Source organism: Amblyomma maculatum, chromosome 10 (genome assembly GCF_055883805.1).
Source record: "Amblyomma maculatum isolate TAMU_Amacu chromosome 10, ASM5588380v1, whole genome shotgun sequence".
Lineage (NCBI taxonomy): Eukaryota > Metazoa > Arthropoda > Arachnida > Ixodida > Ixodidae > Amblyomma > Amblyomma maculatum.
Window position 1 is genome coordinate 59,887,884 of NC_139353.1, and position 60,948 is coordinate 59,948,831.

At 46.7% G+C, this 60,948-nt stretch overlaps 2 protein-coding genes across 3 annotated transcripts; one reads left to right on the forward strand and one right to left on the reverse strand.

The window, feature by feature from the left end:
- Window positions 1–6,420: 6,420 nt before the first annotated feature.
- LOC146176627 (uncharacterized) lies at window positions 6,421–7,158 on the forward strand. Its single transcript, XM_084581017.1, has one exon. It carries the CDS (start codon window positions 6,421–6,423, stop codon window positions 7,156–7,158), a length of 738 nt encoding a protein of 245 aa, XP_084437143.1.
- A 10,913-nt stretch (window positions 7,159–18,071) lies between these two features.
- Window positions 18,072–60,617, reverse strand: LOC146176628 (uncharacterized). Of its 2 annotated transcripts, XM_084582897.1 has the most exons (5): window positions 60,413–60,576; window positions 37,612–37,744; window positions 27,479–27,609; window positions 24,317–24,534; window positions 18,072–19,178 (listed from the first exon to the last, which is right to left on the reverse strand). In XM_084582897.1, the coding sequence occupies exons 3-5, from the start codon at window positions 27,578–27,580 to the stop codon at window positions 18,470–18,472; spliced, it is 1,029 nt and encodes a 342-aa protein (XP_084439023.1). In that variant the 5' UTR covers window positions 27,581–27,609; window positions 37,612–37,744; window positions 60,413–60,576; the 3' UTR covers window positions 18,072–18,469. The 2 variants fall into 2 exon arrangements, with proteins under 2 accessions (XP_084439023.1, XP_084439022.1); XM_084582896.1 differs by lacking the exon at window positions 37,612–37,744 and having other exon boundaries at window positions 60,413–60,617.
- Between the last annotated feature and the right edge of the window lie 331 nt (window positions 60,618–60,948).

A 60,948-nucleotide genomic window follows, 5' to 3' on the forward strand; every position in this document is an offset into this window, starting at 1 on the left:
TGATTACGTAAGTGCCATAAGAAGTCAATTGTTACGAGTTTAGTTAACCACCAAATTAGCTTGATTAAACTGTATCCTGATGTAAACAACTGCAATTTGAAACCACCTCAATATCACAAAAAGCAGTTTTAAAACTTCTGGTTCACCTTCGCTGAAACACATGCTATACGTATGGGTGGTCACTCAAATGCAGTCACGCCTGCTGATCATAGAGATTGGGACCACTCGAACCTCGGACTTAACACTGTGCTCACTATTGCGACGCATGCTGATTAAACGAGTACCGGCTTAAACCCACAATAAGGGCAGCAAAAAGTTTGAAAAATGGAACTTACAAGCACCATGCGCCGGTTTACGTTGACCGCTGCCGCCGCACCTGCTGCTGTCGCCCATCATTGACATGCGTAATGGAGTCCGAAGCTGGTACATGGCGCCACCGCAGCAGCAGCAACCTTTCAAGTCCATAGTTGTTCTCAACGCTGGCCCAGCGAATCTGTTAACGTGATCTCTCCTCCTCTGCTGCTTTTGGGCAGCCCAAGACTGTTGCAGCACTAGAAGATGCGTGCCTCTTGCTTTATCCAAGCTCCACGTCGTCGCTGATTGCAGAGTCGTCGTGAGCTGTGAGAATTCTGCCGCGTCAGTTAATTTAAGATTACGTCTTTACAGGGGGTAGTTCCCTGCAGTGACAACGAAGGACTTTGCTCGCACATATCTATTTGTATGTTGAGTATGACACAAATATTTACAACTCAAGGGCAGTGCAGCCCATAGGCATAAGACTGAGACCACTCGAGGCTTCCGCGTCCGAACAGGACATCGCTTCTGCTGGAATGACTCCTGACCCATCGGAGCCTTGAGAAGAGTATGTGTTCAGAGCCACCATGTGCTCGCCGTCGAAAAGAGGCACGCATTTTGGGCTCCCTGGGACCTGTCATATTGTTCACAATGAAGTATTGTGTACCCCGCCTAGGCACTGTGGAAGCTACAGCCAAACTGGTTTCCGAAAGTCCGGCGAAAAATGACTTCATGCTGCGAAGAAAAGAGTTCCGGGGAGCAGCAGGTTATGATTGTTCCTTACCCCACCTCCATCATTGGCGCTTGAGATTCAGTGTCCAAAATTCTGATGTTCACTGAAGGGGCAAGCTTATCAGGACAAAAGAGCGTGCGTCACATTTGCGCTGTGTCATATGGCGAGCGAAGGAATCAATGCCCAGTTTCCTGAATTCTCGGAACTAGAAAGGATAAGTGACCACGTGCAAGTATCACAGGTTGTACGTGGCTCCGCAGCCAGCTAGCTGGTCTTTTGTAAGTTTTCCACTCAACTTATGCTCGAAGGCATCGTGTCGCACAATGCTGCTGCAAACACGTGTGTGCTGCATTGAAAAACGCGAAGTGCCTGGTGTGCGGCGTGGCGGAAAACATGCATGCGTCGTGTTTCATCACAAAAGCGCCGGAGAAGTGGCGATTGGAACCACCCGACAGCCTGGTGCAGCAAGTACGAAACACGCCGAAGTACTGCGAAAAAAAGGAGCCCTGGTAAACTAAGAACAATAGAGCTCGCTCTTGGGGCAGTTTGTACACCTTAAAATTAAAAGAACCTGCTGAAATCGGAACGAATGAAAAAATTATGAATGATGACATGAAAAAATAACGTCTCCTGTAATATTAATACAGAGCAATACGACACGGTCTACGCATTCTGTTTTCTTCACTTTCCAAACTGATTAGCCTATTTTTGAAAATTAAAAAAAAAAAAGGAATGAAGAAGAGAGCATGTGTGTGGAACAGTAAGATCAAGCAAATGAAAACCTTGGTCGAGGCAAGACGAGTTATTTACCGCATTCCGACGGCCCATGGAAAAGTGCATTTATAAGACAGACAGGCAGGTAGGTCGTTTGCAGAAACATAAAAACTCTCTAAAAGAGGAGACCCAGGAATATACAGGGCGTTGCACAATTACCAGCGCGCTGTAGAATGCTCCTCCAAACTAAACCGCAAAATCCTCGCAGCTAAAATTTCGCACAGAAATGGAATTTTGCCGTTGGTATTTTTAATAATAAAGTTGTTTGGCGTACTTGCCTGATTCGATCAGAAGTCGAATGTTCCCATAATATGCGGCGGCTGCGATGCAAGACAAGCCACTGCCTCAGCGATAGCACCGGCATTGCCGCCGCATACAATGGGAACATCCGACTTCTGATCGAATCAGGCAAGAACCATACCATCGACAAAATGCCATTTCTGCCCGAAATTTTGAGCTATATATATATATATATATATAATGGACCATATTAGGCCACGCTTTCCGGTCTCCCACTATCTTCCTAACATCACATAACTTCATCTGCAGCGCCTCGAGGATGCCATCCAACCATCGCGTTCGCTGCCTACCCCTTCTCCGGTGACCCTCAAACTTTCCCAACATCAAATCTTTCTCCAGGGTCTCCTCTCTTCTCATCAGATGACCAAAGTAGCTGAGCTTTAACTTTAGAATTTGACCCTCCAATGAGCAGTCAGGATTTATGGTCGGCAATATCGACTGATTTGATCTTCTGGCCGTCCAAGGAACTCTCAAGAGTCTCCGCCAGCACCACAATTCAAACGCGTCAGTTCTTCGGCGGTCAGCCTTCTTCAAAGTCCAACTCTCGCATCCATACATCACAACTGGAAAGACCATAGCACGAGTTATACAGATCTTGGTTGGCAGTGTAATGTCTCTGCTCTTTACTAGGCGGTCAAGGCTAGCCATGGCTCTCTTGCCCAGAAGCAGGCGTCTCCCAATTTCATGGCTGCAGTCTCTTTCCGGGGTAATCTTGGAGCCCAAGAAGAGAAAATCTGTCACAGCTTCCACTTCTGGTCCCTTGATGCTCCAGGACTTGATAGGGGCAGACACCATGATCTTTGTCTTTTTAATGTTCAGTTTAAGCATATATATATATATATATATTATACATACGTGTGTGTGTGTCCATTTGTAAACTAAGAATGTCCGACTGACATACTTTCCGCGATACAGTAAATGAGGGTGAAGAAATCCTTATTTTCAGTGTAGCTGGTCGCATTCAACAAAAAACTAGTAGAAAGAATCAACTTTTGATCAAATTTTTCCTCGGGTTTCACAGCTTTCAGCTGCCCACCAGCCTGCCTCTGGTTAACGCAATAAAACTAAATAATTTCAAGCCAGCATGACACCAAAGCTGTATACGCGATAGCGCCTTTATCACGGCGTTCTCATTCCGCGAATTCTTGCCGTTAAGAGACGCAGAGTTTGGCAATGTGATTAACGCCTTTAGTTTGCTTTTTTTGGAGGAACGGAAGGTGCTCTATCTGCCTCACTTCTCGGTGAACAGCGAACTTTAAAATGAAAGGCATAAAAACGGAGGTAGACCCGCCCAAATCTTTAACTGGCGTGCGCATGACGACCTCCTTTTCTATGCTCCTGCGCCTTAATAAGGACAATACTTGCCAGATGATCAAGATTACGCAGAAGCTTGGTGAGCCATTTCTTATACTTGACTTTTCGCAGGTTAGCTGCTCTGTAACACTCAGAATTACAGAAAGTACTGCCGTCACGAACGTCAGTTATGATTTCGGCAGCTGTACATAGGTCGTTGGTTCCAATCTCTGTCGCAAACTAACCTTCAACATGACTGGCAGATGGATGCTAAATGTGACGCGAAAAGGGTATGACACCACCCTGAAAGCTGTATAAGGAATCGATTCTATCAAGATTTTAACATAAAACAGAGCATATATTTTTCCACGAGTTGCCAGTTTCGGCGACGACCATGGCAATGGCGATGCCTTTTCGGCCGAACGAGCTGTATGCGCTTCAGGTAAAATAAATTATGTGCATAATTTTGTTCCTGAACACAACCAGCACCTCTTTCTCTCTTTTCTTTTAATCCACCTTCCTCCGAAGCTTCTCAAGCTTCCCCTTACGGTGTGGTTCAGGATTCTACCAAGAAGTGTGACAGATACTGTGCCTTTTCTTTCCTTTAAGCAGCTTAGGAAATACGTTTGCAGAACGGCCCGTGACAGTTCGCTATGCAGTCGGAGTGGCTCCACTATAAACCTGAAACAGGCTGTGCACTGCCAGAGCATTACTCCCACAAGCAAAACAAAAGTATCTGCTGTTTCATTACAATTTAGAAGCAGTTTTGCAGTCATTACGTCACCCCATTGAAACCAGGACACACCTGCAGCTTGCAGTTCCTGACTGGGGAGAGTAAACATGGAGAGGGACCCAAACGCCGCGAGAGAAAAACGGTGGCGAAGGTGGCACAAAAGGCGTCCCGACCTCTCTGAAAGCGACGGTGCAGGAACGAGACATGATGGGACAGAATGCTGCATGAGCGCCCCATCGTGACATGTGCCCAAACTATTCACACCACTGTCTAAGGGGCACGAACACACACACAAACACACAGACGCTGGTAGAGAGGGTAAGTAGGGTTGCAGTAGGGTGCAAGTTTTCTAAGAGGGGGTAAGTGAATAGGGACCTGCTTCCAGCCGGTGCAAAGTTACCCCCAAGGCCTTCTAAAGGGGGTAAAGAACCATGCTATGCCCTTTTTACCCCTTTCGCACACCCTTTTTTCTTAGAGTGCGGAATTGCTCCGGCACACGAAGCGACTGCGCGGTTAATTTAATGGAAAGCCTTCAAACTTTGTTTCAAGGTCGAATCTTGAGGTTTAGAGAACAGAGCAGAGGTGTTCCATTGGAGTACCCGTGTTCGAACAATACCGCGGCGGCCGTTGTGTAGCGAGAGCTACATTACGCGCGTCTCGCCGTTTCGCCATGGCATTTTGAGGGGCTTCAGTGGCACCAGTTTCACCGTGGCCTTGAGCCGTTGCCTAGCAACCGCCGCAGCAAAGTGACCTCATAGAACGCAGCTGGCGCGCGCCTCGCCGCCGCTCGAACGCCAAGATGCAGAGAAGTCTAGACGCCCGAAGAAAGAACGCCTCGCCAAGCGGGGACGCCAAGATGCACAGCACAATAATGGTGATAATAATAATAATAATAATAATAATAATAATAATAATAATAATAATAATAATAATAATAATAATAATAATAATAATAATAATAATAATAATAATAATAACAATAACAACTAATAAATTGGTTCACAGGAAAGGAAAGGCGCAGTATCGGTCACATGCTCTGTGGATACCTGAACAGCGTTGTTATAGAAGGGAGGAAGGTGGAAGAGAAAGTATAAAGAAAGAAAGAGGAGCCGTTGTGAAGGGCTACGGAGTAATTTCGAGTCCCTGAGGATCTCTGACGCGCACTGACATCGCACAGCACGCGGACGTCCCTCCGTTTTAAAACCTCCATCAAAACTCAGCCGCCGGCAGAGCACAAAAGATTGATTGATTAAGATTAAAGATTGATTTATAGGAAGGGAAAGGCGCAGTATCTGTCACACTTGTTTCTGTGGACACCTGACACCTGTGGACACCTCTCTCTTCGGGCGTCTCCGCTGCTCTCCGGAATTTTTATTCCCATTCTCTCTTTGCTGCTGCTATGCGCCGCTTTTAGTGCTCTGCGCCCCGCCGGGGTGGTGCAGTGGTAAGACGCCCGACTACTGTCCGGAGTTCCCGGGTTCGAACCCGACCTCGGCGGCTGCGTTTCGATGGAGGCGAAACGAAGTGGCGTCCGTGTGCTGTGCGATGTCAGCGCACGTTAAAGATCCCCAGGTGGTCGAAATTACTCCGTAGCCCTCCACTACGGCTCCCCTTTCTCTCTTTCCACTTTCACTACCACCCTCCTCCCTTCCCTTACGGCGCGGTTCAGGTGTCCACATAGCAAGTGTGATAGATACTGCGCCTTTCCCTTCCTGTGAACCAATTATTATTATTATTAAAAATATAACTAAAGACACCTGGGAGAACCTTCTGCGAAGCTCAGACCCAAGAGCCCAAAGAGAAATTGTTCGGCTGGCCGAAGATGCCGCCGGAGTCCCAGAACTACTGCAACTAAGGCCTGCAACTAAGGCGGCTGTCCCACCTTCCGGGTCTAACTGGTCTAACCCCCGGAGAGCTGGATAGTCACTCTTTTGGACGAATAAAAGTTCTCTCTCTCTCTCTCTTGATGGTAACTTAAATTCGTATATAATGAGCTGTAAATACTTTTTTAAGCCTAAGCATTCATTGTGATTTGGACTGTTTACCAGCGCCCTCAATGTTTTCCCGTGTGGTTCACTCACGTGCAATGGGTACGTGCTGAGGAAAGAAAAAGGCAGTTGTGGCTGGTTTTGGTAGCTGTCGCAGGACAACGCGTCAGCTCTCTGCCGTAAGTTCCTGCAGAGGCTCTCGCTGCCCTGAGACACCACTTCGTCAGCTGTTTTCGGCCAGCGACCACAACCTCACCTGCCCGACATCGTCGCATCGTTCTACACCGGAAAGCCGCCGCTCAAAGATGACTGACGAGTATATCGCTGGTCTTCATAAGCAACTGGACGTTCTTGGTCTTTGCGTCGGTTTGTCGCGACTCTCGAAAGACGACGCATACTTCGTGAAAGAGGCCCAAGCGAAGGTACAGGAAGCCATCAAGACTCAGAAAAGGTGTCACGAACTCATCGCGCAGTACGAGCATCTCAAGGAAACAGAAGCCAAGTTGGTCTCGGATCTCGAGCGGCAGTTGCAGCTCGCAGAATGCATGAAGAAGTTCGTCGATGACCTCCCCGCTGCGATGCCGGCAGAGCAAGCAGCCGCCATAGAAGAAAAAGGTGGTGCTCAAAAGGCTGGTAAATTGGGGCGTGGCGACCAAGCCGGTGCCGCCGTCAGCGTGGCCTACTTGACCGAAGACGAGTTCGCAAGCGTGCCCAAGTACATGCGGGGTCGGTTCACGCTGGCCGCGCTCAACAAACTGGTTGATGGTTTCAACCGGGCGCTGAAGTCGAAGTACGCACTGCTGAGTGTGCCCACGGTGCGTCTCAAGGAGGCCCAGTGGAAGAAGGTGATCACCTACAATGAGCAGGAGACGGAAGAGACGAAAAACGTCCGTTTCGTGACCGACGCCGACTTGACCAAGTGCCCGTCGGCAGCGTTCGAGTCAAGCCGAGTGGTGACGCAGTTCGCTGTGGTCATGCGCCACTGCGGCAGGCTGCGCGAGATCAGAGGCCCGCAGCGCATTGTACGATACGCCGTTGTCTAAAATTCTGCGCCGCACCACCGCCATTCGTGGAAGTCTGGCTTCATCGCACCGCGAGTTTACCACCACGGTCGTCGAAATAAACGGCTTTCGTCACGATGTCATACGTCTTGGTTCATCTTATTCGACAGCCTTCCACATAGTACGTGGTCTTGAAGCGAAAGCTTCACTATCCGTGTCAGACCGCAGCTTCGTGTGGCTCCACATAACCTAGTTCTGCGCATGCGAATGACGTCACAGCCAAGGGCAGCTGAGCGTGTTGGCTGAGCAGCCTAACTCATGGGCCACCTCGTTGCCGGGGGTGGACGTGTGTGGGATTTTGCGATCGATTTTTAGCTGCAGCTGATAGAATTCGGGCGGCTTCTTGCGAGACTCTGCCTTTTTCGATATTTCAGATAGCAGTTTTACTGTCACTGAAGATCAATCTAGCCTTCGTTCCGGCGCAAGCGAGCGCTATGCGACCTCTTCAGCCGTGTCTATGTTTCTGCTTTGGATGCTGGCGGAGACGACTGGTGCGCCGCTACCATCGACTACCGCGGCGACTGCCGCCCCTGATCGGCCGCTTGCAGCGTCTACGTAGGCAACTTCTTTTACTCTGAATTCTTTTGCTTTTTTAACCAGTGCTTCTGCTCTCTCTTCCCGTCTCTCCTTGTGGTATTCTGGGTGCATGTTGAGGGAGGGAGGACGGACAATGATGTTCTCGCGACATTGTGGTGGTAGGGCAACCTTGTCGGCTGTGCCCCTATCTGTTTTTCGACCCATCCATTCTAAGATGGTTCGACCCGTGCTTGACCTACTTAATCTCTTATGTTGGGTGATTCTCACCGCTTCAGCAAGTTCCGTCCAGCTATTATGCACTTCCATTTCTAGCAGGCGTTCCGTAGATGAGGAGATGGGTAGACCAAGGACCCTCTTGACGCAACGCCTCGTGAGCGCGTCTATGTTATCTTTTTCATTGGTCTGTTAGATAAGCAGACAGACGCTCGTGGTATCCTGACCAAGAATGACCTATATACAGCCAGAACGGTCACATGACTTACGCGAGAGCTGGGAGAGGGAAAGGAAAGGCAAAGGACGGGCGCGCACAGTGCGTCTCAGGATGACGCCACATTCTCCTCTGTTTACAAGCACAGCTGTCTGTGTCCACAAGGAAGGAAACAGTACTTTTCAATTTACTCATCAAAGCCAAGTCTTTTCGGCGGTCGTACGACGCGCCCGTATCGCGTTATTATTTTCACTGGGCTTGAAGGTGTCTCTTCGGGTACGCTCTTTTCGTTGTTGGACAACTGCTTTGCCACGATGGTCTTGCCAGGCGAATTCTGTTTCACACCCTTGTCGGTTGTATCCGTAGGCTGACTGGCTTGTTCACCCTGGTCATCCGGTGGAGGCCCGGTTTCATCTCCCTTTGGGAAGAGGAACAGATGACGTCTGTTTCGACGTAGGGCTCCCCCTTGACTCTGGATCCAGTAAGACCTGGGTGTCGAGGCAGGACAAAGGACTGTGCCTCCGGCATTTCTGTCTCGCAGCCACACATGGTCCCCTGCGGACAACTTGGGGAGAGGTTTAGCAGCATGATGTCGGTCAAAATACAGCTTTTGCTTATGCCTGTATTTTTCGTCTTGCTTTTTCCAAGAGAGAGAGAGGTTTCAGTGCAGCTGGCATGCATGGTACTCTTGATCGTAAGCGACGACTTATGAGAAGGTGAGCTGGACTGTAGCCGGTTGGGCCCGGTGAATTTCTATAGTTCGGCAGGACAATGTAGGGTTCCTGCGCCTTCTTAAGGAGCCTTTTGAGTGTCCTTACCATGCGCTCAAGTTCCCCGTTAGCCTGTGGGTAACGAGGCCTCGTTGTGACATGTTTGAAGCCATAATGTCTTGAAAAATTAATGAAAGCAAGCGATACGAACTGTGGTCCATTGTCTGATATCACCGTTTTCGGGATCCCGTGCCTGGCGAAGATGCTTTTCAGGTGTTGGGTGACCATCTCCGACGATGTTCCTCGATCCAGCAGGGCCAGCTCAGGATAGCTGGAGTGATAACCGATAACAACAAGATAGACAGCTCCTTTCATCTCGAATAAATCAACTCAAATTTTTTTTCCCATGGGAGTTCTGCTGTTTCAGAGGGCATCATTGGTTAACAAAATTGGGTGCTCTCTTGCGCTCACGTTTGGCAGTTTTCTACAGCTCTTGCAATTTCTTGGCTGATTCCTGGCCGCCAGAACGACTCCTTTGCGTACGCACGGCAGCGGATGATGCCTTGATGTCCTTCGTGGACTCTTTGCAGCATTTCTTCCCGCAGCGCTCGTGGAATCACTAGTCTGGAATCCTTCAGAAGTAGTTGCTTGCGAACCGTGATGTTGCCACGATGTGCCCAAAACTGTTTTAGAAGTGGCGGTACCCAGTGTTTTGCAGGTCAACCCCGCGTGCACGCTTCGAGCAACAAGGCGCACTCTGGGTCTGTTGCCTGTTCTGAGCGTATGCTGTCAAGCGTGCCATCTGAGTGTGCAAATTGAACGACTCCGTCAACGTGAGCTGAGACGTCCACTTCGGACAGTTCTCCGATGGTCAGTCCCGATTGCATCCCTCTGGCGCGCGAAAGAGTGTCCGCCGTAGCAATGGTTTTTCCCGGGACATGCGTAAGTGTAAACGAGTACCGCATAAGACGCATCTTGAACCTTTGAATTCTTGGTGGAAGGGAGTCGAGAGGATCACCACCCAGTAGCGGGACCAGAGGCTTATGATCAGTTTCAAACAAAAACGTGAGACCTCGCAGAAATTTGTCGAAGCGTTCTGCTGCCCACGTCAAAGCCAATGCTTCCTTCTCAATCTGCAAGTATCTCTGCTTGGTTTTCGTGAGTGATCTGGAGGCATATGCTACAGGCCTTCTTTCGCCTGACGGCTGGTCCTGGAGTAGAACTGCTCCAAGCCCTTGCGAAGACGCGTCTGCTGACACGATTGTCAGGTACCCAGGGTTGTACCTTGCCAGGCACCTGCTGGAGCTCAGAGCTGCCTTGATTTTCTCAAAGGCTTCCTCCTCCTGTTGTGTTCCCCAAGACCAGTCGCTGTCTTTGTTGACGAGGCTGCGCAGAGGTGCCGATAGCGACGCAGCGTCGGGAAAGAACCTTGCGAGGTGGTTCATCATGCCCAATAATGAGCGAACTTCCGCTACATTTTCAGGTTGGGGCAACTCTTTGATGGCCCTCACTTTCTCGGGGTCTGGGCGCACACCACTGGCGTCAAAAATAATTCCCAGGAATTTCACCTGCTCGACAGAGAAAAAACATTTTTCTTTGTTGAGGGTCACGCCCGTCTTTTGTCGTTGGTCAAGCACGTTACGTCGGAGGTTGTCATGCTCCACCTTTTTCTTGCCGTACACCAGAATGTCATCCATATAGTTCAGCACACCGTCTAGACCTTCTAGGACTTGCGAGAACTTCCTTTGAAAAATTTATGGTGCTAATGGGATTCCGAACGGTAATCTGCCGTAGCGCGCAGTACCGCCCAAACGGCGAAATAAAAGTGGTTAGCTTTTGACACTCTTTGGAAAGCAGTGCTTGGTAAAAACCGGAATTGGCGTCCAGTTTAGAGAAGACCTTGGCTCCCTGAAAGCTACCCATGGCTTGCTCTACTGTTGGCAGCTGAAGGCGCTCCCTTCTTACAAAGTGGTTCAGTTGCGTGAAGTCGACACATATTCTAACCGCTCCAGATGACTTCACCACAGGAACAATAGGCGCGCACCATTCTGTCGGCTCTTCGACCTTCTCTATCATTCCTTCTCGCTCTAGCCTGTCCAGCTCTTCCTTGACCTTTTCTTTCATGGGTATAGGAATCCGATGTGATGTAGACACAGCATACGGGACTGCATTTGGCACGAGGCGTATTGTATGTTCCCCAGCTATGGAGCCTGTCCCTCGTTTACATAACAAATCCCGCCGCGGCGGCCGCTTTTCGATGGAGGAGAAAAGCAAGGTGCCCGTGTGCCGTGCGATGTCAGCGCACGTTAAAAACCTTAGGTGGTCGAAGTTTCCTCAGTCCTTCACTACGGCATATCTCATAGCCTGAGTCGCTTTAGGACGTTAAACTTCATAAATCAAACCCAACTTTTTCTTTCGGGGTGGTTGAGGTGTCCGCCGAGAACTATAACAGATACATCTTTTCTATCCTGCAGACCAGTTTACATTCTTTGGGTGTCCCATCAGGAAGCGAGAGTTTTGCGCCTTTCCAGTTTAAGTGTGTTTTTGAGGGGGAAAAAGCCGCTATATCGTCGTACTTCTCGGTGGTTAGATGATTTGTGCCGTAAAGGAATGGAGATGGGAGTGAAGGAAGAAAGAGTTCGGAATAAAATTTCGACAATCTGGTGATCTTTAACGTGAACTGACATCGTACAGCACACGGACGCTAAACTTCGTTTAGGTTCGCCTTCGTATTGGCTGTGAGTTTGGGGTGTACACCGTGAAATTATCGAGGTACATGTATACGACTCATGCATGTGGGTGCCGAGCTTCGTTCCACATCACTATGGGGGACGATGAACTAGGCCTAGTCCCAGGCGGGGAAGACGCTGGAAGTACGCCATGATGGAATACGCTAGAGCGGCTTCGATCTAACGCCGCTCGTCGTAACTGCCGTCGGGAGGAAGCAGCAGGTCGAAGCCGCGGCAGCAGCCGTATACGGAAGCAATATGCGGCCCTAATAATGACGATGATGATGATTATGATAACAATATTAATTGTTTCATAGGAAGGGAAAGGCGCAATATCTGTCCTACTTCTTTCTGTGGACACCTGAACCGCGTCGAGAGGGAAGATGGTTGGTTTGTGGGGTTTAACGACCCAAAGCGACTCAGGCTATATGAGAGACGCCGTAGTGGAGGATTCCGGAAATTTCGACCACCTGGGGATCATTAACGTGCACTGACATCGCACAGCACACGCGGACGCCACTCCGTTTCGCCTCCATCGAAACGCAGCCGCCGAGGCCAGGATTCGATCCCGCGACCTTGGGCACAGTAGTCGAGCGCCTTAACCACTGCGCCACCCCGGCGGGGCAAAGAGAGGAAGGTGGTAGTTAAACTGGAAAGAGAGAAAGAGGAGCCGTAGTGAAGGGCTACGGAGTAATTTCGACCGCCTGGGTATTAACGTGCGCTGACATCGCACAGTACACGGATGCCTCTTCGTTTCGCCTTTCGCCTCCCTCGAAACGCAGCCGCCGAGGTCGGGTTCGAACCCGGGTACTCCGGCACAGTAGTCGGGCGTCCTACCACTGCACCACCCCGGCCAGGCAGGCATTTTGGGAATGCGGAATCGCTGGAGAGAGATGAGACGCCGTTGCCGCACGTACAAGATAAACCAATACTTGAGAGATGAATACCGACAGGAGGCTCCTCAAGATGGCAAACAAGCGGAAACAGCTTCGGAGAGTGCTTTCCGGAAAGGGGGGGGGGGGGGGGGGGCAATGAAGTGGTGACTGGAGCGGCCCCTGTGACCTTGGGTCTAGCGCTACCGTTACTGCTTCAGCGTCGGTATACGCATGCGCTGATCACCACATTCTAGTAAAATGCTGGCGGATTCGGCATGCAGGGGCTAATTCGAGACATGCGCCGCTGACGACGCGCGGTAGCGGTAGACGGTCGGCAAGCTTTAGAGCTAAATTAAAATTCTCGGAGGCACGAAGACAAATTTGGGGCTAGTTCTACATTCTTACGGTATATTTCTTGTAGGAAATCTGTTACGCCACGCCCTAAACCTTCCTCTTTTAGTAAGTTCCACAGGAGCTCTCTGTTTACGTTGTCGTATGCCCCGTTTGTATCCATGGAAGGCTAAATACAACTCTCCGTTCTCCGCCTTAGTTATTCCTGCAGTGCATTGGGTAAGCACGAACAGTCTATCATATATATGTGCCAACCTTTTCTGAATCCGTTCTGAAATACTCCAGTTAGCTTATTATTTTCTACCCATGACTGCATACTTATTTCGCTGCTTGCATTGCCAGCCAGTATATAACATGATTTTGTTTTTATAATCAGCCTGTAAGATTTTATGAACATCGTATCTCCTTACCCTTTATAAATTAAACTAATTTTACTCTGCCGCCAGCTGTCTGGAACCTGCTTATTTGTTACGACGATTTGCAAATATTTTAGGAACGTTTCCTTGCTTTTTGGAACAAGTTCAGCGTGATTAGAATTTATTCTATCTCTGCGGATGCACATTTGGATTATTTGCTTCCGCTTTTTCCCAATTTAGACTGGTAAGTTCTAAGCTATTTTCTCTCTCGCTATCCTGTGGTGCTTCTTCACGTGGGGAGATTATGCCCTACCGTCACTCGTAAATGATCCACGGCTTTAACTGATGCAATGTCGTTCAAGGCGTCGTCTTCTCTAAACATTTTCTCTACATATCTTGAATTCGTTGTTGGTTTATTTAATTTTTTATACCTCACCAGCGACCCGCTTTTAGCTGCATCGCAGACCAGCCATCCAGCGATCGGTGGACAGCTTTATTTTGCTGTTGGCGAGGGCCCGTATAATCAGTTTATTTTGTCAATACGATTCACACTCTTGATGACCCCTGCCGTGGCTCAGTGGTTAGAGCGCCCGTCCCGACTGTGAGAGATGGTCAGTTCGAAGCCCGCCGCCGGACACCCGCCGGTAAAAATGGTTACAAGCATCCCCGGGAGTGCGCTTGCCTTACCTAAGGATGTGCGCTTGGGAGGAGCTCCGCAAACCACGCTGTGCTCCCGGTGGGCCAAACCTAGCTTCGAACAACTTTGCAGCCTGAAAAGGTTGTTCATGTTCATGTTCGTATTGGCACTCCCTTTGAGCCTCGGTATCAGGTGCAACGTACAACAAGAAAAAGAGGGCCACATAATGGGCTTCTGCCACGCGACACGGACTTATGGTTGTCCGACGGCGGAAAGAACCATTGTCCCATAGGCGGAACTATTTGTGCTTCGACTCATTTCCCAAGCACATTTCACATCATAAGAGCCGAGCACCAGATCGGGGGAAAGCTTTAAAACTGGTAGGTACCATGCGGCACCAGGGATCGAACCTGGTACCTCCCGAATGCGAGGCGGATGCTCTACCACAAGGCCGCACTTCAGTCCAAGAAGAGTTACAGCTCGCAAGAAGTATCCCCCCTGGTTAACATGGAATCGCCCAGGCCGAGCCCCTTCCCAGGAGCTAAGTCCCATAAATAGCGGACACTCACGCCGGGGACCGCTCCTTTACCAGTTTACGTCTGGCCACCGTCGAGCTGTCTAAACAGATCTTGTCAGTTCTCCCACCGCGCGTGCCGGACCTGTTTACAACTGCCACCGCGTTGGTCGTATTGTGGGTCGCACCCACGTGCTCGGGCAGGGATTTTGCCGCGTGAGGCAGACGTGATAGCGGAACGGATCACTGTCCCATTAGAGAAGCTATTTGGAACCTATGGCCCCTTTTCCCAAGCATTTCAACCCAGAGCAGCCGAGCACCAGGCTGGTGGAAATATTGTACCCATTGGAAACCGGTGGGTACCCGGCGGCACCGGGAATCGAACCTGGCACCTCCTGAATGCGAGGCGGATACTCCTTCGCAAAGCCACCGCTTCGGTATACTAGTGGTCTGCTAGTTTTACTTCTTTAATCTGGGCCCTTATGAGCAGTTCTACCTGATTATAACCCAACTTTGCCATATAGGGCGTTTCTCTATTGCTTCCACTATACGTGCTGTTATTAGCGCTATTTCTTCATCATTTATTTGTGCGTTTTGTTTTTGAATTTCCTTCATTTCTCTTTTTGAACAGGGATCCAATTGCAGACTAAAACGTTTATAGTGGCTTCCCAGACTCTATACTTTCTGTCTTCGTCTATTGCGATCTTTGTGAGCTTGTTATAAATTCCCGAAACATTAGGCAGCAGTCAATGGTCGTCTGCTTGTTCCGAAATTACCACGTGATTTGTCCCTCACATTTATTTTCTCCGTTTACAATGAATAGGTTGTATCGCCCACAGAAGTCCAGCATTAACTCTCCGTGACAATAAGTGTATTCACCCAGATCCTCGATGTGGCCGTTGAAGTCTGCCAGTACTATAATAGTACCTGTTTTCAGGTGTCGCCATATAAAGATGAAGCTAGCAGTCGTTGTCCCGCTCCCTACGTTGCCATGGAAAGAGCAGGAAGGCTAGAAAAAGAGAATTAGAATATATTTCATGTTTTCGGCGTGACGTAGTTGGTTAGCGCACTCGGCTGGTGATCGGAGGGCTAGCAGTTCGATTCCCGGTGGACGACGATTTCTTGCTTAAAGGGTAAACGGCCCATGAGCCACTAAAAGTGTCTTGTGTTGGATAGCCTTTGGATTTGTATAAGTACGTGTTACAGACCGTGCGTACAGATCCTGCGCACGCCACTGATGATGAAAGGTTTTCGCCTTAAATGTCTCTAATACACGGGCGCCACAGCATCGCGATGGCCAGCCAATTAGCCCAAAGTTGAACAAACAGTTCAACACCAGAAAGTATACAACACAAACTTCAGCAGCCGAGCGACAAAACGCTCAATTAGGCTTTCATCTTCACATTCTTCCCGCACTTTCAGCGCAATTCTTAGGAAATGAGGTATCTGAAGCAAGGCAGAATGGAGGGCCTGTGGGTAAACCATTTGCGAAAATGGCGAATACCAACCAAAAGCACGTAGCTAGGGCACGCAAAATCTCTGAGGCCTTCCTGATAGCAAAACATTGGGATTCTTGTATAAGCTCACCCTCTATTCCACTCACAATAAAGGAAAGTGACTTAAAAAAAAATCATCTTGACCAAGCGTGCCTCTCGCCCACTTTGTGACCAACTTGTAACCCGTATATGACCATCACTTCGAGAGCGAGCGTACTGCTAGCCGCCTCAAGTTGTACACCATATATCTCTCGCATTCTAGACCTGAGACTGAAGCGGGATCTGCATCCAAAAATGCCTGAATTTGGCAACTTTTGTCCCGAATGGTGTTAGCGTAATACCATCGGTGTTTATCGCGAAGCCCCATATCTAAATAATCCTAAAATGACCCAGGAGCATCTGGACTCTACTAACCGAATTGGGGTATAAAGAGAAGGTCTCTGGCTATTTTAGTAGAAAAAGGGAAAGCCCTGCGGCCGCACCACATGAATGTGGAAGGCAGTGGTGGTGGCGGGTGGGCCCTACCTCACCATCCTTCCAAAAAGCGCACACGTAGCATCGCGTGATTAATACGCGCGGTCGTTACAATGTGACAGGGATTCATGTGTACCAAGCTGGACAGCGCCGCCTCCCAATCCACCCGCGTTGGATTTTCTTTAATTTTACGTGGTATGGCCTGGTTTTCTTGGCAAGCGCATACCGTACGGTAAAGGTCTGCATTCTGGCCTCAAAGTATTTATTCAGATGAAAAAGAACCTGCGATAATTACGTGCAGCCTTTCTGGGCTATTGTAGGAGAATGTAAACGCCTGAAGTGACACTCTTCCGACTTATCCAGTGCTTTAGCGCGTTCCGGACTTGTGTCAGACCTAACAAAAAATGGCGACGACTTAGCTCGACTAAGCCCTTTTATGCAAGGAAAAGCTTTATTATCTTTGATTATGCTGTGCTGCGAGCCAGGTTAGACTCATACAGGCCTGGATCTACTTTACCGGGCGGAAGCTCGTTGAAACATGATCAGGCACGGTTTGCTGTGTAAGGGAAGGAAAGCATTAGGTGGGTGGATGAGGTTAAGAAGTTCGCGGGGGTCAAGTGGATGCAGCTAGCACAGAACCGGGTCAAGTGGAGAAATATGGGAGAGGCCTTCGCCCTGCAGTGGGTATAGTCAGGCTGGTGGTGATGATGATGATGATTGCTGTGGGCGAACATCGAGAAGCGCAGCCGAAGCACTGGTTCCAACACGTGACTCCTCAATGGCTGCCTGCGAACCTAACATGGACGCCACAGCCAGGCCTAGACGACACGAAGGTGTCGAGGACATTTTGGAGGGGAAGGTCCCAGGAGGCGAGCCAGGTGGGCAGTTGTGGCTGTGTGTAATTTTGTCAGGTAAATATGGTCTTTCCAATTGTGATGTATTGATGCGAGAGTTGGACTGTGAAGAAGGCTGACCGCCGAAGAATTGACGCGTTTGAATTGTGGAGCTGGCGGAGACTCTTGAGATGAGTTACTTGGACTGCCAGAAGATCAAATCAGTCGATATTGTCGACCATAAACCCTGACTGCTCATGGGAGGGTCAAATTCTAAAGTTAAAGCTCAGCTACTTTGGTCATCTGATGAGAAGAGAGGAGTCGCTGGAGAAAGATTTAATGTTGGGAAAGGTGAGGGTCACCGGAGAAGGGATAGGCAGCGAACGCGATGGTTTAATGGCATCCTCGAGGCGCTGCAGATGAAGTTATGCGATGTTAGGAAGATAGTGGGAGACCGGAAAGCGTGGCGTGATATGGTCCATAGGGTCACAAAGAGTCGGACACGACTGAACGGCTGAGCTGAGCTAATGTATATTTGTGGAGATATGTACCTATACGAATGAAGTTTGCCAGGAGTGCGAAGTAGAAGAAGCGTAGCAGCAGCAGTGAGGCGATCGCCGCTGGCTCTGCACTCCGCACATGCGAAGAAGCGGGTAATGCCAGCTCCTCGTGCCACACCTGAGGTCAAATTTACTGTGCCAATTACTTTGGACAGACAAAGCCAGTAAAGATTTTGCTTTAAAAATTGGTTGCCACACTCTGCCAGTGTTTTTGAGGGTATCTGACGTTAAAGAGCTTAAAGTGAAACTAAGTGTCGCTACTTGTACTGCACGTGATAATATTCGCGAAACTACTCTTTTAAACTACTTTTGACAGTGAGGACAAAGCGTCTCTTAACAGTGCTGACGGGTTGATGCCGCAGATACTTTGTAAAAGTAAACAAATGTAAATGAAAATTTTTCGAAGAAATGTGCTTTTATTACAGTGCATAGAAAAAGTGCGAGTTCTTGTTCTGTAAAAACTCTCACTGAAGCGGGAAAAATAATAAACAACAAAATTGCTCCAGAAGTGAACGGAAATATACCAAAGCCTGACATTTACCAAGCTCATTATGTTACGCAACCGTGGCCTCCCTGGCCGTCTGGACATGAACTCCGCGCAATAAAGATGTAACAGAGAGAACGTGCCTCTCTCTCATTCTTGTCTCAGAGGCCATTAGTGTTATATGTGTGTGCTAATTGCCTATTGAAACATAAGGTGATTCAATTTTTTATTATCCGAGTCTCCTTCGTTGATAAGGCATGCTGGCATCCAGGACTTCGTAAAAGTGTGCAAGACTGCAAAGCAACATCTGTTACAAACCATTCCATGAGTCGCCATCTTTGCTGGAAACAGAGCTCCTAGAACTCCGTGGTGGCAGTTTTGAATCAGGCGCTTCGTTCTCAGACGAATAGATTCTGTAGTGAGTGTGAAACTGGCTTCGAGTATTGTAATCGCGGTTCGTCCAAGGCGGGAGACGCAATGAAGCAGGCTCGACGATGTTTCCAAGAATGGCGTAATTGTCGTGGTCCGTGAGCAGCTTCCTTAACTTACCAGGACCGCTGACGTAGTCCTTTGGACTTAGGTTCAGTAACCTTAGCTGGGGCAAGAAAGGTCGCATCGCATCCTCTCTCGACAACAGGGTTCCATCGGCGTGCAGGACCTTGCGGCTTTTTTCAATTGCCCACTGTTCTACGGAGTCGAATACGAATTTCTCCGTCACGTTCCCCACGACGTCTAGGACGACGTTTAAGGTGGTGTCGCTGCACTTGACGAAAGTGTCTGAGCGAAGCACTTCGGTGCCGCTATTTTTCAGCATCGTAATGGCCTCTTTGTCGATTATTGTTAGGTCTCTGGTATCCAGACAGTCCAAGAGCGGGCAGACCCTTTCCGGAGTCAGGTTGTCCACGATGTACTTGGTGCTCTCTTTGATAAGCTCCAGTTCATGATAGTGCTTGGCCGCCTCACGGGTGAACATGGCCTCTTCGAATGTTATGGGTCTGAACATGCCGCTGTACAGGTACCTGCAAGCGACGAAGCGACGAGGGGTAAGGTATGGCCTCTCAACAGGATGCATCACTTGTCAAACCACTCACTCACTCACTCACTCACTCACTCACTCACTCACTCACTCACTCACTCACTCACTCACTCACTCACTCACTCACTCACTCACTCACTCACTCACTCACTCACTCACTCACTCACTCACTCACTCACTCACTCACTCACTCACTCACTCACTCACTCACTCACTCACTCACTCACTCACTCACTCACTCACTCACTCATTGTAGATTGTAATGGACTCAGCTACTTACTGCGCGCAGTGTTTTGAGCGGGCAAACTGCGTATTCCCTTAATGCGTAAGGGATTATAGGCTCTGTGCTGTCTATATTCTGACCTAGTTGCCTTTTGAGAGGTGAAATATTTTTGCCTCCCCTTCCGTCCGTTCTTACCTGTTTAGAGCATACTCTTTCCCGACAATTTTCCTCGGAAACGGCTGCTGAGATACCATTTGCTGCTGTTATTTCAAATTGGCTCCGCTGCATGACTTCTGATAAAGAAGCCAGTTTTTTCTTCTGTCATATTATTCACTGTGGGAATAATAATAAAGTAAGGGTAAACTAATTTTGTTTTTTTGTTTTTTTTGCCAACGATATGGCCTCAAAGACCGAGCACGGGAGACTCCTGTGCGCATTTTTTCCCTGTTGAAGGATCACAATACCGCGGTTTTGTGGCCGCTAAAATGAAGCAGGGCCCGTATTCTGAGTTTGAGTCGTTATCGAAAGTGTCGCTATCTCGCGTGACCTTGAGTCATCGATTGGTGGAAACGCCGGAACATGATGTTGCCACCTTTTCCGGTTTCGCAGTAGCAATACCCGGTCCCGGCGTTTCGACCAATCAGATGACTCGGAGTCACATGAAATAGCGACACTCCGATAACGACGCAAACTGTCAATACGGGCCCAGTTTTCTTTTCTAGCCCCGAAAATAAATTATATATGTTCGTGACTTCTTAAAGTGTCAATAAAATTAAGCTCTATTGCGAGACTACGTTTCTCTGCTCTTCTGGCAGTTGGCTGTTGCTAAGCAGCACCATCGTTAATAACATATGATTCTGTGAGGCTGATAGAGGAGAAAGCACATCAACGTGCACATGCACCTCATACCATCACGTACAAAACCCATGAAAGGCCATGAAATAACAATGTAAGTATATGAATTGATTTTATTAAGTATGATAAGGCGTGGAGCGTCACGCGCTTGTTGTGTTTACAAATACCAGACGCGCCACTCTAGCAGTGGGAGATAAACGTGGCAAGCATGACTATGCAGAGCTAACTAGTGCTCCTCTAACTGGTGCTTTTGTTGGCCAAGGCCATTGGGTTGCTGGACTGAGGTCTCCAACCACTTCCCCAGTTAACACCTTTTCGTAGATGAAAAAAATTAAAGATCACTGCAGAATCTGCATTTGAGTAATTCGAAAGCACGGATGCTGCTGTTGGTTGCTTCTGCTTGCTTCTAGTTGGTTAATTCACTTCTTGTTTGCCCATTTCAGTCTTTGGTACCTTCAAATTGCGCGCCATTTCCTTCCTATGCCCTTTTTCGGCTCTACTTCTAGTTGCGTGGCGTCACTTCCTTTACCTCACATTATTTCACTTTTTTTGCCCATTTTAGTCTTTGGTACTTTCAAATTGTGCCCCAATCCCTTCCTATGCCCTTTTTTTTCGGCTCTACTTCCGGTTGCGTGACGTCACATCCTTGACGTCAAATCCACTACGGCACCCTTTTCTGTCTTTCCGCTTTCACTCCCAACTTCCTCCATTCGCTTACGGCGCGGTTCAGGTGCCCACAGAATAAGTGAGGCAGATACTGCGCCTTTTCTTTTCTGCGGACCAGTTGTTCTAGTTAACTATTTAATTAACTTACTGGCCTATTAATTTTTTCTGCAGCAACATTACGACACCCTCGAGCGATTGACACCACTCATTAACCTCTACCACTTCTCAATTACTTAAAACTGCTGCGGACCCGATTTTGCGGACATGTTCTGCGGACACGGTCTGCGGACAGAAATCTGTGGACATAGCGAAGTAATGCTTTCGCATTAATAAACGTTTTCGTCTTCCTCCTCACCTTCTAATTGCAACTAGCACGCCTAAGAGCATGCCAAATCAATTGTCTAGGATGCTTAATTTAGAGCTAAGGAATTCTGAACTTTCTGCACAAACGCCCGCAACAAACACACACTGACATACTTCAATGCTGTCTTTCGGAGGCTGGTCCTACTCTTCTTCTACATGCGACTGTAATAGGTTTACTTGGATGCGTCGTGATTCAATACCAATGACCTGACGTCTTTAGCATAGCTCTTTCTCCTTAACTGCTGATTGAGGTGTTTAGTCGTAATGCAGATGTTCATTTCAACAATGCGTAGAAGCCATCTAGGGATATTCATGAGCGAACGTGGATGAAGCGGTCTGATACGCCGTCGTAATCATCTTCACCAGCCTGACTACTCCTACAGGAATACATACCGCCGGCCATTTGCGCCCACTTAAACCAGTCCTGTGTCAGCTAGCTTGTCTCGGCGAACTCCCTAGTCTGATCCGCCCACCTAACTTTCTTATCCTTCCTGCTTCACTTTTTTCCGTTGAATTCTATTCATATACTGTTAACGATGGCAGTTATACTGATCAGGTAGAAATGCTAAGTTATGATAGTACTATCAATACTATTTATAGTTGAATCACTATCGAAATATTGATGGTAAAACAAATGTAGATAGTGTTATCGGTAGTACCCTCAATGAACATCCTCAATGACCACTACGTCCATTGCTGCTCACTGGTCTGCAGAGATCTGTGACGCGTAAAGTGCGAGAATGGAGAGCACTGCCAAAATTGTCACCAGCTCCATAGCACGCATTTGGGAAACCAATTCATGCTGCAGTGAGTCCGCACTGTTGCATGTATACAGTATCGCTAGGAAATCGACAGTGACTCAATCGATACTGCATGTATACTAGGGGTTCTGAAACTGGGTTCCGCGGAACCCAGAGTTTCCTCGGGACGCTTTCGTGGGTACCGTGAGCTCCTATCTCCCGATAGTAAGCCCTCCTCCCCCCCCCCCCCCCCTTTTTTTTTTTTTTTTCACTTCATGGACCAGGAACAGTGCCTGGTTTGTTGAACCTGGCACTGTTCTTGGCACAGATTTGCCAAAGATGGTTTGCAAGTGCGGGAGGGGGTTCCTTGGCACACATTCATAGCTGTTGTGGTTGCCTGAGGCAAATAAGTTTGCGAACCCCTGCTGTGTACAATAAACACAGCGAACTCAATGAAGCATATGCTTGGTTCCCGAATGCGTGGTATGGAGGTGGTGACAATTTTGACAAGTCTCTCGTCATCGCAGTCTATTGATAGCACTCCAGTAGTATGAATGGCGGCATCATCGGTACTACCAATAGTTATTCTGTCGACGGTAGTATCGATGGTAAAGCTATCGATGGTACTACCGATAGTAGTTCTATCATATGCAGTACTGATAGTAATACTATCGATTAATGGAGGTATCGATATTTTAACGATACTTTACGGACAACCTTTTTATACTATCGATACTACCAAAAACTATCGATACTGCAGAGTCAATTTAGGCGCGGTTGCGTGAACTCTCTAGACGAAGCTTGTGCGTCCCACTAATTTTTAGAGCCTGAGGCCTGCTCTCCGCCCTTCGCAACTCCCAAGGTGATTCAATCGCGCGTTTGACCATGAGTCGCCGCAACGGAGACGGGATCAGTGACGTCACTTCACGTGACCCACTGCGGCGCTCGCTCTGAGCCTCTCCGCTGTGATACCACGAGACTGGACAGGGGGGTTAACAAGGTTAACAACTGCTTCGCCGGTGCCTGGTTGCTCAGTGTCGCCATGAATGAACTACTTCCCAGTCCGAATGCGTCAGGTTAATGTGTAGCCATGCTTAACAGAGCTGGCTCTCGGGATAAAGCTCCGCAATTTTTGGCTTTGATTTCAGCTCGCTGCACAGTTCAAAATTTAAGTTTGGATGCTGCCGTTTCATAAAAATAACAACGATTTGAAAACTTTACAACCTTCTACCAGAACATTTTGTTAACTTTCAGAAATATAGTACCTTTGTATCCGCACCTTCAGAAAGTCTTTTTTAGTCATTGCTCATGATGACGTCAAACGCTAAAGCTTGCAATGTATTGTTGGCATTTTTTCTTGTATTATAAAAAATGAAATTAGAAACGTTTGACATAGGATTTTTTAGCTTTCAGAAAATACACTGTATTTGTGTATTCACATATTAAAGTATGTTGTTCGTCGTTTTTCATGAGGACATCCAACGCAAAGCGGGCAGTCTTCGGAGGTTTTGGTTTTATCTAGATTTTTAAATAGCATTTTTGGGGCTTTATGTACCTGTTTTATCTAGAATTATAAGACACAAAGGAATAAAAATTTCCGCAGATTTTAACCAATGGTTTTTATGTGACTGAAACTAAAATCAATGCCAAAGTCACTTTCTATCTTTATGACTCAATAAAAGAAATTAATAAGTGGCAGCTTTATAAAGGTGAAAAACACATGCACAAAAATATTTTTGACTCAGAGCGCACTATTTTAATCCCGACTAGATGCGTGACATAACCGTATTTACTCTCGTACAATATTTCAGGACTCTGACGCCAGTAGATATTGGTTGGTTGGTTGGTTGGTTTGTGGGGTTTAACGTCCCAAAGCGACTCAGGCTATGAGAGACGCCGTAGTGGAGGACTCCGGAAATTTAGACCACCTGGGGTTCTTTAACGTGCACTGACATCGCACAGCACACGGAGTGGCGCATAAGTGGGAAAATAACATAAACACGTATACAAACTTTTAACCAAGTTTAGATCTCCTACATTGCAAGCTGAATCTGTATAGAAAAGTACTAGGCGAATTTCATAGCCGTAGCTTTTATTACGGTTATACTGCAGCCAACCTTTGAAAAATGTTCAGGCTCACCCAACTTCAAGCTAAAGCCTTTTCAAAAACTTGCACGTTTCTGTCCCATAGGTGATTACAGGCAATGCATATTATATTATATAATTTGCTCTTTAGGCACGCTAATTGTATTTATGCGCAGAGCGAAGGCTCACTTCAGCAATCCGTAGAAACCGTCCGGATGAACATCATCGATGTTGAACTGTGTTTCGTCGGGCTCGTTCAGATAGAACTTCATGTAGAACATCTCGTTAGACATGGCCAAGTATTGCCTGTGGGCGTGGACGGTCCTTGGGACACGGTCGCTTCCAGGTCGCAGGATGAACACCACGTCTGACAGCGCTTTGTTGTCCAGAAACCTCTCCTTGTTGTTCTGCAAGTTTTGAAAGCGAGATCACAGGTAAGGGTGCCACACGTAAGGGTGCCACAGAATCACGATACAAGTGCAATAATGATTTGATATAGCTTATAAGATGAGGCGACATATCCCCGCTTAAACTATAAGAGTTCTTTGCTAGCAGAAGCTAAACAGGAAGGGGCAATCTTTGCGCTGAAAATCTACTGAACTCAAGATCAGCACGACATATACAAAGACAGTCGGATATAGCGGGCATTGCTTCGTATATCTTTCAAATGTGGGCTTTTAGTCAAAGGCGTCGGCCGATATTCGTGACGTTGCGGTTAACCGGGTTAGGCCGTGGATCATCTCCTTTTACCTGCCACGCCCTGCGATGTACGACTAGCATGGTCCAAGGGGATTATCCACGACATCATGAGGAGAATCGGCCGATGACCTTGGCTAGAGAGGCTCCTTTGAGTGGTATTTAAGTTCCGCTCTGTTCTTGAGTTTTATTCATCAATATTAACTTTGAGAATGTAAGCAGAAAAAATTTTAATCTCTATTTAACGCGCAACGTTTATGGTTAACTGCTATTAATGTGAAAGCCTTCCTTATATGTCGCATGATACAACAAAACCCGCATTTGTAGTCGGCGCTGTAGAACACACACAAAGAAGGACTGCAGTTTGACCCTGCTAACCCTAATTAGGAGAAGCTGAGGCGTGATTCTGCTTGCTTTTGCTTTCGTTAGGCTTAGGTTTAGGCATGGACAGACATTGTGTTTCAGCGACTAAACAGTCGAGGACGTCGTCAATAACTAGAAGAGGGAACACATGATGCTGTATCTGCCGTCAAATTCAAGGGCAATGGTGAAGTGGTCGTACACCATAGCTGGTACCATGGCTATTCTCGACACTGTGACCTTTGGCTTCTTGAAGGTCAAGTTGCCGGACAGGTTGTTCTTGGCCGATGCATGGCGTAGACTATGAAGTCGAGGACGCCATCAATTACAAGAGGGAACACGTGAAGTTGTATCAGCCGTCAAATGTCAAGGTGAAGTGATGATACGCAATACGTGCTAACATGGTTAAACTAGACAGCCGCACTGTAACTTCTGGCTCGTTACAGCTGAAGCGGCCGGACTGGCTGAGCTTGGCTGATACATGGCGTAGTGAAGCGTTCTACTCTTCGTTGCTTTTTGCCATTTTCACCACTGTAAATTGGCCAAGAGAAGAGCGATTGCAGCCGCTTCAGAGCGAGGAAACATAGCTGGAGAGGCAAAGATAGGTGCACATTAGTTTACAGGGAAGGAAAAGTGCGGTATCTGTCAGATTTCTCCGTGAACGCCTGAACTCGCCGTAGGGAAAGGAAGGAATGTGGGAGTGAAAGGGGAAAGAGAGAAAGAGGAGCCGTACGTAGTGGAGGGCTGCGGAGTAATTTCGACCATATGGGGAAATTTAATGTACACTGACATCGCACTGCAAGCGAATGTCTCTTCGTTTTGCCTACATCGAAGCGGGGCTGCCACGACCGGGCTCGAACCCGGGTACTTCGGAAAGTAGTTCAGCTTCTTAACTGATCCGGAGGTGTCAGTGGTGGAAACATTTATCTGCAGATACGAATACAAGGGGTTATGTACGAGCTGATCCTTAGGCTAGCTCTCACACCTGAGTTGGAACCTGGCCATGGCGCATGTGTAGGTACCGGAAGAGAAAATGAGAAATGGTTTTGGGCATACAAACTATAGCCCCTTTTTCCGCGCTACTAAACCCGAACCGAGCCCTCAAAAATTCCGGTCCGGCATCTTGGATGTGAATGCCCGATAATAATTATATAACAGAACTATTATATCTTCAGTTTTATTAGGTACCGTCTTTGCCAAAAGTAACCAGGCTGCAGGTTTCATTTCTCAGTCGTGTAGTAGAAAATTCGTACCACTTCTGAAGCTGTAAATATGTGCAAAGTAAAGGCGAGCTCCTGTTCTCAATTATTAACAAGTTGTGACCCTCTGGAATGTCATGCCGGCTTTAGAATACAAGCGAGAAGCGAAGCATGCAGCCTGGTTACTTTTGGCAAGGACGGTACAACGCAGGCTACATAGTGTTCCGCTGTGGTGGCTACGTGGTCTTCCTCGTATTTGCCGCATACAAAACTTATTTTATCAAACATAGGTGCACGTTCGCACTTTCCACGATGTACATCTAGGTTTCCTGGTACACGTATCCGTTCAGACTTGCGGTCGCCAAAGAGAACCTTATCTATGCATAATCTGTAATCACAAAATTATAATAAAAACTGCTTTATTCTTTGAAGTGCGCCAAATGTTGCTGCACGGTGGTTGACTGTACAACACTGATGTTGTCCTATTCTGAAAGCTCTGAAGTATTGATACACGATTTGATCCGTATACGTTGAGGCCATATTTAGTCTGAATACCTTCCTTTACTACTTGCATTGCGTTCACAGATTCCGTGCTTTGTGCATGTGCTGTTTAACATAATTTTTGTAGGATGACATATATTAGGTAATAGGAGAGTGGCGATAATCTGATTGGGCAGTTTAATTTATTTTGTGCTACTGCGCTAAGAAGTGAGGTGGCGAGCCTTTCAGCAGTGACTCTGTTTATAACTTCGACATTAGAAAGAAAAGAAGGGGGCGAGGGGGGGGGGGGGGGGGGGGATTGTCAACTAATAAGGTCAAGCACGAAAACTCAGTCTCCAACTTTATAGCTATGCCGCTGCCTAGTTCAGAAAGTCTTAAAAGTTATTCTCTGCTTGAACATATGTGCAGTAATTTGCCATCATTACATGTGCGAAACTGTTCATTTTATCTCAGACATGCTTCGTGTTGATGTGTCAAGGACAGTCGGAAGGGGCGGTTGATCGTCAACTATGTGTTCATTGTTGAACTAAACAGCCTTTTTAAAAATGCCATTCCCCTCCCCCCTCCCCTGTTTTGTAATTTTAGGTATACTTACTTTCATAAAAGTTGCTTCCATGCTGGCACTGGGTGATGTCCTTGATGGCGGGTGAAACAGCGGTGCTTTCGAAGCGGAGGGGCTTCTGACAGAGGACTCCATGATTCCGCGTGCAGACCACGTACGGTTCCCTGAGTGTAAACGCAATGATTTTTTCAGCGTTTATTTAGTCAATGCTTCTTTTCTTCTTTTTCTTTGTACACCCTCAACTTCTGTACGTATGCAGGCCTCCCATGTATCGTTCTCGTCCTCCGCATAAAATTTTGTTGCATGCACTGGGGTCGTGCGGGGATCCGGGCGCCTGCGCACCCTGATTTTCTACCTATTAATAAAGTTTTTATTGCGAAAGCAATATTACTTTCACTTTTCAGCCCTTCGCGTAGCCAGGCGGTAGCTACCATTGACCTTTAGCGTGACCTTTGGCGCGCCGCCAAGCACAGCTGCGCAAAAACAGGGGCCCCAACTCGCGCCGTCAACTCGCGAGGCGGTAGCTACCAAACGCGGCCTAACTTCCGCTCCCTCCGTGAGGGAGCGCTACAGCCGGAGTGACGTTGAACATATGCCGTGGCCAGAGTGAATCACTGCATAACCATAAGCATAACCACAAGCACCACAACCAGCTACACCACCAGCTGAACCTAGGCGTCAGTTCAGTTCAGGCGTTCAGTCGTGTCCGACTCTTCGTGACCCTATGGACCATGTCACGCCACGCTTTCCGGTCTCTCACTATCTTCTTAACATCACATAGCTTCATCTGCAATGCCTCGAGAATGCCATCTAACCATCGCGTTCGCTGCCTACCCCTTCTCCGGCGACCCTCAACCTTTCCCAACATCAAATCTTTCTCCAGCGACTCCTCTCTTCTCATCAGATGACCAAAGTAGCTGAGCTTTAACTTTAGAATTTGACCCTCCAATGAGCAGTCAGGGTTTATGGTCGACAATATCGACTGATTTGATCTTCTGGCAGTCCAAGGAACTCTTAAGAGTCTTCGCCAGCACCACAATTCAAACGCGTCAATTCTTCGGCGGTCAGCCTTTTTCACAGTCCAACTCTCGCATCCATACATCACAACTGGAAAGACCATAGCACGGGTTATACGGATCTTGGTTGGCAGACTAATGTCTCTGCTCTTTACTACTCGGTCAAGGCTAACCATTGCTCTCTTTCCCAGAAGCAGGCGTCTCCTAATTTCATGGCTGCGGTCTCCTTCCGAGGTAATCTTGGCGCCCAAGAACAGAAAATCTGTCACAGCTTCCACTTCTTGTCCATTGATGCTCCAGGACTTGATAGGGCAAGACGCCATGATCTTCGTCCTTTTAATGTTCAGTTTAAGCCCAAACTTCTCACTCTCTTCTTGTACGCGCATCAGAAGTCTCTTGAGTTCCACTTCACTTTCTGCCATTAAAGTGGTATCATCCGCATATCTAAGGTTGTTGATACGTTTTCCAGCAATCTTCACTCCAGCTGAAGACTCGTCCAGACCGGCCTTCCTCATGATGCACTCTGCATATAGGTTAAATAGGCAGGGCGACAGTATGCAGCCTTGCCTCACCCCTTTCTCAATCGGAAACCAATCAGTAAGACCATGCCCAGTTCTGACTGTGGCCTCTTGCCCTTCATAAAGGTTCCTGAGGAGACAGATGAGGTGAATTGGAGCTCCCATCTCTTGGAGAGCTTGCCACAATCTGCTGTGATCTACGCAGTCAAACGCTTTCGCATAATCAATAAAGCAGAAGTAAATGGGTTTCTGGAACTCTCTTGCTTTTTCCATGATCCAGCGAAGGTTGGCAATTTGGTCTCTAGTTCCTCTGCCCTTGCGAAACCCAGCTCGCACGTCCGGAAGCTCCCGATCCACATACTGCTGCAGCCTACCTTGCAGGATTTTTAACATCACCTTGCTAGCATGCGAAATAAGCGCGATCGTGCGGTAGTTGGAACAATCTTTGGCACTGCCTTTCTTTGGAATGGGGATATAAACTGACCTCCTCCAATCCTGTGGCCACTGCAGGGTTGTCCAAATCTTTTTACATAATGTATGCAGTGTGTTAACAGCGTCGTGGTTGAGGTTTTGAAGCAACTCAGCTGGAATACCATCAATTCCGCTAGCTTTGTTCTTAGCAAGGCTGGCTAAGGCCCATTCAACTTCACTCTTCAGGATGCCCGGCTCGAGATCAGTAATCACAACCGTCCTATGTTGGGTTTGCACATCCGGGTCCTTCTTGTACAGTTCTTCTGTGTATTCCTGCCACCTCTTCTTTATCTCTGAGGCTTCAGTGAGGTCCTTGCCTCGTTTGTCCTTTATCACACCCAGCTTAGCACAGAAGCTTCCCTTGATATCTTTTGTCTTATACAGAGCTCTTGTGTTCCTTAATTGGCTGTTGTCCTCAACTGCTTGACACTGTATGTTCAGGAAGGCATTCTTATCTCTCCTTGCTATTTTCTGAAAATCCGCATTGAGAACCTTGTATCTTTCTCTTTCCTCCATACCTTTTGCCATCCTCCTTTCCTCAGCTATTTGCAAAGCCTCTTCAGATAGCCAGTTTGCTTTTTTGCATTTCTTTTGCTTTGGAACTACCTTAGTAGCAACTTCTTGTATTATATCACGAACATCAGTCCACATCTCTTCGGGCTCTTTGTCTTCTAGATCTAATTCTTGAAATCGATTCCTCACTTCCACAGCATATTCTAATGGAATCTGATCCAGATCATACCTAAAAGGCCTTCTAGTTTTCTGCGTTTTCCTCAATCGAAGCTTAATTTTGGCAACAAGAAGCTGATGATCGGTGCCACAATCGGCCCCAGGCCTTGTTTTTACTGCTTGTATAGCGCTTCTCCATCTCTGCCGGCAAATAATATAATCGATCTGATTCCTGTACAGACCGTCCGGTGAAATCCATGTGTACAGGCGCCTCTTGTGCTGTTGAAAATGAGTATTCGCTATGGTCAGGTTGTTTTCTTGACAGAACTCTACTAGCCTCTGCCCAGCTTCATTTGGCTCACCAAGACCGAACTTGCCTGTAATTCCGGATATTTCTTCACTCCCGACCTTAGCATTCCAGTCTCCTAGGAGAAAAACGACGTCTGATGATGGGGTGCGGTCTAAAAGGCATTGTAGGTCCGCATAAAATCTCTCAACGTCAGCTTCTTCAGCAGCAGTGGTCGGTGCATAGACTTGGATAACTGTTATGTTGAAAGGGTGACCTTGGATCCGAAGTGAAATCATTCGGTCGTTTTTGGGGTTGCACCCTAGCACTGCTTTGCCCATTCTTCTGTTTACTATGAGAGCGACCCCATTCCTTCTCTTGGATTCGTGCCCACAATAAAAGACATAATGGTCGCCGGAGTTAAATTCTCCCATTCCGGTCCACTTGAGCTCGCTGATACCCAAAATATCAATGTTCAATCTGTCCATTTCTCGCTTGACGATATCCAGTTTACCTTGCGTCATAGATCTTACATTCCATGTTGCTATGTGATATATCTCCTTGCAACATCGGACTTTCCGGTCGCTTCCCGACACATCCACAACTGAGCGTCCTTTTGGCTTTAGCCCAGCCGCTTCATTCGTCCTGGAGCTACTAGGAATCGCCCTTTGTTCATCCCCAGTAACATGTGGGACGCCTTCCAACCTGGGGGGCTCATCTTCCGGCGCCATATCGATAATGGTATTGTGACTGGCCATAGGGTTTTCTTGGCAGGAAATACTGGAGTGGGTTGCCATTACCTTCTCCAGTGAATCACATTTTGTCAGAACTCTCTGCCGTGACCTGTCTATCTTGGGTGGCCCTACACAGCAGAGCTCACGACTTCATCGAGTTTCGCAAGCCCCTCCGCCACGACAAGGCAGTGATCCATGAAGGGGGAACCTAGGCGTAGCCATAGCTATTGCTCTCGCAATTACCAGGCTTAACCAAGCTAAGCCACTGCCAATTTTTCTGTCTGAAAGATTGCACGATTACATTCATTTCATCGGTCACGTGACCCACGAGCCATGCGAGTAATGTGACCGACATCTTGAAGAGACAGCGAACACAATTAAAGAATAACGTAGACCTTTGACAATATTTGCCCATGTTAATGTGAAGTTAGTGGGCCAGGGCAAAGAGAAGGGGACGTGGTGAATTAGAGGTAAGTGGAGAGACCTTTCCCCTGCAGCTGGCACAGAGAGGTGTCAATGGCTAGCGGGTTACATAAGGGTGGAATGACGGGTCTTGCGATCACGAATCATGTGCTCACATAACCCGTGACTGCGTCCTTACGATACCGAGGGCAAGCAATTTATGCGGCCTTGCTACGTGCATGGCAACTAGTATATACACTTTTTACTCTGGCGGGATCAAGGCATTTCATGTACCAAGCGGTGGGGTAGGTTGGGTGGTGCATGCTCAGTGAGACACTTCTACAAAGACCGGTGGGTGACGTATATTTTATACAGATCACGAACGGAAAAGAAATAAACAAAACAAAACGCTCTCTGATATCATTGAGCTGTACTTCGGTTGGACTTTGCGGCCCGCTACCCCAGCTTGGGGCCGGAGGGGGGACTCATAATCTTAGTTGCTTTGGGACGTTAAACCCCACAAACCAAACCAAACCAAAACGCTCTCTGTGTCACAAACTGTGGCGCCCTCTGGGAGTGGTTGAAAATTCTTCTGCTACTAGTTGAAATGGCGGTGTGTGTTATTGACAGCTAACACCATCTATCGCGTACGCCTGTCACAATAATTACCTACACATAGCCTCCGAGATCAGCTACGGCTGCGCCGATCGCGGAGGCTAAGTACTGCGCATGCGCAGCTGGGTTTGATGGTTTGTTTTAAACCAGGGGAGAGGCGCGCATGCGCAGAGCGGCCTTGTGAAAAAGGCGGATTCAAGCAAACCTGCAGAGGCACCCGAACGCAGTCATAGCACAAAACGACGGACAGCGTGTCTTGGACTGCCACAAGCTTCGCGAAGCCATCGGCATGTTAACGGCGGCTAACGATACTGCGTTGGCAACTTGCTTTGACTGCTTTTTCGTCGGTTCCCGAGCGCTGCGTAGACAGCGCGATCGTCATCAGGGCATTTCTCCACGTTTTGTATTTGGACGTATGATGTCCGAGGAAGTGTAGCTGCAGCAGAAGCATGGACTCCGACACAGTGAAGTGCAAAAGCAAACCGACGCTCAGTATCGATGTATTAGGAAAGGAAGAACATGACATGATTTCACGAGGAAGATTTATTTATTATCAGATCTTGCTGACTGCACTACAGGATGTTTCAGCGCTGCTTCTTGTTGTTTCGTTCCTTGTATACGACGCAACATCTGTCACTTCCTGTGGCATTACCTTGGAAGCGCATCATACTGCTCGTGTCATTTATTTTGTTAAATCGGCAGCCTTTGGACCAAACTAGCAATGTGCCTGAGCTGCGGCAGCTTCGAATGCGATTTCGGGATTCGGAAGGCAGGGGTCGAAGCGCACCGCTCGTGCATGCGAGGCCGCATCCGCGTGAAGGATACGGAGAAAGGTCCCCTTTCTACTATATAGTGAAGTATAGTTCTGCAATTTGTAGCTTACCTGCCCTGCTTAGGCGACGGCGCTGCAGTTGTTCCACGACGTGGCCACAAAAACTGCTGCTGTCAGCCGCTTGGTTGGCGATAAACGACCCACCATATTCTGAAGGGTTAGAGATATGCGCCTATGGCTGACACAATCCATACGTCGCTCCGACATAGCGCGCAAGCTGAAGTGATACCTGTAAGCGGACGCGGGACGTGAAAAAGCCCTACGGGAGCGCCTATAAAAACACTTGCTCTTCTGGCTATGCTGTGCGCTGCGGCACGTCGATCGATACAGCAAACTTTATTGCAGGTTCTCTGTATGCGATGATTGGGCCCCACAGGTGGAAATTCAGTCGAAGCGAGTTGCGCACGAGCTATCGTCAGCCGCCGCAAACTTACAGACAGCATTACCTCGCACCCGACGACTATCACTTCGCGCCGCTGGCTGGGAAGTCCAAGCGACGCAGTCCTTAGTTCGTGTTGAGTCCGCGGGCGCCTCTGTCTTCGCAACGTTACACTAAAAACACTTGAAAACGAAAGACGAGACCGATGTGTTACAGTATATACTGGTAACATGCCAACAAACTGCACCAAAGTCTCCCGTTGAAGTCCACATAATGCAGTCTTGTACGGCCACCTCATACCTACAGACATCCCATCCGTCCAGGAGACTTTCGACATTACCAGCTTGCTTTATGCGTAAGCGACCGCCGGCTATCTCTCTACCCCATTAAGAGCACTGGCTCAAAAGAAGGTGTTTTTCGAGTTCTGCAACGTTCCACAATACCGTAAGAGAAATTTCCCCTCTCCAAGTATTTTTATTCCGTCGGTTATAGATTTTTACTCGGTCCTTTCGTCACAGGGTGCCTCCTCCTGTCTGGAAGGTACGCTAGGCGGTTGCGACCATGCTATGCCCCTATTTCCGCGCACATCATGCATACGCATACACTCTTCCAGGAGCAAAAGCTCGTGCGTTATTGAGATATGCCGTCAACGGTCGTCGGTTGACGAAAGGGAGGGCGTTGGTTGCACACGCCGCTTATCAGCTGGCTCAGGCGCATTCATCCGGACTGGCAAAAAAAAAAAAAAGAAAGAGAGAAAGAAGGAAGTACTTCTACCCGACACGTCACGACTTCCTGACTGGGACACGTTCAATATGCAGAAAACTTCAGTCGCAGAACGCTGATGCCTTCACTTGTGTTGTACCCGAACACCGGCTATTAAAATTTCGCCGGTGTTCTTTCATTACATCGAAGGAGACGCAAAACGAAACAGCGAAGACAAATTGAAGCTGGCACGCAATGACTAATTTAGTGAAAGCATATTTCTACTTGCACTGAAAACGGAAACCGAGTGACGGGAGGAAAGACTACAACTTCGAACTCCAAATTTTCAGACAAGAAATAGTCATTCTACCTCTTCACAAGAGCCTTTCCAAGCACAAAAGGACGGCCATTTTAATGTACCAACTCCGACAGCGTAACTGGAGGTGTTATGCGAAGCGTGCACAGCTCCTTCTGTAGAAGGAGCGTCACCGTACCCTAGTTTTCTTTTTTAAAGGAACAAACAAAATAACGTTAGTATAAAAATAGTGACACAGCCGTTTTTTTTTTTTTTTTTTTTTTTGCACCGCTCAAGCTGGTGTCGTATCATTTCGCCTCTCATTTCGCTAGTAAAGTTCAGGACTAGTGCGGTAGGCACTCGAACCGACTACATATATACCCCCAATGTACCTCGCGAAGATAATATATAAGCGAACAAAACTTTTCTTTCGCATGACGTCTATTTTTATAAATGCTTGAACGTGATTACGTCATCGCACCCCTCCTCCCCCCATCCCCCAGCACCGCAGACATTTCGCCTGAACCAGATATACCTCGTGGTGTTTAAATTAAGCTACTCACCGAAGCTCTACCTGCTAACATATTCCTCTATAAGAAATATATATATATATATATATATATATATATATATATATATATATATATATATATATATTTTACCCCCTTTTAACAGCCGTCTATGCGATGTACATAAAACCAATGAATAATGTTTCATTATAACAGCAAACACGCCATGATGTACTTGTTTTGGGACGTTCTGGAAGCAACTGCAAACAAAAACTTAATCCTAAATTCTCCCACCATATGCGAGACCTTGTGGTTACTCAAGCCCATGGCATGAACTTTCTGTTCGGACTAGCCTCTGAAGAACGCTCGTGTTGGACGTTGAACCTGTTGCTCCACCAAGAACTCATTTTAGCCAAATGGATGCTCCAACTGAAGACGTTTACGAGGGAAACGACTTTTAGCCATACTGGTTTCCACTTTTGATATGGTGTCTCTCCTTGCCGCTCTTTCATACTCCGTTTCATACATCAAATGCAACACTGCCAAAGCTAAAGGTCCGTTCCATTCACCCTGCACGATCTACACTAGTTCATGCAGGGCACAGCAAGTGCCGTACAAGTGCCGTGCAAGTGCTACACTCATGCAGCGCCAGTTCAGACGTGCAAGCGTAGCGCGACACTGGCAACATTAACGGGCTCACTCCATCCAACATCGCATATATGCCGCCGTCGTCTGCTGCCATGCTGCTGTCTGCTGCGGAACTGCTGCACGAAATCAGCGCTTGCTGTCGAGGAAGTGCATAATTTTGCTGAAATAGGCCTGCACGACATCTGCACTTGCGTGAAAAGAATACCGTCATGCAGAGTGCGCTAGGCTGCACTCAGGAAACGAATGGCGAAGTGCAGCACGAAGTGAACTAGTTCAGGTAGTGCAGGCGAATCGAACGGACATTAAAGCTCTTGTTTGCGCTCCCCTTATCCGCGATGAAAAAATAGTGCCTGCTCTTAACAAGAGGAAATAATAGTTGCTTTGTCTACAAGCTTAATGCATCTTACATTTGCTATCAGCTTCATGAAAATTACCCTTTTTAGGGAGAAAGGATCGGATTCGGTGAATTTGTATGTTTTGTTCGTCGTGTTCATTCGTGTCGCGTTTTCGCTGCCCTGCAACCCTGCCACCTGTGCCCTCCGCGCTGTGCATTTCCGAGAAAGTGGCTTTCAACCCAGCGACCTCGACTGCCTCTTCGGAGCGGATTTTTTCTATAAGATTCGTACTGCGAAGATGTCCAAGCACGCGAATCAAGTTATCGCAAACGTGTATGCTCGGAATAGAGCCCGTTTCAACAGAAACCACTCGGCCACAAAACGAGCGCGTAGTGATATGCCTCCTTTTTTTTTTTTCTTGCGAACCACTTGCGTAGCTTTCGCTGTGTTGCACCTGATGTATGATCCGGAGTATAGCTATGCTCTCTTTTCTGTCAAGTTAGCGTAGTTCATACATCAGCTGAATGTTTTGTAAATCGTTTGTATATATCGTCCTCCCGTTACATAACCGTGCGTAATGTGCATGATAAAAAAGCCTTCTTATAATTCGGGTAGCATGCCATCACGCAATCAGGTCATCGGTCAATTCCCATCCCATAGAGATAAACCCAGTTTTCTATAGAGCTCGATTCCTTTTATTTGCTTCCAGGAACTTCCCTGAGAAATTTGACGCCCCTCCCGTATATGCTTGCCCTGTTCCTGAATTTACACGGCCCAATTGGCAGAGCGGTTTTCTCGAGGTATGGACGAACAGAAAGACAAAGAATGGTGATAATGTAGCCGTAAAAATTTGCCTACATTAGTACCTTAACGCACCCCCATAGTTGGAACCGATGCAACCTCACTTCATGCCAAAACATATGCATTGTTTTGTCGCGCCAGTTATCACTTGACCCTTATGCTTGCACAGCTATTCCTTCAAAGCGTCACTAAACGTTGCAAGTTGCGAAAGCTAGTGTTTCTACACCGCCCTATCTGCGCGTTCGCAAGGCTGGCATTTGCGCCACGCGGCAGTTCGCTTTCACGTCAGCGCTGTAGCGATAACCACATCTGATAGATGCATTTTCTTGCGCGCCGCGTCCGTGCTAAACCATCCGAGTGTTCGTGCCTTTGATTTCAGCTGAAACCTGACTCTCGCTAAGGCTAAGCTTCCCTGAAAGGCTGTCACCGGTCCCCTCTCTGAACAGATGGTGTCTAGACAAAAACAAAGAGCCGTGGGACTAGGAAATATATACGCGTGAGGGTAGGAATGTAAAAAGTGTCCGACGTGTGCACTACCATATTCGACAAAAGTAAGCGAGCAGCTACTCCGGCCGGCGAAGCAGGCACAAGCCGAGAAGCGGTGCTAGAATACAGTGTTCTAGAAGGCTTTCTAGAAAGCTTTCTAGAACACTGTAGCTAGAATCGGCGTCGCTGGCCCATGGTTGACTGCTGTTCACCGGATTTGAGTGGTAAGCTGGCTGAATTTGTAAGTATGTCAGTTCGTTCCATTTTGTACGATGATAAAAGAGCAACATGCGCGGAGTCCAATTTGGCGCCTTCGGAGAGAGCTGTGATACTAAGGGAGGGAGCTCCGCATATCATTATTCGCTCAACGCTCCTTTGGTGCAGAGTGAAGCTGCACTCTTTTCTGCAATGCCTTGCGCGTTTAATAGCAGCACACAGCCCCCGTAGATGCAACAATTGGGCAAATACCTGCGTTTATGTTCCTTTGAAAGGTTGAGAAAATAAGACGGGGAACAAATCTTGAAAACTCGATGCACTTTTTGCTGTGGTCCCCAGTCTTCTGTTGAGAACACCACTGACTTTGTTGTGACGCTTCATTCAGCTGCAGGAGAGAAAAAAAACGAGGCGATATTTCCTGCTGTTTGAAGTGCACCGTTGCTACGCACTTAATTTTCTATCACTTGGCAACGTACAAATAAATTGCCTAATGTTTTTCGAGTTGGTAACTGTCTTCACGCGTTTCCCGCGGGCCGTCTTTGTATTTCATGAACGAACCGACTGAAAAAAATATCCTTCCCACACTCCGAACATACGTGACCCATTTTCACAGCAACTACGGCCGCTTCTTTACGGAAACACCATGTTCCGAAACTAATGGCAGTACGTTTTGGAGATGTACGAAAAGAAAGGACACGCGTCATTAGGGCAGAAAATTATTTTTGTGGTTCTCGCTATTACCTGTCCACTTGATCGAGTACCCGTTGACGTATCAGTTACTTGTTAAATAATATGTTTGATGCAACCCTAAAGTCCAAACGCAATGTCTCGTTTCGAGCCTAAGACTTTCCCTCGTTCTTGAAGTCCCTGGCTGCAACATGGTGAGAGTTCAGGGGGAGATTTAATGCAACTAGACAAGCAATTTCTTCGTAGACACCCTTCGTAATAACAAGTTTTTTTAAGGGATAACGAACTGAAAACCACAGGTGAACTACTAGGACGCGTTCGGCATCAAAAAATATTGTCCAACCAATGCAGGTCCTAAGCGTACAAAACTGGGCTACTTGGTTTCTAGTACAATTGTGAGACATTATACCAGCGCAAAAAAAAGCACACGGACGAAGGTAATAGAGATACCACGAACGCCGGTGGTGTCTCTTGTACCTTCGTCCGTGTGGGTGTGTGTGCGCTGGTATAATGTCTCACAATTGTGCAGGCCCTAACGTAGACCCTGGTAGGCTGCCAATTACGCTGGTTAATAGTTGGTCAAAGACTATCAGCCAACGGTGGCAAAATGGTATGGGATTCGTTGGCGCTAAATTCTCGTCAACCAAACATGGCCTAAAGTAGGGCCATGGTTGGCTGCCCACGAGGGTGGACAAGTATATTGAGCCAGCCAGAAGTCGCGCGCAAAAACTAACTGAAATTTGTCAAATAAAGTTAACTATAATTTGTAAAATAAAGTTGACGAGGTTAATGCACTGCACTAATAATGTACAGTCTACTGAACCTGCTGTTTTCCATGAACCCGGTGCATGCAGTATTAAAGCAAAATATTAATAGGCGTGGGAAAGGCGCCTTGTTGAGGATTAGCATGTATGTTTTTAGCAAATGCATTCACATAATGTTAAAAAAAAACGGCAGAGTAAACGTCTAAAATAAAACGTTTGCAGCATAATATCGCCCTTCTATCTTTTTTTTTTCCATTTCTGACGTCGCATGCTTAAAAACGATTCAAATAACGTCTCTCGACTTGTGAGGGTCGCTGGATTTAAGATGGGGCCTTGTGTGACATATGAAGCACGCTAAAAGTTGCTGTTACCTATGTGTGCGCAGCGCGGTGATGTCTTCTGTCTCGCGATATTTCATTGTGCAGTGTTTGTTGCACTGACATGTCGGACCTGATCGCCATAGAAATGTTGCCTTAATTGTCACAATATTTGCTTCCACTTGGCAGAATATTTTGAGGGTCATCATCTTTTTTCACCTAGAATGTGCGTGTGTTTTGCCTAATTCTGACAGATATATTATGCAGCATAGTTATTTTCTTCATTTTCGTCAGTTCAACGTCAGGATAATGTCGCATGTTACTAAACGTCATACTTATTTTAGTGTGTGCGTTGCCTGGTAGTCAAAAAGTAACATTAGCAACATCTATGCAACGTTGAAGATTGAAATTTGGAACTGCGCAGGCAACATTTTGCCTTGCTTGGGCTGACAGTCTACAAGGTTGGCCTCCGGCCTTGGCCCTATGTAAGCAGCCGAAGGTCGGTCGATGTAAGGAGGCCAATAACCAATCACAACCTCGGCCTAATCCTGTCGGCCTAGCTTAGGCCAAGATGGGCCAGGTTGTCTGTCGACGTTATACAAACAGAGGGCCAAGGTCGTTTTTCTTGTTGGGTAATGCGTTGAGCTGTACTTACATCACACATTCGCTAAGCTAAATATTGTTGAGGCAGTCGTGCTTTTTACTCAAACGTACCACATTCACTTAGGCCTTGCAATTGCAAAAGCCTTACTCAATTTTGTTTCTTAACGAACGGCGGTAAATGCGATATTGGCGGATTCGCCTCACTACCTATGTAGCAATAACCGTGCACTTGAAACAACTGGAAATATTGCCCCGTTTTCCCCTCCTCCAGCTCACCGAAGCGTCACTAGAGGAGGCTAGAAATAGCGAAACTATCATATCGAGTTTTCGAGATCCTTACCTCCCGCGCCACCCCAACCCTATTCCGCCAACAGAGCAGAAAAGCAAGTTTTTGGTCAATCAATGCATTTACGGTAGATGTGTACTGATATTAAACGGTCAAGGTATTCTAAAAAAAGTGCAGCATTACGGCGCCAGCCAAGAACGGGCGTTGAGCGGGTTATGTCCGCAGCGCCCTCCCTTAGTAGCACAGTACTCTGAAGCGTATCAAATCAGAGCCGTACTAGACATTATATCCGCTTACATTTTAAGGCGAAAGCCTTTAATGGCTCATGCTGTCGTGGACAAAATGTGTCCCGCTTTTGCGGCGGCTCTGAATGGCCGAGGCGGGATGACGTCATAGAGGTCTCGACTAATCACAGAGCACCACCACAGTATGCGTGAATGCGTGCCTTATAAGGCCACATTCCAATCAATTATTCAATAGTAATTAATGATTAATTAAGCAATAGTTAATTAATGAACGATTAATAAATCAATCAATTCCCAAATAATTAGTTTACTGATTATTAATTAGTGCCAGTTGCGTACCAAAATGCGGCACTCAGGCTTTTGCCTTTCACTACTTTAGTCGCTAATGTTACTCGCAATTTTTATAATCTCACGAAAGATAGTGAGGGAGCAGTCTTATTATGTCAGCCATTTTACATTCGCATCGGAGAGCAGCGGCCAGCGATGACAGCCGCGCCTCCATTCGGTGCCGCGCCTGCTCCCCCGGCAGGCGGTGCTGCTCGGTTACTTTTGGCATACACAGTACCACAATCAGAAGCGACTTTACATCCCTGAGCCTGAACGCTGGTCTGGTGGTCGAGGTGGGCTCGTTGATCTCTAGGTGTGATGTGCTCGCGTTGCCTTAAAGCCATGAGAGAGAGAGAGAGGGACATGCAGAGACGTAAAAATGCGCCATCTTGGGCCAAATCTTCTCCACGCTTCGCAGATACACACGTAGATCTCGCACCTAAAAAGCACACCGCGAAACTCCGCCTTACGACAGTTCGATCTGTTGTGTCATGTTTGTTTATATACTGCTGCAGACAGCGAGATGCATTATAACGAACGAAAGACTCGTGACGGCGTTGCTCGTTATAAGCAGGCTCCATTCCATTGTGAAATTTGCTGAAATAGAGTGGTTGCGAATGCCTCAGAGCAAGGCTAACTGGAGAGAGATCAGCATGGGAGACGCAAGCAGGACGTAATCACGATGTCGTCATTTCGAGTTTGCATTGCAGCGACTGTTCCTTGATTGGCACTGAGGCTAAACTTCGCACTACGCGACATCCACGCATGCCTCATCGTAGTTGCAGAAAGATCACGGCGGACGCCTAAGCTTAAAGAGATGACGCGATAGCGCAGTCTATCAACTGACATATAAATCTCCGCTTTAACCAAGTCGTATGAACGTGGTAAAGTGTTTCACTCATATGAAAGAGGAGGAGGAGGAGGAGGAGGAGGAGGAGGAGGAGGAGGAAGAGGAGGAGGAGGAAAAACTTTATTTAAATAAAAAAAATGTAAACACTCCCAGGTTGAAAATTAGGCGAGCTGAATCTAGTTCATTTTGAAGGTAGCGCGAAAAACAAGGACCAAGAGTAGAAGGACACAACACTTGCGCTCGTGTTGTGTACTTCTACTCTTGGTCCTCGTTTTTCGCGCTACCTTCAAAATGACTCCCAGGAGGACCTCTTAGTCCAGGAGCCCTCTGGCTGTTCCTTCTAGCTTAGCCCGCTCGACCAGCCACAACTGATCTGCAGGTTGCGTGGCTAGAAGGGCAGCCTCCCAGGAGGAGAGGGTTAGGTGTTTGGCGAGAGGAACGTGGATGGGATGTGGGCATTCCCATAAGTAATGGTAGAGTGTGGGTGGGGTGGCGTTGCATATGGTTCAGTATGGCGGGAAGTCCGTGGGGTGAAAGATGTGGACAAATTGAGGAGATGGGAACGAATGTGTCTGGAATTGTCGCCACTATGTGCTGTCGATGTGAGAAAGCGTGTGATGTGGTGGCGGGTACGTGGCACGGCAACGACGATAGTAGTGAACAATTGTAGTGTAGTCAAGAGGTTCAATCGGGGTGTATAATGAGGGGTTGGGGAGGCCATTCACCGGCGCCCGGAAGCTTAGTTCTCGGGCAAACGCATGAGCGCGCTCATTTCCGAGGATGTCCTCATGCCCAGGAACCCATGTGATGGTGATGGGATCGGGAGGGTAGGTAGAGTAGATAATGTTTTAGCAGATGAGTGTGGGAGGGTTCCTCGCAGGAGATATCTGTATGCTGTTTGGGAGTCTGTGCATATTGTGGTGTGCTGAGTCTGCAACTGACTGATGTGTGCAATAGCGAGTGTAATGACCAAGCATTCGGCCTTGGTGATGCTAGTGCACTGGATGGAGGCGGCATTGAACGTCGAGCGGCGAATGTCCGTGAACACAGCAGTGCAGATGTGAGGAATCTCCGGGTTGTGTGAAGCATCCGTGTAGATGATGTCCTGGCGTGTAGAGTACTGCTTGGAAAAATATGAAAGAGGACGCTCGTGTACTAGCTGTGCAATGCCAGTACGTGTTAAGAACTCCAGGTGGTCGAAATTTCAGGAGTCCTCCAACGTGTTAAGAACCCCAGGTGGTCGAAATTTCAGGAGTCCTCCACTGTGGCGTCTTTCATATCCCGAGTCACTACGGGACCTTAAACCCTAAAAACCAAATCTAACCACAGCTCCCTTTGTTTCGCCTTCGAATCTAAGAACTATAGCTTCTGCAGTTGCTCCCCAGAGGCTCCCACCGAAGCTGCTCCTCAGCTGACTAGAACGCTCGCCGTTATTTTTATCCATGGTCACACTGATAAGTGGTGTTTATTCTGTTCTCCAGCCCTCGGCCAACTTGCAGATAAGGTGATATCAGCGAGACTTATATCGTCGCTGCTACGGAGAACAGAAAGCCGGCCGGCTATACCGGCATCACATCGCGGATAGATATCGCATAAAGTGGGACAGAACAAAAGGTAGTCTGTAAGGTTTCCCATCTTTATCACTTTTTGGAATTAATAGACCCGCTTTGATTTCATCTGTACAGTCGGGAGATTCGGCGTAATTATTGGAACAGTGGAGAGCTTACGTAATGAGGCTTCATGCCAGGCATACAAGAAAGAAGTCTTGTGTTACCCTTTGACAGAGCTGCTCTAACTCCATGGCCGTTCATCTATTGCAGGATTCATTGGGGTGGCGCTAGGTTCATCATAAAACTAGCGAGCGATTGCAATCATATTTAGTGCTCAGTGGACACTAGGCTTCCCATACCTGATATGCCAGCATAGCTCAAATTTGATCCATTTTATTTAATTTATAAAAAACAACATCTTGTAAGATGATTTTCGCATTAGGACCGAGGGCACAGCACCCACAGTGCTCGTAGATAACAAGCTGTCTATACCAGATTACGAACGTTGGTACTACGACCCCCCCCCCCCCCACACACACATACACATAAATAGCTTACGCAGAACTATCTCACAACTATTGCCTTTAGCGCAGTAAAAGAACAACGCTGTTGTAAAGATGTGTGTTTAAGCTGAGCAAAATTATTATTCCGACTTAGGAACTCTAAAGTTTCAGTAAACAAATACTGTTGTAAGAAAACACACATCCGCCACAAACAATTAACAAGCCACCATGATTTCCTGATTCCGAAGCTCATTTTATATGCAGATATTCACCAATAGATAGAAACTATTTTGAAAAGGAAGACAAGATCTCGCACCGTGGGGTGATCACGCGCGTATGTACATACACAACTGTTCCAAATACAGAATTACTCACTGTCGTTATTTCGCTCTCAAAATTGTCATAAGGCATACATATGAGATAGTGTAAACCATTTTCTTGAAGAAAACGGGGAAGGCTCCTGGTCTTATTGTTGTAAGTCATTCATTTGGGGAAACCCTCTTCCCTTTTCACCGTTAGTCCCACTTCCTGTAAAATCTGTGTCCTTAACGCCATTGTCCCTGCACAAATCCACGGTAGGTGGCGAACATCCACCTCTGCAGCCGGTGCGGAGCACTACGGGCAGATGGCGAGTCTTATGTCTTGTGACTAAGACATACGCTGCACTCTGGACGGCCTCGACTCTCGATATCTGATACAGGGTATAATAATATCCTCTGATCGTGGCCACAGTGACTGACGGCTATAGATGCCTAAGAACACCGTTTCTTTGTCCCAGGAGTCACGCATTCATGAGAAATTAAGTGTACATGGCACCCCTCCTAGATTTTCTTTTGAAGCGAAGAGCTTCACTAGGCTAGTCAACTCCGAGTCTCGCGTGTGCTCCGTCGTTAGAAAAAGCCACAGCTGCGCATGCGCAAAACACGTGACGTCACAGGAGAGGCGCAGGTGGTCGAAGCCGCCGCTGCCGCCGCGACCGCCGCCGCGCGACTCCGCCGGTGACCTTAAGCCGCTGCCGCGCGCTTTCACCGGGCTGTGTTTATGTCTATACAGAAGTGTAACGATGATGATGATGATGTGGAATCGGAATAAAGTTTAATCTTATGTTATGTACGGCTGTAATCAATGTTTCACAGTGATGATAAGCATTGGAATATCTACAGGGTGCAGCCGTGAACAACAAAGTAAGCCACAACTACGCCAAGGAACCACAAGCTAAGCCATGGCATCGCCGAAGCTTTTCGCTTCTGATATCCAGGTTTAACCTAGCTAAGCCACCACCAATTTTTTGCCATTGATCCTCATCCCCAGACCCTGGTCAAAGTAACCGACCGGAACGCCCTTCTGTTGTTGTTTGCCAAGTAACATATGGCACATACCCAGACAACATACAACAGTTGCATCTTACCTGTACTCATCTATGGGGCGGAAACGTGGAAGCTAACGAAGAGGGTTCTACTTAAGTTGAAGACAACGCAGAGGGCTATGGAACAAAAAATGGTAGGGGTATACCGTTAAGAGATAAGAAACGTGCAGAGTGGGTCAGAGAAATAACTCAAGTTACTGACATTCTAGTAGAAATCAAGAAGAACAAATGTGCCTGGGCAGCTGCATGTAGTGCGAAGAGAGGATAACCGATGGTCGCTTAAGGTAACAAACTGGATTCCAAGGGAAGGAAAGCGTAGCAGGGGGCGGCAGAGAGTTAGGTGGGCGGATGAGGTTAAGAAGTTCGCAGGGGTCCAGTGGATGCAGCTAGCACAGAACCGGGTTAATTGGAGGAATATGGGAGAGGCCTTCGCCCTGCAGAGGGTATACAGTCAGGCTGATGACGATGTTGATGATGACATACCCACACAGGATTGGCCAAGAACTGGGCAGCAGAGAAAGCTTTTGTACACTTGCATGCATAAAGAGAAAACCCATCTGGTTAACCACCCCTCCCTTCTTTGTCTGGCATTTTCCCCTTTATCTCGCTATATGTTTTCAAACCAGATAATTTACTATTCGTTTTCAATGCCTGTTATTATTAAAGGCACCCTCTGCAATAAGCGAACAGGGAAAGAGAATTACCGAATGATTACACGTTGTATACGCTTACTGCCCCGTTCACGAAGACGCGAAGCTCTCCATGCAGGATTTATATCTTAGGTGTCAAGCGAGCCATGTAGGTCACTTTAAGAGATAATGATGATACCTGAGATAGTTGTTGAAGTGGAATGGCTGGTAGACAGGCAGCGCAAAAAAAAAAAAAAAAAAAAATCGAAGACATGAAAGACTTACAATACCTTACACTGCGTCATGCTCCGCTCTTAATTACCAGTCGAAACCAGTACAGAATCGTGACAAAAATATGGGAAAATATAGTGTAGCTCTGTCGTGACGCCAGGCTTTTCTGCAGCTATCTATACTTTCTGTAGTCTTTAGAACTGTCGTATTTTAATTGTTATAACCGCACAAAATTCTAATTTCGCCGCACAAACTTTTGTTGTCACAACCGATCATTGTCAAAATCTTGCCAAGAGATTCTGTTCTGATAATAGAAAAACAAATCTTTTTTTTTTTCGACGCGCCGTACTGAGCGCAATAAAGATTTCAGCTTCCTATCGCATATCAAAGCAGCTCTCATTAACCAGCCCAGCAGTGCAGGCATCCATCATCATCGTCATCATCATCATCGTCATCATCAGCCTGACTAGACCCACTGCAGGGCGAAGGCCTCTCCCCTATTTCTCCACTTAACCCGGTTCTGTGCTAGCTACATCCATTTGACCCCTGCGAACTTCTTAACCTCATCCGCCCACCTAACTTTATGCCGCCCCCTGCTACGCTTTCCTTCCCTTGGAATCCAGTTTGATACCCTAAGCGACCATCGGTTATCCTCTCTTCCTGTGTCATGCCTGTGTCATGCAGGCATCCAGCATGACACAATTACCGAAAGAAGGGACAGTCCTATTAATCCACGTATTCTTAGCATTCAGCCTTTAAAAATACTATTTTCTTTCGGCTGGTACTATTTCTGTTTTGTTTTAAGAAAACAAGCAAATAAGCGGGCACGGTTGTGAAGCTGACGTGACGAGAGTACGACTTTGGAAAGCTCGAGACAGAGAGAAGAAAGGAAGTGGATTCTTGAGGGCTTGCATTGTGAAACTTGGTCGCCGCTTGACGTTACCTCCTGAAATTTCTTTTTCTTTTTTACTCAGGCTGCCGCTTTAGCAAGAAAATAAAATAGCTTATGCAAAACATATGCCTCGCGCCGGACACGTACGCGCCAAGCTAGAGAGCAACGTACAGACGGAAATAGCGGCATCCGGCTGTCCTTGAGCTTAGTCGACGGAGCACCGACCGACGGACGGCTAGAAACATAGGGACGTGGACGTCAGAACGAACGAACGAACGAACGAACGAACGAGCGAACGAACGAACGAACGAGCGAACGAACGAACGAACGAACGAACGAACGAACGAACGAACGAACGGACGGACAACTACAGTGCCTAGAATATCTAGGCACTATAGACGAACGAACGAACGAACGAACGAACGAACGAACGCGCGCGCGCGCGCGCGCGCGCACGCACACACACACACACACACACACACACACACACACACACACACACACACACACACACACACACACACACACACACACACACACACACACACACACACACACACACACACACACACACACACACACACACACACACACACACACACACACACACACACACACACACACACACACACGCGCGCGCGCACGCACGCACAAAAAGAAAGTTGGGCTCTGGATTGAAAAGAAAAATAGATGATTGGGCTTCTGAGTCGTAGCTCGCAGGCTCTAACCCGGCTATAGGCATCAGCAGAGTCCATGCAAAGTCATTGCCAGGAATACAGTGCGCTGGGCTTCCGCCCGCGCATTATACGATATATGGTCTGTTTTGCATGATCATAGAATAATAAATCAACATAAAGTAGCACACCGACCTCACCGCTGTCTTATCGCCCAAGGCAGGGGGACGCCTCAACCAACGTTCTTAGATAGAGACAGTTGGAATACTGCGTTCTGCGAAGTGGGCCAAAACGATCGCCGGTCCGGCGTGAGATGATCGCAAAGCGAGCGCAGCGCCCCGGCGACTGTTTGGGCCGGCGATTGTTTGGGCCCACTTCGCAACGCGGCGCACCAGCACAGTTTTCCAACTGTCTATTCTGAGAACGTTGGCCTCACCAGCCGTACTCGGCCGTTTTGGTTTTCTAGGAGTGCAAAACAGGTCCTATTGCATGACTTAGAAACAAACCAATTGAGAAACAGTCATAATCGCAAAATATTTAGTGCGAAAGATCTAATCCAGACGCTGCCACCCAGAGCAAAAACTTGTCTTGCTGCATAGCTGCAACAACAGCTGCATAGCAACGCATTGATGCATAGAAGTTGCATAACCGCTGAATAGTGGGTATACAACTACTGCAGCTGCCATCCTACGGAACTTTCAGTCGCCGAGGCAACAGGAAGTCCCGCAGCATGTCATTGCGATCACGCAGCCAATCAATAAAAGAAGATATTTAATGGGTAATAAATGTGCTTATCATTCCAGCTGACCGCACGAAGCTCAGTGACAGCTAAAATAACAAAACTTGTGAAATATCGTTTTGGAAGATTATTCTAATTTGAGCCAATATTCTCTGCATTTTTTGAAGTCCATGTTCGGTCGCTGACATACGCATTGATTACAGAGAACGCCGTATTGACTAGTAGCGTTCAGAACAGATTAATTATGCCTTGTCGCTTATTGATGGAAGTGGAATGGAAGAAGCGCCTCGTTCCAGCTAATTGGGGATTGAAATATTAATATTAGATAAGCACTGCAGTACGCGATTCACCAGCACTCTCTTTATCATACGTCCCTATATAGCGCCTGCACGAGTGAGTTTGGCTCAGACCAGATTTTGTGTTCGCTCGACTTACTGACGGTGAAGTGGAAGCTATACGCGACTTTTTCCACATAAAAAGAGCCGTAATGTTACAGTTTGAATGCCACAGCGGTTTACTTATATCTGTCCTCTTGCTAGAGCACTCTCATGACTTAATTGATGATGATGAACTGGAGGTCCGGCTTGTTCCAGATAATCGTGGGCCGCAGTATTAAAATTAGAGCGAAACTATAGTACCATGTTGACCAGCACTCGATAATACTCCTTTATATCGCTCCTGGAGGAGTAACGAGCCGGAGACTATGAAGTGTCATTATCCGATTACTTCATTCAAGAGTCATTGTCTTATCTACTGAGTGCCCCCACCGCGTGCGAATTTCCAACGAGACGGCAGCGTCAGTCGAGTTCAAGAGTCGTTACAATTAGTCCTCCCGCCAAGCAGTGACGTGTGCCTTGTGGTCCGTTTTTCCCACGTTAGAGTCGTCAAGAACGGGCTGCCCACTAAGCATGCTTCGCTAGCTGATGGGCGCGCGTCTGTGCGTTCGGCAGCTGAGATCCAGTGCGCTACCTCCTCTCTACGCCTCGTGCTCAGCTGCAGTCAGCTGCTCCGCAAGATTGACTAGGGATAATGGCACACAGAGTAGAAAAGGGGGAGCGTGACTTTATTTCGCCGGCATGTGCTAGAGAGATGCCTCTAAGCCGCTTTGTTGCTTTTTTTTTTCTCCTCCTGCGGTGACTCCAAAGCCGGCCGCACAAGGATGCAGGGACGCTGTAACTATAAAGCATAAAGCGCACCACGAACGGTCACCTAGAGCAGACTTTCTTCCAGTCAGTTTAAATAGGTTCTTTTTAAACGGTAACCAGACGCTCCCTAGCGAGTTTTCCTTCTTGTATTATCCGGAGAGATCCTACTCCTGCTGACTCTTGAATTGCACAATCGGTGGACGTTTACGCGTGTCAGTTGCAGACGGGCTCACAAATGCTGGTTTCAGTTGGCGCTGTGCCACACACTTTACTTAACCGACGCCGGCTGGCGCCCCTCGCGCTTTCAGAACGACGAAGTAAACGTGTCTTTACCCTTTAGACACATTTCATTATGATGTAGTGCACGTGCAGGTAATAAGGAAAATACAATTGACAGCCTTTGGATATATGAGCGGCATTCTATAAGTCTAAGCACCTCTTTTTTTTACTCTACCATGACTGGACTCGACCGGCAGAGGCGGCTGTGGTAGAAACGTATCGTGTCCGGTTCCAAGCACGTTATCCTTTGAAGGTCCCATGTACAGTCATGAGCGAAATGTATACAACCCTCAGCCGGTGACGGAGCTCGGAAAAACTAGTGTTCCTGTATATGCTCCCTGCGGGAGCATATTTATTTATTTATTTATTTATTTCAAAATACTGCAGGCCAATATTTTGGCCCAGGCAGGAGTGGATCTTAAAACAACAAATAAAAATAAAAATCAAAACACGGGATTAGAGTAAATGAACAAGTCAACAAAATACAACACTGTATCATTCAATAAATATACAGGAACACTAGGAAAAACTGCATCGAAATGCCATCTAGCGACAGTGGCAGGGACAGCAACACATGCATTAGGACAAAATGAGGCACTGCAACTAAATGTCTCGATCCCAGATAGCTGTTGCTAGATGTAGTTACAATGCAGTTTGCGCAAGGTCTGCCACCGGCTGAGTGTTGCGTACCGCTTTTGCTCATGACTGTACATGTACAATGACGCATGCAACCAACTCGCAGCCTTTGCTGAGGCTGTGCTATATGTGTATATAGCAGAGATTTCTATCTTTAAAGCAAATTGATCATCATCGCCATCATCATCATCAGCCTCACTATATCCACTGCAGAGCAAAGGCCTCTCCCATATTCCTCCAATTAACTCGGTCCTGTGCTAGCTGCATCCACTTGACCCCTGCGAACTTCTTAACCTCATCCACCCACCTAACCTTCTGCCGCCCCCTGCTACGCTTTCCTTTCCTTGAAATCCAGTTTGTTACAATAAGCGACCATCGGTTATCCTTTCTTCGCACTACATGTCGTGCCGAGGCACATTTCTTCTACTAGAATGTCAGTAACTTGAGCTATTTCTCTGACCCACTCTGCACGCTTCCTATCTCTTTTCCTACCATTTTTCGTTCCATAGCCCTCTGCGTTGTCCTTAAGTAGAACCTTCCCTTTCTTGCGTCTCTAATATGTTACAAATTCATCTGAGCATTGCGTCTTAAACTACGATGTAATCCAGACACCGTTCGTAAGCGACCACCCGACACAGACATAAAAGCCCCGACTTTATCTAAGTCATGTTTGTAAACAAAGATGGCGCTGCAATCGGCAGCGACATGAGGTGTACGCGGAAACACAGCGTGCCTACTGCGCCAAGCGACGCTGCCTTCGAAACCAGTTCGCGCGTGCGAATATTCTGAAGCGTTAGCTTCGCTTCTGCGTAGAATTAGTTTGGCTTATACCTGGAGATTAGCTCAGCCCGTTATCAGCCGATTACTGCTGGAATTACATGGCGAAGAGCGCTGCATTGGCTTCCTTCTCCGTGGCCTCAACAGCGTGCGCGTGGCTACGGTACGTAGGCGACTAGTTGCAGTGAGTGATTAAGTTAAATAAAAACGAGAAAGCGCAACGCATAAGAAATACTAATAGTCAACACTGTTCAACTCCCGGTTCTATTCCTAGCGCATGCAAGGAGGACGCCGATATGAATGACTGGAAATTTGTTTTTCATATGACGACTCTTTCGACTGGCTTTCTGCAGCTGCTTCAAGCACTTTCACTCTAAAGAACAATATTATCGGCAACTATAGTGAACTAGAAATCACATTTATAGCTCACTGTACCGGCAAGTTAACTCATAGAATTTCATATTTAATAAGAACTCAATGTTTTAGTTCTTTGTAACAGATTCGCCGGGTGCGCTGCGAACTTGTTTTAGCCTGCTGGATAAAAAAGGACGTTTGACTTCCGTGTCATCTTACAGACGTAGCCAAGGTCATTCACAGGTTAATATACACATGAAGGCCAGTAAAAAAGTTCTCATTTTATTCTCTTTGCTCTATAGGAGACGCGCATGAGTGCAGATACAACGTTCTGCACGATCGCTTCGAGCGAAATTTGCGCGATCTGCTGACCTTTTTTAAATATACTTCGAAACTTTTGTTCAAATGCGCGTCATTTTATTCTGCTTATTTGCACCCCTCATAACCCATTCCACTTTGTGACATTAAACTCCATGTATCATATATACTTAAATATCCTGCTCGATCAGAGCTAGGTTGTACATTTAATTAGTTCGTCAGGACCTTGATGACCTTAAAAAAGAAAATTTATGAACATGGGAAATAACGCTGCGTGGCTGCCCGGATCCTAATATGATGTTTGCTCGCTTTCTAGAACAACAGTCACTCGTTGAAACTCGTGAAAGTAAAAAAAAAAAAAAAAAAAAAAGAGAAAGAGAGAGAGAGAGAGAGAGAAAAAAGCTAGTTTCATAAGTCCGGGCCTGTAATTTCGGCAATATCGCGCTTAAGTGACTGCTCAAGGTAATTGCAGTTACCTTCGCAGCAGCTTTTGTGTCCTTTTCTGTGTGAAAGTATGCACGGGTAGTACTGCAGGTGGATGGAACTTACAGTGCAACCTCCCTGCGTGATAATACGCACAGGGAATACCGCGTCTAAGCAATTCTTATGACTTGATAGTATATACAACAAAACGGGCACGAGCTGCAAGCGTTTGTTCTATTCGCCGTGCCGCCGAAAAACTAGCACGACAATTAAGATTTGCGAACGAACTGACCTAGTTTCAGTGGAGAACTGCAACGCACGTTAGCCGCGAAGGCAATCCGTAACCGAATAGTTTACTTGTCTCGCTCAACGCCGCTGCCCTTCGCTCTAATATTTATCCGACCGCAAGAAACATGTTGCAACAAGGGCCATTTTGTTTTTTGTGCCTCGTGGCGCAATCAACCGCACCATAGTTTGCAGAAATAAAAAGCACCTATGATTCGACCTATCGCTCAGCGTCCTTCTGCCCTGGAGACGAAGAACTGCTCTGGGCACCCATTCGCCTCCCCGGCTTGTGTGAAAATTTCTGCGCCGCCTTAATGGCCCGTACACGGTGCTAGAACAAACATCCCCTTCGAACTATCTAATCGCCCCTGATTGCTGCTTGCTGCATCGGCTGGTCTGGCATCAGAAAAGTGAACCTGCCAGCCAGGGCTTCCTCCCGTCTAACAATGTGTATATGTGTGTGTGTGTGTGTATATATATATATATATATATATATATATATATATATATATATATATATATATATATATATATATATATATATATATATATATATATATATATATATATATATATATATATATACATATATATACACACACACACACACACACATATATATATATATATATATATATATATATATATATATATATATATATATAATGTATCTGTCTCTTTCCTCTGTCTCCCACGTTTTGTTTTCCTACCCAGGTGTGGTCTGTGTCCAAATGCTTAAAAAGCCGCAACACTATCCAAGAAGATTCACTCTTGAGAAAGATCGGTCTCCGATCGAAACGTCGAGTCTAATAAAATGTTTATTTAAATGAAGCGTACCCTTCGCTCTATTATATATATATATATATATATATATATATATATATATATATATATATATATATATATATATATATATATATATATATATATATATATATATATATATATATATATATATATATATACACCGGGTGTCCCAGCTAACTTGAACCAAGGGTTACAAAATAATATATTTGAGGTAGGTCGGTGAAATCAGTTGCATTCAACTACCAGCCTGCTTGCGCACTACAGGCAATTTTTTTGTTTTGCAATTACTTAATTGGCTAATTATGTTAATTTTTCTAACTTAATAAATAATCAGCTTAGACCAAAAATGTGAATTGGAAAGTTGTAGAGCACCTTCAGAAACCCCCCTTCCATTAATTGCGATAAAGAAAGTCTCACGTGTATCATTTTTTCCGGGTTCAGAAGAAATATATATATATATATATATATATATATATATATATATATATATATATATATATATATATATATATATATATATATATATATATATATATATATAGGCTAGAGCCGCACCTCAGCGCTTATCTCGCGCACAGTTAGAACGTTCATCAGATCCGAAAAAGAGAAAGGTCCCGAAGATAGCGTCGATTGTTCGCGCGGTGTCGACATTCGAAAACGCAGGACTAACCTTTAATGTTTCAGTCTCAAGTACAGATTGACTCGACGACGGAAGAGCGGAGGTTTGAAGGTAAATACAATCACTCGTAGTCATGGTATATCTTTCGACTGTTGACAAATTTTAATTATGTGAGTATTGTTTTCTTTTTATTTTTCAATATCAGATTCTGATGAGGCATCATGCAGTGGAAGGAAATCTCATCGGTCCTGCGGCTGCTCTTATCATTCGATGCCGACCGAGTATATTGGGGACCCAAGCATCGCAGGTTGGCGCTGCGGGCGCCAGTGAACAGCGCCCTCTCCGGCCAACGCCATGTAATCGGACGGGCAGAGTGAATAGCTCGCCTGTAGACTTTTGTGTCTTTGCAGCTTCTGCACGCGGGAGCAACTCGCTTTGCGCGCGCTCGCGTTGTTTGTCGCTCGCGTTGTTGAAAGCTGCTCTCGCGCGCGCCCTGACCGCAGTCTATTCGCTTTGCGCTTGCTTGCATTTCAGTGCTGAAAGAAAACTGTCTTGCGCGCGCGCACACACTCCAGCTTCTACTTTTCAAACTCGCGCTTGGACGAAGTGGTGTTTGAAGTGAGTGTGCAGCAATGTACACGCTTCGGTGTGGTTTAAGAAAATAGCCGACAGCGGTGGCTATTTTCACATCACAAATGTCAAAAAGGGAGGGCTGTTAGTCAGCCATGTGCATTCTGTTTATTTATTTATTTATTTATTTATTTATTTATTTATTTATTTATTTATTTATTTATTTATTTATTTATTTATTTATCTATTTATTTATTCATACTGCAGACCCAGTGAAGGGTCCTGGCAGGAGGGGCAATAATTCCAAAACAAAACAGAAAAGCATAAAGTGCAAAAACATGAACATAAAATATACACGAGTAAGCAAGACAGCAAATCAATGCACGGCCTTTTCTAAGGAATCAAGGTCCTGAAGGGATGATAATGGCAGGTTATTCCATTCGGTTATGGTGCGCGGGAAAAAAGAAAATTTGAAAATGTTAGTTCTGGCAAAGTAAGGTGTTAGTGATTCGGTGTGCGTATTTCTTGTTGCCCTAGACGATGCCGGTTTAAGATACAAATCAGGAGCCATTGATAATTTATTATTTTTTAGTAGAAAGAGGAATTTTAGCCTGTGTGTCCTGCGCCGAGATTCAAGGGACTGTATGTTATGTTTAAGCATTAGGGTAGATGGTGAGTTAGTGCTGCGATATTTAGAAAATATAAACCGAACAGCCTTGCGTTGAATTCTTTCGAGAACATTAATGTTAGTTTTAGTGTGTGGATCCCAAACAGTGCACGCGTACTCAAGTTTAGGTCTAATCATGGTGTTATTTGCTAGCTGTTTGACGTCGGAAGGAGCTTGTTTTAACTTGTGTCTAAGAAAACAAAGGTTACGGAAAGAAGATGAGCATACAGTGTCAATACGTTTGTTCCAGCTAAGTTTATTCGTTAGTGTTACACCGAGGTATCTGTAATCTTCGACTTCTGAAAGGTTCCGGGTGGGAAGACTGTATGAAAAATAATGGCGGTTCTTTTTGTTCGTAATCCGCATAAATACTGTCTTGTCAGCATTTAATTCCATTCCCCATTTATTACACCATTCGCTAATACTATATAAGTTAGAATTAAGTTGAGCAGATTATAGAAGATAAGCTGTTATCGTGAAGACTAAGTGTGTGTCGTAGGTCAGCGACCACATCGCGTACGACGTGGGATTTGAGGCAAGTATTTAATTTTTATTATACCCATTTCATTAAGGCCCAGATTGTAAGGCGCATGCAACCATTCGATGCGCTGTTTGCTTTAATTTCTGAAGAGCTTGCAAATGGTAATGTAGTTGGTGCCTATGAACTTAATAAAAGATACGTGGGTTCGTTCGCATCTTAGGTGCGCTTTTCCGTACATGCCGATATGTTAATTTTGATGCGGATTGTCGTGAAATTGCATACTCAGAACATTTTATACGTAGCTTCCACCTGAATAGAATGTGCATTCACATGTATACAAAGAAACATCAACCCTTCTGCTGCAAACGAAATATTTTCGAGCCTTAATTTTCGTGAATCGCATTCAGCTCCTAATAACTGGTCCCGCAATTGATCGACTACAACGTCAATTCCACGAAGTAAATGAGACAGTTCTGGACAATATCTAGAAAAACAAATTTTCGCTGCGTGGTTATTACTTCATTGTTCCTATAGCTTTTATATTGGTATATATATTGGTATTCAATACCAATCACTCGCCCCGCTGCGGTGGCTCACGCGTTAGGGACTGTTGGTCATGGCGACGCGGGTTTGATCCCGGCCGCCTCTCGCTGGAGGCGAACTACAAGGAGGTCTTTAGAAATATACGTTCCCGTTAAAAAACCACAGAAGGGAGGGGGGGGGGTGAAATTTTTACAGGTCTCCAATACAGCGCCCCTCGTAGCCTTGTCGCGCTGAGGTGTACGTTAAACAATACAAAACTAAACGAACATGTTCACTCAATTGTACCCTTGCTTACAGGTCATTTTATATATCCTGCCTTGGAGCTTCAGTGTCTGCTTTCTAAAGAAAGAATCTGCGTCTGAGCATGAGTTGCGAGGCAGCATATTCTTGTCCTCTTTTGTTAGTTTTGCTCCTTATGTCGTGGGTTCGAAATGTCTCTGTTATGTGACCTGTTTCTTTGCAGCTAGCATGGACATGACCTGAAAAGCGCCAGCTTGCGATTTCCCGTGCTAAGTGTACCTGCAAGGCAGGAATTCAGGGGCGCTGCAAGCATGTTGCTGCTGTGTGCTGTTCTATAAACTCCCACGAAGATGAGTCCTGCACAAGCCAGGCACAACAATGGGGCAAACCCTGCGGCAAAAATTCGAAGCCCTCATCAGAGAGCATCTGGGCCTTAATGAAATGGGTATAATAAAAATGGAATGCTTGCCTCAAATCCTACGTCGTACACTATGTGGTCGCTGACCTGCGACACACACTTAGCCTTCACGATAACAGCGTTGTCTTCTACAATCTGCTCAACAGAATGCACATATGGCTGACTAACAGCTCTCCCTTTTTGACGTTTGCGCTGCGAAAATAGCCACCGCTGTCGGCTATTTTCTTAAAACCCCATCGAAGCGTGTACATTGCTGCACACTCGCTTCAAACACGACTTCGTCCAAGCGCGAGTTTGAAAAGTAGAAGCAGAAGCGCGCGCGCGCAAGACAGCTTTCTTTCAGCACGGAAATCCAAGCGCGCGCAAAGCGAGTAGACTGCGGTCAGTGCGAGCGCGCGAGCAAGCAGCTTTCAACAACGCGAGCTGCTTCCGCGTGCAGAAGCCGCAAAGACAAGAAAGCCTACAGGTGAGCTGTTGCGACAGCCAGCAACACAACAATACACTTCCCCACATTTCGAGTATAGTGCCTAGGCACTATATTTCGAGCGTCGCGGAACCACTCCAGCCATGTTTTAAACTCAGCTGTGACACCTTTTGCCAGTGTTGCCAAATGTCGGTGAGCAAAAGTAGCTAGATGGCAGCGTGAAAGTCGCTAAAAGTAGCTAAAAAATTTAGCAAGGAGCTAAATGTAGCTAGATATTTTCCCAAGAATTTTTATTTTATATTTTGCATATATAACGCATTTATGGGCAGCTCTATTAATGTAAAAAGTAAACACAGCAATCAAGACACGGTTTCCTGCAGGCGACTACGCATGACAAGTGCTAACTAACGAATAACGAATGATCATAGAGTTAATACAAATACAGTCTTTGTAGTAACTCCGTAACTCTATGCGAATGATAAATGTGCTCAGGTTTCGATTCCGATAATTTAGGCAGACGTAGTTTTCGCAAAGCGTTAAAACTTGCGCGCTAAGAAAAGACTAGCTGTGAATGCATCACTGCTCTGTAAACATGTAAAGAATGTACTTTTATCTACTTTTAGCGCGTACACAGAGTCCTATGAACGGAGAGTAATGAAAGGTTTAATGACTGTCCAGGCGATATCTTCAGTCCGCGACTCGGCATAACTCGGACCGGTGGGCCTCTTTCATCCGCTCGGTGCTGACCGTGCATGATCCGCAAAGAGAATCGAATCAGACAGTCGATTCCAGGCGCCTTATGGTCGCCTCGCAGGGAGCGTTAAGAGTTTAAGTAATAGGAATGCGTACACACATGCACAATAGTGTACCGCGAGCACGACTTCGATGCTCATCGGAGCCCCCAAGCTGCGCGATAGACGACACCCGTCAGAAGCTGCGCCGCCACATCAGCCGCATCGCCTCGCCTCTCTTTACTTTGCGAGTTATTTTTTTTTTTTCTTTTTCCCGCTGAGGTAGACATGGAGGAATCTCCACGGAGGCAGAGGCGGCGGAGGCATACCAACACCCCCTAAGTGGCACCTTGTATTGCATCCTCCTCCTCTCTCTTTTCAAGTGTTTCCTTCTTTCTCGCAAGATATCTTTGTCTGGTTTGCGTCTTGTATAAAAACTACCTGATGGCGCTGTACGTGCCTGACGTCAGTTTCATGATGTGTAGCGTCTGCGGGAAAATGTTTCACGCCATAATAGTAATTTTCCGAAATGTAGCCAGATTTAAGCTAAATTTAACCAAAATAGCTAGATTTGTAGTTAGATTTTGAAGAAAGGAGCTAAAACAGCTACTCGTAGCTAAACTAACTTTCTTGGTAGCTAGTTGAGTCCAAAAGTAGCTAAATCTAGCTACAAAGTAGCTGAACTGGCAACACTGCCAGTGTTTGCATGCCTGCGAAGCCACGGCGGCGGGCCGGCGCGAGCACTCACAAAGAGAGGTAACGCGGGCGACGCGAGCAGCACACGAAGCCGCCGAAACAAGTTCGGTCAAGCGCAGCATCAGCGCCGCGCCCAACCAATGCTTCAAATTTTTGCCGCTTGCGGAGGAGCGCGCGCTGCAGTCGCGCAGCCAAACTTGAGGTTGGGTTCCCTATAGTCCTGAGATCAATCTCAAGAGGGGGGGGGGGGGGGGGCGGCTTCGATTTAAGCTACTGTCGGTAAACGTATAATTTGCCAGTCATGACGTCCTATATAACGTACTGAATTGCTTAACTGAGAGAAAAAATCGCCGCTCGCGCTCGTGTTCCGCTGACAAGTACAGGCACGCGCAGACACATCAAAACACGGGTATAGTTTCGGATTCGCTGTTGCGCGGAAGTATCCCAGGCGCCCAACTTTGACCTTCGAAGCTAGTGGAGTTAGTGCCTCAGGGGGCCCACAATACGCGTTAGCGTGAAAGAAACGAAACCTTACATGCTATAGGCATTTCTTATATTCAGACATAGACGCAGTTTCAGGCTGCCAGAGATTGTGACGGGATATAGGCTCAGGTACTATATACCATTTGACAACTCAATGTGGCTTATTAATAATAATAATAATAATAATAATAATAATAATAATAATAATAATAATAATAATAATAATAATAATAATAATAATAATAATAATAATAATAATAATAATGAAACAGCTTTTCAACAGCTGTTTCTTCTTCTGGCTTTGTACAGTAAGTACCCCTTCACAAAATAGACGACCCTGAGAGGAGAGAGCCCAGTTCTAGGAAAACGACGCTGCCGTCATTGCCCACGGCGAACAAAAAAAGGCGCGATGTATCTATCGTCCGAGAGTGAAATGTATATTCTACACCATTGTATTGCACATATTTCCAGGGTTAACTCCGCATATGCACAGTTGATCGCGGCGCACATACCGAACGCAACGGCAAAGTGCTATTCGTTCGGTGATCGTTCTTATGCAGCCGCAGTCACATTAACGCGAATATTTGCATGCCGCAACTTCTAAACCTTAGTAATACACTATGCACGTGCGATGTTTCATTAACAATGCGATTGTTTTTATTGTTTAGTGGTTTGGTTTGGCTTGACGTCCCAAAGCGAATCAGGTTATCAGGGAAGCTGTGGCGGATAGATCCGGAATTTTTAGACCACCTGGGGCTCTTTATCGTGCACTGACATCACACAACATACGAGTGCCTTGCTTTTCGCCTTCGTGGAAAAGCGGCCGCCGCGGCCGGGATTCGATCCCGTATCCTTGGGTTAAGCATTTGAGCACCCTAACCACAGCACCAGCGCGGCGGGGCAATTTTTTAGTGTGCACATGTATGTATGTATGTATGTATGTATGTATGTATGTATGTATGTATGTATGTATGTATGTATGTATGTATGTATGTATGTATGTATGTATGTATGTATGTATGTATGTATGTATGTATGTATGTATGTATGTATGTATGTATGTATGTATGTATGTATGCATGTATGTATGTATGTGCGTGTATGTATGCATGTGATATCACAGCAGCGAAAAGTCACCATTCGCGTTTATCTGTATCAATGTCGAATAATTGAGTTTTGTCTGGTGATGTAGAACTCCTGCAAGACCGATCTTCGCATTGAATCATGGTAGGTTTAAAATATTGCGGCAAATATCAATTATATGGAGCAGCCTTTGAAATAGAAATGGGCTCAAAGTCTATTCATCTACTTGCTGGCCGGCAGTTGTCTCTCCAACGGTTACTTCACGTAACGACCCCCCCCCCCCTTCCCCCCCCCCCCCCAAGAAAGAAACTATTTTTTTAGCGGTTATAGTTATGCTGACGATGGGCGTAAAGAGAGACTCGTGTGAAGAAACTCGTGCAGATAGGAAATATAACGCATAAAACTACTCACTGAAATGTGTGCCGAGACGACGCCTGCACCCGCACGGTCTTGGCGACATTTCCAAAAGCGCGATTACTCACAAGCGCCACGTATCCGCACTCTAGTGCAGCCGCACTCGATATGCGCACACACCGCTGACTCTTGGCCGCGCCCCAGCGGAAAGGCGAGAGAGCCACCGACGCGTCGAGGGTCACGCCTCCTGCACTGCTCTGCACGGTGCAGATACAGACGCGCGAGCAGTACGGGCGCGCGCGCCATCTGCGAGGAAGAAATTCGTTCTCATTTCCATATCAGTGTCGTCATAACGCCTCGCGATATGCTCGTCGTGCCGCGCTTACTGTTTCAAGGCTAACTGAGGCCAGGTCTGTTTGTCCCGTGAGACGGAGTTCAATCCCAGTCTGCAGCTGTTGCGCTTCGATGTATAGCAAGGTTCGATTTCCAGTGCGACCGGGTGCCCACCGATGACGCAGTGCATGGACACAAGCATTCTTCTGGCCTAGTGCTCGTCGCGTATGGGGTCAAATTAATGTTTGGGAAAGGGTATA

What these genes read in the sequence shown, in the direction of transcription:
- LOC146176627 (XM_084581017.1), top strand. Translation starts at nt 6,421, where the DNA reads ATGACTGACGAGTATATCGCTGGTCTTCATAAGCAACTGGACGTTCTT.
- LOC146176628 (XM_084582896.1), bottom strand. Translation starts at nt 60,461, where the DNA reads ATGTCGCCAAGACCGTGCGGGTGCAGGCGTCGTCTCGGCACACATTTC. An exon ending in TCGTCTCGGCACACATTTCA is followed by an intron (nt 27,610 to 60,412) that starts GTGAGTAGTTTT and finishes GTTTACACTCAG; the next exon opens with GGAACCGTACGTGGTCTGCA. An exon ending in GGTTTCTACGGATTGCTGAA is followed by an intron (nt 19,179 to 24,316) that starts GTGAGCCTTCGC and finishes CGTCGCTTGCAG; the next exon opens with GTACCTGTACAGCGGCATGT.